General features: G+C 31.6%; 7 protein-coding genes, 1 long non-coding RNA gene, 1 other non-coding gene and 1 pseudogene across 13 annotated transcripts; 7 read left to right on the forward strand and 3 right to left on the reverse strand.

Annotated features, from left to right (window-relative positions):
* Window positions 1–944: 944 nt before the first annotated feature.
* Window positions 945–3,988, forward strand: PME1 (pectin methylesterase 1). Its single transcript, XM_047324323.2, has 2 exons — window positions 945–2,123; window positions 2,919–3,988. The coding sequence occupies exons 1-2, from the start codon at window positions 1,052–1,054 to the stop codon at window positions 3,599–3,601; spliced, it is 1,755 nt and encodes a 584-aa protein (XP_047180279.1). The 5' UTR covers window positions 945–1,051; the 3' UTR covers window positions 3,602–3,988.
* A 6,771-nt stretch (window positions 3,989–10,759) lies between these two features.
* On the forward strand, window positions 10,760–16,794 carry LOC124846948 (alanine aminotransferase 2-like). The gene is made up of 15 exons (XM_047324320.2): window positions 10,760–11,118; window positions 11,788–11,838; window positions 12,095–12,145; window positions 12,867–12,932; window positions 13,016–13,077; window positions 13,432–13,510; window positions 13,592–13,696; window positions 13,809–13,919; window positions 14,161–14,298; window positions 14,570–14,644; window positions 14,859–14,979; window positions 15,077–15,231; window positions 15,727–15,801; window positions 16,095–16,298; window positions 16,477–16,794. The coding sequence occupies exons 1-15, from the start codon at window positions 10,900–10,902 to the stop codon at window positions 16,591–16,593; spliced, it is 1,629 nt and encodes a 542-aa protein (XP_047180276.1). The 5' UTR covers window positions 10,760–10,899; the 3' UTR covers window positions 16,594–16,794.
* Window positions 16,795–18,134: 1,340 nt separating this feature from the next.
* On the reverse strand, window positions 18,135–24,301 carry LOC124846952 (uncharacterized). Of its 3 annotated transcripts, XM_088101588.1 has the most exons (6): window positions 24,189–24,301; window positions 21,862–22,268; window positions 21,234–21,792; window positions 20,268–20,748; window positions 20,010–20,091; window positions 18,135–18,451 (listed from the first exon to the last, which is right to left on the reverse strand). In XM_088101588.1, exons 2-6 carry the CDS (start codon window positions 21,928–21,930, stop codon window positions 18,227–18,229), a joined length of 1,416 nt encoding a protein of 471 aa, XP_087957714.1. In that variant the 5' UTR covers window positions 21,931–22,268; window positions 24,189–24,301; the 3' UTR covers window positions 18,135–18,226. The 3 variants fall into 3 exon arrangements, with proteins under 3 accessions (XP_087957714.1, XP_047180281.1, XP_087957715.1); XM_047324325.2 differs by lacking the exon at window positions 24,189–24,301 and having other exon boundaries at window positions 21,862–22,428; XM_088101589.1 differs by lacking the exons at window positions 18,135–18,451; window positions 24,189–24,301 and adding an exon at window positions 18,468–19,486 and having other exon boundaries at window positions 21,862–22,445.
* Window positions 24,302–28,417: 4,116 nt separating this feature from the next.
* Window positions 28,418–29,742, forward strand: LOC124846945 (uncharacterized). The gene is made up of 3 exons (XM_047324318.2): window positions 28,418–28,816; window positions 28,983–29,104; window positions 29,412–29,742. The coding sequence occupies exons 1-3, from the start codon at window positions 28,652–28,654 to the stop codon at window positions 29,539–29,541; spliced, it is 417 nt and encodes a 138-aa protein (XP_047180274.1). The 5' UTR covers window positions 28,418–28,651; the 3' UTR covers window positions 29,542–29,742.
* Window positions 29,743–30,459: 717 nt separating this feature from the next.
* TRNAA-AGC (transfer RNA alanine (anticodon AGC)) lies at window positions 30,460–30,532 on the forward strand. The gene has a single exon. It is a non-coding gene; the product is annotated as a tRNA-Ala (tRNA).
* Window positions 30,533–31,643: 1,111 nt separating this feature from the next.
* FAB1B (phosphatidylinositol-4-phosphate 5-kinase family protein) lies at window positions 31,644–41,408 on the reverse strand. Its single transcript, XM_047324324.2, has 11 exons — window positions 39,589–41,408; window positions 38,417–39,157; window positions 37,492–37,645; window positions 37,040–37,384; window positions 35,869–36,765; window positions 35,451–35,782; window positions 34,987–35,110; window positions 34,735–34,905; window positions 32,987–34,456; window positions 32,383–32,649; window positions 31,644–32,267 (listed from the first exon to the last, which is right to left on the reverse strand). Exons 1-11 carry the CDS (start codon window positions 40,245–40,247, stop codon window positions 31,941–31,943), a joined length of 5,487 nt encoding a protein of 1,828 aa, XP_047180280.1. The 5' UTR covers window positions 40,248–41,408; the 3' UTR covers window positions 31,644–31,940.
* Window positions 41,409–53,889: 12,481 nt separating this feature from the next.
* On the forward strand, window positions 53,890–56,955 carry LOC148191450 (farnesyl pyrophosphate synthase 1-like; annotated as a pseudogene).
* A 1,612-nt stretch (window positions 56,956–58,567) lies between these two features.
* Window positions 58,568–60,758, forward strand: LOC124822971 (protein LURP-one-related 11-like). Its single transcript, XM_047295082.2, has 3 exons — window positions 58,568–58,961; window positions 59,038–59,268; window positions 60,443–60,758. Exons 1-3 carry the CDS (start codon window positions 58,707–58,709, stop codon window positions 60,575–60,577), a joined length of 621 nt encoding a protein of 206 aa, XP_047151038.2. The 5' UTR covers window positions 58,568–58,706; the 3' UTR covers window positions 60,578–60,758.
* A 1,702-nt stretch (window positions 60,759–62,460) lies between these two features.
* Window positions 62,461–67,261, forward strand: LOC124822969 (uncharacterized). 3 transcript variants are annotated; one of them, XM_088102341.1, is made up of 6 exons: window positions 62,461–62,846; window positions 64,909–65,258; window positions 65,350–65,502; window positions 65,591–65,732; window positions 65,975–66,216; window positions 66,709–67,261. In XM_088102341.1, the coding sequence occupies exons 2-6, from the start codon at window positions 64,932–64,934 to the stop codon at window positions 66,883–66,885; spliced, it is 1,041 nt and encodes a 346-aa protein (XP_087958467.1). In that variant the 5' UTR covers window positions 62,461–62,846; window positions 64,909–64,931; the 3' UTR covers window positions 66,886–67,261. The 3 variants fall into 3 exon arrangements, with proteins under 3 accessions (XP_087958467.1, XP_087958468.1, XP_047151034.1); XM_088102342.1 differs by having other exon boundaries at window positions 62,463–62,846; window positions 66,107–66,216; window positions 66,679–67,261; XM_047295078.2 differs by having other exon boundaries at window positions 62,468–62,846; window positions 66,679–67,261.
* Window positions 67,262–69,882: 2,621 nt separating this feature from the next.
* On the reverse strand, window positions 69,883–70,506 carry LOC148191451 (uncharacterized). The gene is made up of 2 exons (XR_015782841.1): window positions 70,416–70,506; window positions 69,883–70,189 (listed from the first exon to the last, which is right to left on the reverse strand). It is a non-coding gene; the product is annotated as an uncharacterized LOC148191451 (long non-coding RNA).
* Window positions 70,507–70,938: the final 432 nt, after the last annotated feature.

Consider the following 70,938-nt stretch of genomic DNA (forward strand, 5'->3'; position numbering starts at 1 on the left):
TATTTTAATTTGATGGTTTAGAAGTTAATAGTATCGTAATAAATAAAAATTACTTATCTTCTTATTTTAAATTTGTATTATAAATTTGGAAATAAGATTTTGATTAACACTAACTTAATCATGATTGTGAATAATTATACTTTATTTTTAAATTTCACTGATAACTAGTTCAATTATTCGAATAAAGATTGATTTGACAATATGTAAAGTAAATAAGTAAAATTATTTTTTAAAAATGAGTTTATATATATGATTGTTTGATGGTTTGATAAAACAGGCTGCGTTTTTTTTAATAAATAAAAGGTCTCTGTCTTCTGAGTGTATACAGTTGTGGAATGAATGAATCATAAAGCACAGCTGAGATTGAGTGTGAAAACTGAATTAAGGAAAGCGTGTGGCTTTATTCTGTTAGTTTCCAACAATTCCAAACCGTGTATTCGATTTAAGAATCCAACAAGAACCTCACTACATAATGTTGTAATGTTCTAAATAGTTTAATTTTATAAATCAGAACCATGGATTGTTAGAAAAATGTTTGGGTTTTGTTGGTTGAAACTTAAGACGATAAAACACTTTTAAGTAAAAGTTTTTAGTGGGAATGCAATGAACACACGAAACACCATGATGGTGAATGCTAACCTTTCCGATGTTTATTCTTCATAAAAAAAATGAATTTGTTCTTAGATGCTGATTGCATTGAATCTTAGCAAAGAAGCATTATGGAAAAGCCACTCTTCACATTCTTATCCCAAAGCATAAAAATAAATTAACATTAAATTAAAATAAAAATCTCCCACAGTAAAGTAAAGAAAAATAAAATAAAATCTTATCATGTGTTACTAATTTATTAAAGTGAAAAAAGTAACGTTTCACGTAAATCTAAAATGTCACACGTTGAATCGTAGGACTTGGTAACGTGTCTTTTATTTGTTTATTTTTTCTTTTATGAAATGCCACCAAAGTTCCATATAAAAGGGAAAGTATAGAAGCTAGAAAGAGCCATTTTTTAGTACAGAGTAGATAGTGTGAGCAAACCAAACAGATCCTAAGAATGGATACAATTAAGTCATTCAAGGGCTACGGCAAAGTTGACGAGCTGGAACAGCAAGCCTATCAGAAGAAGACACGTAAGCGCATCATAATCATCACAGTGTCTTCCATCGTTCTGATTGCGGTCATCATCGCTGCGGTTGCAGGGGTCGTCATACACAACCGCAACAACAAATCGTCGCCCTCATCTGACTCGGCCCAGCAAACTCAGTTGTCTCCGGCCGCGTCACTCAAAGCGGTGTGCAAGGCTACTCGCTACCCTGACTCCTGCTTCTCCTCCATATCCTCGTTGCCGGAATCCAACACAACCGACCCGGAGCTCCTCTTCAAGCTCTCGCTACGCGTCGCCATTGACGAGCTCTACAAGCTCTCCAGCTTCCCTTCCAAGCTCCGTGCCAATGCGGAGCACGACGCGCGTCTGCAGAAGGCGATCGACGTCTGCAGTTCCGTCATCGGTGACGCGTTGGACCGCCTCAAAGACTCGATCTCCGCGCTCGGAACCGTCACCGGAAGGATTGTTTCTTCGGCGAGCGTCAACGACGTGGAGACGTGGCTCAGCGCGACGCTCACGGACCAGGACACGTGCCTCGACGCGCTTGGCGAGCTGAACTCCACCGCCGCTCGCGGCTCTCTCCAGGAGATCGAGACCGCCATGAGGAACTCCACGGAGTTCGCGAGCAACAGCTTGGCTATCGTGACGAAGATCCTTCGGTTGCTGTCGCAGTTCGAGAAACCGGATCACCACCGGCGGCTGCTAGAGTTTCCGCAGTGGCTGGGTGCGGCGGAGCGAAGGCTGCTGGAGGAGAAGAACAACGAATCGACGCCGGATGCTGTGGTGGCGAAGGACGGTAGTGAACAGTTCAAGACGATCGGCGAGGCGCTGAAGTTGGTGACGAAGAAGAGCGAGAAGAGATTCTCGGTGTACGTGAAGGAAGGGAGCTACGTGGAGAACATCGATTTGGATAAGAACACGTGGAATGTGATGATCTACGGTGATGGGAAGGACAAAACCGTCATCGTCGGTAACCGGAACTTCATAGACGGAACGCCGACTTTCGAAACTGCAACTTTCGGTAAATATAATTTATTTATTTATTTATTTTCTGCATTTTTTTTATCACCAGTTACTGTGCTTTTAATTCTATGTTAGAAAATTGGTGCATTATTTAAGAAGGTCTAGAATGATTATATTTTCTGTTGGGAGTTTGGTTTGATTATTTCCCTTTCATACTTCGGCATGAATTTTGTTCTGTGTGCATAATCAGATTTATGGAAAATGAAAACAAATTGATTGTATAGCTGCAATTAATTTGAGTGATTTATTGATAAAATATACCCGATGATTTCATAGTTGTATAAAAAAATATTCTTAACTTTTTATGTTCATATTAAAACATATGAAGGAAAGTATACTGAATATAACAAGTGCCGAATTTGTGAGGATTCATCATTGTTATGGAAAAAAAACAAGTTTGATGGAGAAGCATGTGGCAAGTGCGTTAGTGCTTCTGGCGAGCCACATGCTATCAAGTGTGATCATGTGTCCCCTCTCGCACAATTGGCTGTTTGTCAGCTCTTTCTGTAACACGACACATCAATCATTATGCTGTTTTCTGCATCATTCATGACCTCCCATGTGATGTCTGCTTTACCTTCTCATACCTAACATCCACCTATATCCAACATCCATAAATGCTGTCCTCAGACAATAGATATGGATTTAGGTGTTGACCTGTTTTTATGCTTGAAACTATGATGTTGGTACAAAATTTAACAAATTAACTTTTGCATTAAACACACGAATACGATAGTGTAAGATAGGATACCATCACTGCCTATTACTAACAGGAATTTCTTACTTTTTGCAGCTGTTAAAGGCAAGGGATTCATAGCCAAAGACATAGGGTTTGTGAACAATGCAGGTGCTTCAAAGCACCAGGCTGTGGCATTGAGATCTGGGTCAGATCGCTCTGTGTTCTTCAGATGCTCATTTGATGGCTTCCAAGATACCCTCTATGCTCATTCCAACCGCCAATTCTACCGTGACTGTGACATTACAGGCACCATAGACTTCATATTTGGCAATGCAGCAGTTGTGTTCCAAAATTGCAAAATAATGCCTAGACAGCCTTTACCAAACCAGTTCAACACCATCACAGCTCAGGGAAAGAAAGATCCTAACCAGAACACTGGAATTATAGTTCAGAAATCAACGATCACTCCTCTGGGTAACAATCTCACTGCTCCCACATACCTTGGCAGGCCATGGAAAGATTTCTCCACCACTGTCATCATGCAATCTGATATTGGGTCATTCTTGAATCCGGTGGGGTGGATGAGTTGGGTCCCTAATGTGGAACCTGTAAGTACCATCTTCTACGCAGAATATCAGAATAATGGGCCAGGAGCTGACGTGTCCAAGAGGGTCAAATGGGCCGGTTATAAGCCCACTCTCACGGACACCGATGCAGATAGGTTCACTGTGGAGTCCTTTATCCAAGGCCCTGATTGGTTGCCAAATGCAGCTGTGCAGTTTGATTCCACCTTGTGATGCAAGAGTGATTCTCCCTGTACCTCACGTTATCCTTCCTGCACCTCCAAAATATATTTTAATTCCAATAATACCCTTCACAGAGAAACCGCATTTCGAACTACGGCAACTTCCTCCTGCACCTCCAAAGAGAAACCGCAGTTCGATCTGCGAAAAGCAAAAACCCACCACCGCATTTCGATCTGCGGCAGGCTGAGACAAACCGCACTTCGAAGTGCGTTAGATTTTTAGGATTTAGTTTTTTAATTTTTTTATTAGGTTAGTATATATTTATTTTATTAGGTTTTATTTTTATTAGGTTAGTATAATAAATTTAATTTTTTATGTTAGTTGTTAAATAAAATGTTTTGTTTTAATATATTTTGAATAATTTATTTGTTTGTTAAATTTTGTTGAATTTGTTATTTTTCAACATATTATTATTTTCTTAATATATTATTTATTATGTATTTAATTTTATTTAAGTTTTTTAATTTTTTATAAAATTGAAATAATTATTAAATTGTTTATTGAATTAAATAATAATTATTATATGTAATGTTAAATATTATTTTGGATTTAAATTAATTAAAACGCACTTCGAAGTGCGGTTAAGAAACAATTAATTAAAATAGGAAACGTACTTCGAAGTGTGGTTAGGAAACAATTAAATAGACAGGAAACGCACTTCGAAGTGCGGTTAAGAAAGAAACAATTAATTAAAATAGGAAACGCACTTCGAAGTGCAGTTAGAAAAAAATTAATTAAAATAGAAACGCACTTCGAAGTGCGGTTAGGAAAAAATTAATTAAAACGCACTTCGAAGTGCGGTATTAATGAAGGGTAAAAAAGTAAAATTGGGGGTGCAGGATGAAGGCAGTGAGGTGTAGGAAGAATCACTCGTGATGCAAACTTACAGAAAGAATCTGTGGGTTATTTAACTTATCTTTTTAATCACGCTCTTCTAACATGTATTACTACACTACACGCATTTTTTTGACCTACTTTTTATTGGTTTATAAAATTCTTCTGTTTGGAAAATATGTCAAATTTCAGATGAAAAAAAAAAAGAGAAAAGAAATGAATATGTTAATTCCAAGGGGAAACTACTGTTTGAATGTTCTGCGAGTTTGGTAAACAATTGCGTGTCATTTAAAGCATTTATACTGAAAGGAAAAACTGTAAGGTTATTAAAAATGCCATTGATTGTTTATGAAAAATATTTTATGTTAGAAAAACATTAACTCATCAGAATGTATGATGTAAAATTGTCTATTGCTTTCGTGAATTGTTTAGAATTTTCATGTTATAAAGTTGAGACATTAATAAATAAAATGTTTTACGTATTAATATGCAAGTTAGGGGTAAGGCTTGTAAAATTAAATTAAAGAAGGATAACCTTATTCTTGGAGTGATCTTTTATGTAGAATGTTTATGCCACCTTATAAAGCTTATAAAAATAACATAAAATTTATTTAAATAATTCTACGCTTAATTAGTATAAATGAATCCATTAGACCAAATATCTTTAAAGAAACAAAAGGTATTTCAAATATCAGTTTTTTTTCCTAACGAGCATATATGTCAATAAAAATTATCGGAAGAACACACTTTTATCTTTATTTACACACTGGAACGAATTACTGTGTAATAGTCAAACAAATTTGATTATTGGAAATTTTAATTTATTTTTCTTACAAAATATATCTCAAAATGAGGTCAAAATTTATTTTTTAAATAACCAAAATTTGAACTTTACACAATATAAATTCGTTATTCTTATTAAAAAATAGGTGTCTTGAGAAAATTTTATTGATATATGTCCTGGTCAGGGAAAAAATCTCAAAGTTCATTTCAGAGAGAGATACCATAAATTTACATTACCAAGTGATACCATTTTTGCTCAGTTTTACAATGGCTTGGCTTCAACACAAGTTCTCAGATTCAATATTTCACTGTATCTCATGCATATATGCGATAAGTTACTCTGTCTTTGCATGTATGCATGTTTATTATTATTATTAATATTATTTCTCTCTTTCTTTTTACTTATTTATAGGTTTTGATCTCTTTCACGAATATCAATAAAATTAAAAATTACTCAAAACATCGTGTTAATACATTTATATTTGTAATTTTATATTTACAATTTATTTAAAAATGAGATGATTTTATTTCAATAAGTATTTTTTAATACTTCTTAACTATTTGTTTTTTTTATCGATAAATATATATTTATAAAGATATGTGATCTTATAGGTGAATTTGTAGATAAATAAATAAATTTTACTTGAAAAGAGAAAATTCACTTGTAAAATACTATTTAATGCTCAAATCAATATAAAATTTAATATCTTTTTAAACATAGTGAATATAAACTATTATTAAGTAAATATTTTTAACAAATATTAGTTATATTTATAAAATCAACATAAATATATATTTTCATTAAAATAATATTTAACTCAAGATATAATAATAATACAGTTAATAATAACATAATTATACTATATCATAAATAATAATTATAATATTAAATTAGCAAGATTAATTATAATATATGAATATTATTTTCAATAAATATAGATTTAGATTCCATAATAAAAAAACTTAATAAATTTTGTTAAATAATATTTTTTAATATATTTAATGAGACGGTAAAAACAATATTTTTGTTACATAATAAATAAAAATAAAATAAAGTTGAGAAATCATAGAAGTAGCCACATATTTATACAAAAGAACAGTTGACATTTGAAACAAAAGTAAGATGGCGTCAACAAATCCCTTAATTGAGGGAAATCAGATGGCAATTCATTTGCCAACAATATCCATTTTATGATCTGTGGAACCAAATGCAACAAAAGCACCAATTCTGATAAACAAAACAGTCAGCCATGACGTCATTAAGAAAATGATAGAAAACAGAAAGAGAAAAAAAGTGTAACATTTTATTCCCCCACAGTACAAACCACCATGGATGTAATTTGGACCACAGATTACAAATCCAACTATTCAATTCAACGTTTCAACTATCACTGCCCTCGAAAGCATCAAAATAATGATTATTAAATATCAATGACACTTTCTAGAATAATTATAATTTTGATAACATTGTTTTAAGAGTATTTTAATATTATTTATACTATTTTAATAATAATTTTGGACGAATTAAATAATAATAATAATATATAAATTATGTTAAAATGTTGTCAAGAAAAATTAAAAAATTATTATTATCCCACTTTATAATAGATTAGCTTATCAAAGATAAGAAGATTATGATTCAACCCTATTCAACAAATTTTATACATTTTAAAACTATTAAAGTTTGACTTTTTTTTTCTTTTAAATAATTTCGTGTTTCAACTGTGTGAAAAAAAAAAGGGTTGCTAAGAGGGGGTTACTTTATTAAAATAGTCAATTATATTTTTAAATATAGATTATTCATCAACGAATTTAGTGATACTCTACATGATAAGAAAAAAGTACTTATATCCAAACCACAATTTTATATAAATATTCTAAAGGTAGTAATGTCGTACATTCTTTACATGGATGAAAGCCCCTTCATATTTTTTCCAAAGCCGTCATGTGAGGGAATATGATTGTAATACATAAAGTTAATTTTATTCGTTAAGCAGAAAATAAAATCCATTTAAAGGAGAAAAAGAAAGGCTTGTGGTGAAATAATTGGTAAATGTAAATGATATTATATAAAGTATAGACATTTTGAAATATCCATCATTGAGTGCACTGAAAAGGTACTAGCTAATTCTGTGGGAAAAAACAAAAGTAGCCACTGCACCATAAAGATAAAATATCCAAAATTTGGAAAATTTGACCCCACTAGTATAGTCTCTCTCTTTCTTTATATCCTTCAATACCATATTGTAGGTAGTATTTAGTTTCCAAAGAGCCCAATTTTGACATGTAGTTGGACAAATTGTAGTTGAAAATTAATTGGAATTCGATTCTCAAGAAACTAATTCCGAATTTGGTTTTATATATTTATTTTTTATTTAAAAAAATATGGAGGAAGGAAAAGTAGAGGAAAGATAAATAAGAACTTAAATAAATTGAGAACACAAATTTGAATGAAAAAAAATATGGTGGTTATTTGGAAAATAAAATTGAAAAAAAGTAATTATATTTAGTAATAATAATATGGGAAGAAAGAAGTAGGTAGAAATTCAAAAGAATGAAATTTTGGGAAAGTAATTAATTTAAGAAGTTAATTTTTTAAAGAATAAAAAGTTTTGTATTTTAAAAAGTCTATATATTTTGAAGTAATTATATGTAAAATTATAATAGGAGAAGTTGTTAAAAGGATTAAGTATGTTTTTAGTACGTAAATAAAATTTCTATTTAGAAAATGATAACAATTATTAAAAGGTTAATTATGTTTTAGTATTTAAATTTTAATATGAAATTATAATTCTTCTTTATTTAAAATTTTGATCCATTTTGATATTCAAACTTTAAAAGTGAATGAAATCTTTTTTAATTAAATTTTATTAAATTTTTAAATTCTTTTACATGTCAGACATGTTTTTTCAACTACTATTAAAGCAAAAATATATTAAATGACATAAACAAATCAATTAGTATGAAACATTTTTGATACATAAAAAAGATTAAAAATTTAATGTAATTAAATTAAAAGAAATATATTTATTTTTTTATAAAGTTTAGATAACAATGTTTCATTATTTCATAGACAAATTCCAATTTCGTATTAAAATTGAAAGACTAAAACTATATTTTTAAGTTATTATTAAAAATGTAGACTTGATAAATAAATGAATTCATTTTAATTAAATTAATTAAATAGATATTGTATGCATTGTGTATTTTTTTTAGATGTAAAATTTGTGTTATATTAAAAATTATATTATTTAATGTTTTTCAAAATTGTAGTTGTAAAATATTGATGAACGAAGTTACTATGATTTTTAATTTAATTAAAAATAATAATACTGTTATTAATGATTTATTAGGACACGTGACACAAATTTATCCTTAATGCTCAAAATTTAATTGAAGGTACTTGTTTAAGAAAATACTTGATTGAGTTAGTGATAATAATGCTATGTTACAAAAATACAATAAATTTAATTATGTCAAGTTGAGCTGCAAGGTAGAGTTCTTGAGATAATAGTTTATTATATATATGGCCTGGTTTATGACCATAAAAGTACGGTTTGGACAACTTTGTTCTTGAGTATCTATTTCAGTCATAATTATGGATTATTTGGGTTCTCTAAGTTTTTATTAACTTCATCTAACATGTTAATATTAATATTAATGTATGACTTGTGTTAATAATATCATAAATGATGGTTTGGATGTACATTGAAGAGTAAAGGGTTAATAATATCATAGCACGTTTATTTGGTGAAATAATTAAATGCTTTAATTTTACTTGATGATGCAAAATAAATACATTTAAAATATATACGAAAATTTTTTAATTTTTTTATTAATATTTTGAAGGGATGTTATATCCCATCGAGTCGGCCGATGTCAAAGATTGACCGATTCAATCTAGGTCCAAGATTGACTCGAGTTCGTTATGACATAAAGTTAGTTTGAGTTAGTTCTGATGAAGGTCGATCCGCATCCGTCACAATCAAAGGTTGGCCCGAATCAGCCCCACCAAATCGATCTGAGGGAGGATTTTTGAGTTGATCCTGACCAAAGGTAGGCTTGTGTTGGCCTTAGTCAAAGGTCGGTCCAAGTTGGTTAAGTTAACCTCGACCAAAGATCTGTTCGAGTCGTGCATGGTCAAAGGTTGATCCGAGCCACCTCTAATCAAATGTCAGTTTGAGTCATCCCCAATTGAGGGTTAATTCAAGTTGTTTTTGGCTGATGGTCAATTTGAGTCGTCTTCAACTGAAGGCCAGTCTCGAGTTGTCCTAGTCGAAGGTCATCTCGAGTCGTGCCCGACGTAGGTCGATTGAGTTGTTTCCAACAAAGGTCGATCAAGTCGCCCCTCACTGAAGGTTGGTTTTGTTGGCGCCAATCGAAGATTGACTAAGTCACATTGGACCAAAGGCACTCTAGTCGATCTCAGACGAAAGTCAATCAAATTTCAATCAAGTTGGCTCCTCAATTGTTGGTCGAGTCAATTTCGGTCAAAGGTCGACTGAGGTTCTCGATCGAATATCAACTAAAATCTATCTCGGTCTATTATAATAGAAGGTCGAACTGAATCAATCAAGACAAAAGGTTAAATTGAATCAACCTAAGCTAAAGGGTCAAATCTAATCAACTAAACTCGTATACAATTCACCCAATAATTAAAGATATTAAATGGATCTATTGGATTTAATCTCATTGATAATATAGAATTAATCTACTTCCATTAAATTAGATGAAAAAGAATTCCAATATAGTAAATTAGTTAAAATGGACTTGAAAATTATAGATCCAATTTGTTTTTATTATTAAATCTATAATAAATAATATTAAAAAAATTCAAAATCTATAATAAATCTAAACTGAATATTGAAAAATTCAATCCATATACACTCTTGTCCCGTTCAATAATTCCCTTAGTATTTTGTGAAATCACTCATAAATCCAAGATCCATTCAAATTAGAAGCACAGACGTTAACTCCTTCCAAGCATCACATAATATAACGCAAGTAATACAATACACAAATAAAAAGAAGTCATTAAAATCCACTATTTTCATTCGCTTAGAGTAATTAATCAATGTGCATGATTCAATAGAAATCAAATAGACACCAATATCGCACAAATGATCAATTGTAAGAAAAATACTATACTTTATATTGAAACGTCAATACAAACACTCATGAAACAACATTACATTCATCTGAATTTATATATTTATATTTATACATTACATACAATTACTTTTTTATTTAATTGGAATGGTGTACTATTGGGAATAAAAAAAAGTCACACGTGGTGTTTTGATGAAACATTCTTACTTTATTCCATTATAATAGATAAATGAAATAAATACTCGTTATTCTTAACAAATAAATAACTGATATGAATGCATTAGTAAAAATTGATATAAAAGAATTTATAAAATGAAAGAACGTAGTAACAAAGAAAAGAAAGGTATAAGTACAAATTCTATTTATAGTGCATGGATGGCTGAGATCTTGACACACTGTGGGCGGCGTGGAAGTTTGAGGTGGAAAGTTCACCAAAAGGAACAAACAAGTCTTACATTGTTTCTTTCTAGATACACTCACGCGCCTTCTGTCTCTTCTCAACATTGTAAGCACATCCAGACCCTCAAATCTCCATCCTCCCCTTTTTATATATAACCCTCACAATGCGGAGAATCGTTGCAGACAGATTCAGGCGCCTTTTCAACCGTTCATTCCTTCTTCATCGTCATCATCACAATCACAATCACCCTCCCTTTCCTGCTTCTTCCTCTCTCACTTCTCACTATCCGTTTTCCCCCTATCGCTTCTTCTTTTCTACTCCTTTTTCTTCCATGGCTTCTGATTCACCTTTCCCTGTCACTGCTCAAAACATCAACCCAAAGGTCTGTGTTGCCTTCATTTCTCTTTTCACTGCCATCACGCTTGATGTTTTTCGCTTTGTCACTTCTGGGTGTGCTAAAGTTGCAAGCTTTGAGCTGTGTGATCGTGTTTTTTTATCTGGGCAAAAGCGTGGTGTGGATTTGATGTTTTTGGGGTTCTCTTTCTTGGTTTTTGCACGCTTTGTATAACGTCTTTCTTTGTCGAAGGATCGACCTTTGATTTAATTATAGCTGTTTTTACTTTTTAAAGGCATGCGAATTATTATTGTTGTTGATCCGTGAGTCAGGTTTGGTACTGATCTTTTTTCTCCTTTGTTTTCTGTCTAGTGGTGTGACTGATGACCTAGTTATAGGTCATTCATTTTTCTATTATTATATGCCCAATTGAGTGTTGAATTACTTTCTAATTGTGTTCAACCCTGGAATTGGTGAAAAGAGTAGTAGCAAAAAGAGATTCTTTTTTATTTTCACCGTACTTCCAATTGAGGATATATCTTTGTTCTATGGTGTAGGCCGTTTTAATGGATTTTGAAATGTTTTATTTATTTACAAAGTGCGATCGTGTTGTAGAATATTTCCCCACTTGTTTCTTGTTCTTTCAGATAAGTTGGTTATGTCACCAATTTTCATATTTTATTTGGTAATTTGAAACTATGCATTTTTGTTGTCTAGGTTCTGAAATGTGAGTACGCCGTTAGAGGAGAGGTTGTCACACTTGCTCAGGTACTGTGATTTGACTGTACATATTCAAATTAGGTCATTAATGGAAAAAGTATTTTTGCCTTCGTTTATTCCAAGATGGATACATTTTATACCTTAGCTTTGACAAAATAAATTGATAACTGATAAACTAAGTTCTCCTCTGACATGAAATTATTAGCATGGCTTTTCCTGGAATATAGCTTGAAATTGGTCACTTCAGAATTTTCTATGGACAATTGTTGCAATACTTTCTGCTTACAACGCCTTAATATTGCAGAATTTGCAAAAGGATTTACTGGCCAATCCCGGTTCTCATCCATTTGACGAGGTACTTGTATTTTTCAACTATATGACTTGAAATAGAACTGTGTTTTTCTTAACTCTCAGGAAGGTATGTAAGGGGTTCTATAAAGCTTCTTATGTGCATGGTGTTCTTGCAAGGGGTGAACCCACTGTGTAGCGGACAGTCTTATCTTGTATTAGTAAAGTTGTAGTAGATTAATTCCAAAACTAGAACATCTGAATTTCCCATAATAGGGTGAAAACTCCAATTATTGTCCCAAGGCTGTCCTTCTATGATTACCTATTTCTTTATATTCTTAATTCTTTGGATCAAATGTATTAATTATGATGCAACAATATAAATGGATAAATTAGTTGAATGAGTTGGTGGTTATAGTATCAACATTTAAACTGTTCTTGAAGATGATTATATTCTACATCTCTGCAATAGTAAGACAATTAGTAATTGCAATGGGGAATTTTCCTTGGTCATTTGTTTTGAAAAAAAAATTGATTGATGAAATGAACCAATTTTGCAGGATAAATTTTAGTCATTCTGCATGAGATGCCTTTTTTTTTTTTAAGATGAAATAAATATAAAATGAACTTTTATTTTTATTTTAAAATATTCCCACCTCCATCCCCTCCAAGAAAAAAAGGTTGAGGGGGATGAGACTATCTGTAATTTCACTGCGCTTCTACTTCGTGACCTGTTAATCTACTCTTGTTTTGTCTATTCCTCTCACATTTCTTTTATCTGAATATAGATACTTTACTGCAACATTGGAAATCCTCAGTCTCTTGGCCAGTCTCCAATAACCTTTTTCCGAGAGGTTTGCTGTTTATAATTTTGTGCAGTGAATGTAGCTAAATACAAATTAAGCAATGCTTATTATGACAATCTCATCTCTGTCAGGTTCTTGCTTTAACTGATCATCCAGCTATATTGGACAAAAGTGAAACACAGGGTTTGTTCAGGTACCTGATAAAAATAAATAGAATAACTGCCAGCATCTAGATAACTAGTCACTGTGAAGCAGCAATCTGTCTAAGATTTTTTTTGATGTAACAAATGTATAATCATATGACTGCAGTAGCATATGTAACTAGCAATGGTCTAGTCAGTGGTATTTTCAATTTGATTATAATGTATAACAAACTTCTGTCAAAAAACCTACGAGTACAGAATTAAGAATGCAAATTGAATTTGAATAAGTCAACGGCATTTTTAGTTCAGTTTTGTAATGTTGTAGTTTACTATCACATGGAACAGAATAAAGGTTCCTTTCGTTACTGGCGATTTGGTCTAACTTGACCTTTGGCATATTGCAGCGCTGATGCAATAGAACGAGCTTGGCAGATTGTGGAACAGATTCCCGGTAGAGCAACTGGTGCCTATAGCCACAGTCAGGTACCTATTGGGTTATCAAATATGGTTTATTTCTATGGTATAAGAGGCAGGGCCATGAAATTGTTCATATTTCCATGTCAGGGTGTCAAGGGTTTGCGTGATACAATAGCTGCTGGAATTGAAGAGCGTGATGGTTTTCCTGCTAATCCTGATGACATTTTCATGACAGATGGTGCAAGCCCTGCAGTATGTCTCTACTTTGCCTTTGATATTTACTATATGGTTTTAGATGATGATAAGAGTTTGTTTCATTTATATTCTGAATAAGTTTTAAAAACTAACACTTCTATGTTTTCAGGTCCATAACATGATGCAATTACTTATTAGGTCGGAAAATGATGGTATTTTGTGTCCCATTCCACAGTATCCTCTATACTCAGCTTCAATTGCCCTCCATGGTGGCTTCTTGGTAATGTTTGCTCCATGCAATTGCATAATGCAAAATTTAATTTGGTCAATGTTTATATTCATTTTCTTTTTTATGATGTTATTGGTTCTGCGCCATCTTTGAAAGGACAAATAAGAAAAATGGTATATGTAAGAGTTTACATAATTTATTCACTTGAAACTTTGAATGTGAACTATTTTGTTATAATACTTTGGTTGGAGTATTAGCTTAACTTTGGTATATATATATATTTTTTTAAAAGGTACCTTATTATCTAGATGAAGCAAGCGGTTGGGGATTGGAAATACCTGAACTCAAGAAGCAATTGGACGTTGCCAAGTCTAAGGGCATCAATGTTAGGGCTTTAGTTGTTATAAATCCTGGCAATCCAACGGGGCAGGTGAGCCACTAATAATTATGCAGTATTGGGGGATGTTTTGAAGACCTTGTGTGGAACCTATTTGGGTTAATGAAAATTACTTACGACTTCTACAAGCTATTTTTAGTTTATTTCAATTTTTATGGTGAAATTGATGTGTGATGAAAGCTTATTTAAGTTTATAATTAGCTGTCTGATATAATCAAGTCTTGATATTGAAGGATGTTTAATGCTCAGAAAGCGAAGGTCTTTTGTTAAATTTGGTAACATGGATTTTCTGTCATGCCTCCAGGTTCTTTCTGAGGAAAACCAGCGCCATATAGTAGATTTTTGCAAGCAAGAAGGTTTGGTTCTTTTAGCTGATGAGGTAAATTGACCTCTCTTGAAAATCTTAGATACACAATTAAATTTAGTTAAAACATGGTTGCATTTCATGAATCTTGGGAATGAAGGTTACCATATCCTAGGCAAACTCTTTTTCTGTCACAATATATATTGGGAAGTACTTTGTTGCTGAAGCTTGTATGACATATACCATTACAAGCATAATACTACTCTGATGCATGAAATTCATTTTGAAGGTATATCAAGAAAATGTTTATGTCCCTGAGAAGAAATTTCACTCATTCAAGAAGGTATCTCGGTCCATGGGATATGGTGAGAATGACGTCACTTTAGTATCCTTTCAATCAGTCTCCAAAGGTAAGTTGGTATAAAATTGATAATAACAATACAGAATAGAAGTTTATGTTAATAAGGGATCAATATTGATGGAAGATGCCTTTTTCTTTGTCCTTAGGCTACCATGGGGAGTGTGGGAAACGAGGAGGTTATATGGAGGTGACTGGCTTTTCTGCAGAAGTGAGGGAGCAAATATATAAAATGGCATCTGTCAACCTTTGCTCTAATATCTCTGGTCAAATTCTTGCAAGCTTGGTCATGAGTCCACCTAAGGTTAACTCCTTGCATCTTCTAAGTCGAATTTCTTTTGGGGGGAATATTTATTTAGTTTGAATAATTAAAAGAACATTGAACTTAATTCTGATCATGATAAGATTGGTAAGAGTTCCATCGTAGAATTAACATATCTTGAGTACCCTTATGCTAAAGAGTTACATGGTGAGTTGGAAGGAATTATACATGATTAGGATATTGCCTTTCAAGAATAGTGACTCTTTATTCATCAATGATATTGGTGCTTTTACTGTAGAATGCTCTGTGCCACTTCTGTTGGAGTATTGATATTCCATGTCTTTGCCACTGTAAATCCAGAATGCCCCTCTTTAACTTTAATGAGGTCGCATGTGAAATAACAGTGTCATAAAGTTATTGTAAACCGTGTATATTTAGCACATGGATTTTCTATAAAAATTTGCCATTTTTGTCATTCCATTGCTAGATTGATATTAATGTTGTCTTTCACACTCAATATTCAATGATCCTCTGCAGGTTGGAGACGAGTCCTATGAATCATTCATGGCTGAGAAGGGAAATATTTTGGCATCGCTTGCTAGGCGTGCAAAGGTTAGTTACCTAGGAAATAATTTGAAATAGTAAAATCAACCAACAACATTTTAATTCTCTTTCAAGATTAATATTTTAGAACATCTCTAAGGAACCCTTCCTCCCAGTGCATGCAAGGATTTGATTAACATAGTTTTATACCACCGAAGTTCATTTTGAAGGGCTCTCACTCACACTATAGAAATGACAACCATTTTCACTAGAATATTTGCAAATTTACAATCCCATTATCACTTTCATCAAGAACCTTAACTGATTAATCTTTGCTTTCTGTTGCCATTTATTATTGACAGACACTAGAAGATGCATTCAACAAACTAGAGGGTGTAACATGCAACAAAGCAGAAGGGGCAATGTATCTGTTTCCCCAAATTCGTCTGTCCCAAAAGGCTATCAAAGCTGCAGAGGAGGCAAAAACTGCACCTGATAACTTCTATTGCAAGCGGTTGCTTAATGCCACAGGAGTAGTAGTTGTTCCTGGTTCTGGTTTTGGACAGGTTAGTCTATGTATTATCTTTTGTGAAAATGCCTTATCTCTTCAATTAACGTTGGTAATGGCATATTTATTTACTGATTAACCAACAAAATTGATTGTTGGTTCCAAATAAGTAGCATTTTCCATCTTTTTGGTAATTGTAAACTGATTGTATTGGTAAATTGTTGTTTTCTCGCAAGGTTCCTGGCACATGGCATTTCAGATGCACCATTTTGCCCCAAGAAGAAAAGATTCCAGCCATTGTCTCCCGTTTGACAGAGTTCCATGAAAAATTCATGGATGAGTTCCGTGACTAAGTCCTGCTTCTATTTCATCCCTAAACACAAAGGGTACCCAATTGACATTTGATGAGAATGAATTTTGCAGAAATAGGACCATTTGTTTTCTGGAATAAATTTGTTGTTAGCTCCACTTATACATGCATATTGAATGTGCAAGACGTCGAAGCTTATTCCTATATTACCTCTTTTTAATTGAAGAAACTTTTTTCGAACCAACCTTCTTTGTTATACTCCAATGCAAGGATTAAAGCCTCAAGAACCAGTTGAAGAGGCTGTTAGGCAATGGTGGGATAGAAACAAGTCATAATATTTTGAAACATAAACCTTAAAGAAATGAATAAAAGAAATTGCAAAATGAAATAATCAACTGGAATTCTTTGAAGAAAACAGTGACTCAATCCTTAATTTAATCAAGTTTTTAGTCGAACTTATTTATAATAATCTGTTGCATTTTTGCATACATTGAATGTTTTTCAACTTAATTTGTAGTCATTGTCCTAACTGATGAAAAGGGTATTTGGAAAGTTGGAAACTTTCTCTCTCTGTTTACCATAGGCTTCTCTGGTTGGCTGTGATTGTCTCTGTTCACGTAACCTTATGACGGAAGAAATCTGAAAAGCAGGGACAGCTTTTATTGTTTGCATGTCAACTTTGGATTTTTTCCATCTCAACTTTTGGATTTTTTCCATCTCAAATCCAAATACAAAACGACACAACCATCAGAACAAAACAACTGAAAAAACAACAAATCCACATCGTTTCGGATCCATTGTGTTGTCCATGAGTTTGACATAAACTATTGCATGGACTCTCTCATTATGCAAATTTTGTCTTTTTGGGTTTATATCACTCCTTTCGTCCTAAAATTAATTTAGTATTTTGAATAGAAAATTAAAGCATATCTAATTTAAATTTTTTACTGATGTTTAAATTTTCAATTTTTATTTTTATTTGTTCTTTAATAAACCTACTTCATGTTTGTATTTACAGTAGGTAGTGTATTTATCGAGTTAAGTTATTTTAGTAAAAATAAATGATAAATTTACGGTTAATGTTGCGGCAAAAAGAGTAAAAATGAAAAAAAAGAAGTGATTCTAGGATTTTATTTGGTGTTTGTACAGGCAAATGTTAAATGATCCATTTTGCATTATTATATTTTAAAAAAAATGAATGAAAACTTTTTTGGGATAAAAATACTTTTGTTAGTATATATACGAAATAAATATTAATTTTGAAGAATAATAAAAATAATGACATCAGTCATTTTGATTAAATAACGTCATAATTTAACTACGAAATGTTTTTAATTAACTAGTTTAAAGTAGTGATCATATAATTTAAGGAATTATAATTTTTATGGCTATGATTTAAATTTTCGATAGATCAATAAACACATCCATTTATATAGATAATAAAAAAAAAGTATCATTAGTAGTAATTTTCAAATTAAATTAAAGATACTAAAAGAAAACAGAAATACATTTATAATCAGTATAAAAAACCTGAATGCCTTGTTCTTTTTATGAAGTAAATATAATATTAAATAAAAAAAAGAATTTTAAAATTTCAAATAATGAAATTTGCTTTTATTAAATATTTTCATCCTTAACAAGTCTCTTTAGACAGCCTAATAACAAGACTATGTTGTTCAATGATGGTTGTTATTGCAAGGGAAGCAACCACATGAACTTGGCTTTGAAAAATGTGAGTTATGTTTATGAATTATCTTCTGAGCTTGCTCTGTGGCTTTCTGTATTTGCTCCAAGTGTTGCTGTCTGGCTTCTGCTCTCCACTCCTCAGCTTTCCTGTGAACCACTGACATCCTCTTCATCAACTTCTCTTCAAGGTTTGATCTCATCTTCTGTATTTTCACCTAACCAACATTTTCAATAATGAAAAAGAAAAAACATGCTTAGTTTCAATGACATGATTCTGAAGCTCAAAACTAGCTTGGTAATCTGTAACAGTGCTACATTTAACCATGTTCATGTTTTCAATGCGTGTGAACTTAGAATCAATTACTATAATAATAGAAGCTGAAAAGGACAACATGCCTAGAACTTTTCAACTTTGGAATTTGGTTTTATTATTATGGTCTACACAACATAGAACAGTAGATTGATTCCCTCCCTACCCACTACAATCCATTGTCCAGCTGTCCAAGTTCTTAACCAAAGACTGCTTTTTTAAACAAAAAAATAGATTAAAATATTATAGATAAACAAAACTCTGAAAGATTAATATATATTTTGTACCAAAATCACTAAAAAAGTAAATCTTCTCAACATTGCTACTTCAAGGTTTCATTTTTTGGTTTTCATTTAAGATGAAAATGTGTTTGAGGAAAGAGTGAGAATTGCAGAGTGGACTGGTCAAGAAAGCATTAATATAATGATGGTATCCCATGAGTTGGGGGTGGCTCGAGGAATAGATCACCAACATGCCCACCAAAGGCAAAACATTGAATTGTGGTCAAAAGTTTGAAACAGGTAATGTATGATAAAACTTTAAAGTTTATTCATAGTTGGTTGTGTGTGTTTTGAGGACAACATAGACTACTACACCATGTGAGTTTTCACAGGAATCTGCTCTTGCAAAAAGGTTCAAACTGCTTCCAAAAGTGAAAAGTTTCAGTAATGGATTCTCTTGTACTTTCAAATTCCTATCATTTTTCAAATTTCAATGCTAAAAGTACCAGGACAGGGTAACCAGCTAGGAAACTGCATGTTATAGCATTACAAAATTAGATGGAAATTTGAGTGTATTTTTCATTGTTATCCCTCCAAGAAATGAAATGATGTTTAATCTCTAACATTCCATTTAGGACAAATAAATAACATCTATTTTTAATTAAAAAATTGAGAGTCTCACATGACATGATGCCAGACAGCAGGTGCCACATAATAACCTTTAAACACAAACAATTAACAAATATCATATAAAAACACAGAACTAAATGCTTTGGTTTAAAAGTTTGAAAAACTAAATACTGAAAATACCTTTATAAAGCTAAAATCAGATTTTGTTCAGTTTATATGCAGACAAAATATGATTAAGATCAACCCTAAAAAGTTTAATTGGACTTTATCTCGAGATTGGAGTTTAACTTGTACTACTAATAATTAATTTAGGAGGAGTTGAACTAAACTCATTTGTTTTAGCATTCAACAATTACGGCTATTACACCTATGACTTAAGATAGCTTTTTCATACTAGTTATATTATGATCGTACATCTATGGCTTAGAATAGCATTTTGATACTAGTTATTCATTGATTAAGCACTTTTTATAGTATTTTTTTCTATTCATCCTCTTTTATTATACCTCCAATTTTATATCACATTCCTCTTTTCTGTCTATTTCTTTTCTTGTGCAAGAAATTGTACAAATTTGTTACACAAAATATAGTCTATGAATGACAATGAAATACCTCAAGCTTTCTTGACCTGGCCTCTGCTTTAGCACTTTGGAGGTTTACCCAAGCTTGGATTTTTGCTTCTTCTCTCTGATACCTACACACACATATTATCAGATGTAAACAGCATAAAGAAAATATTAACAAATTTATTAGAAATCACAAAATTTACTTATTCACTTCAATATTCAATTAACTTGTTCATAATTTTTGGGAAATGGTTTAGAAAGAATGTGTTAGAGATACAATATGCTGAAAGGTTGTGTGTGTTACCTTAAACAGCACTTGGTCTTCTCCTCTTCTTCCCATGAAGCAGCTATGCAGTCGGAATCAGCTTTGTGGCTCCCATTGTGCCTCAAACTTTTTGATATTTCCTTTTCTTCCTCTTCACTTGAGCTCCAATTTGAAGTGACTATGTCATACTGTGATCCTAGTTGCAGTTTAGAAAAATGGCACTCCTCCAGCTGAATGACATCAAGAGTGCAGGCAGTGCTAGCCAAGGCCAATGGTCCTGATCTACTTGCAGGAGTGTTGTGACGAGGAGGCGATGAAATCTTAACTGGGGTGTGGCATCTTGAAGTTGTGGAACTTCCCAGAGGAGTCATCTCAGTGCCAATGTCTCTATGTTGAACCACTTCTGTGCAAGCATCTTGCATTGCCCCACCAACTTGGTTCCTAAACAAGAACCCTTCCTTTGCTGGCTCTAAATATCTCAAATTTGGCAAAATAGGCTCTATGCTGTCTGTGAACTTATCTGCATTGCAATTCATTGCATGTCAGCAACTTGTCATGCTAGTAAATTCGTACAGTGTATTATTCATATTATGGTCCATTCAATTACAAATACATTTAACACACTCTCCTGAATTCCAACAATTGGAAAAATATATTGAAGAGCACAATTTTGTTAGTTTCACTCATGATTTTTAGTACTCATCTTTTAATTCAATAGACGAGACATATGAGTTTAGGCTATGTTAGAAGTTGCAACAGTGTCAACACAGGCTACCATCGTGCTCAAAACAACAGTTTCAGACTAAAAGGAAATCTGAACCTGAAATTTTTTTTATTCAACCTACCCACAGTTTAAAGTCTATGGAAATAAAGAATATAATAAAGACAAAAGGGAAAACAAAGAGGATGATAACGATGGTTAAAAGGGTAGATAGGAAAAGAAATAAAGGAAGGAAAAAAGGAGGGATAAAGTCAAATTTTGAAGTTAAGACTGTGATATCCCACCTTTGAGTACAATGTCTTTAACACCATGGAAAGCACTGAGGGTGTTATGCTGGTGGTCCAACGAAGGAGACCAGTGGAAGTTGGGGACAGCTTTGGACACCCTTTCTTCGGTGACCCTTGATTTCTCCGAGAAATTTTCCGTTTGCTGCTTAAAGCCAACATCTTCACATTGTTGTCTGGTTGCAACCTTTGAGGAGTCCGAGACTGAAACCTTGAGAGTGTTGTTGTTAGTGTTGTTGTGAGCAGGTGAGTCATGGCAAGAAGTGCTCATAAGCCATTTCTCTGCATCATCCCACTTGGAAGGGAAGCTCTTTCTTGGAAGGCCAGAGCTGAAGGTGAAAACTGGTCTCCCAGGAGTGGAGGGAGCCTCTAACAGTCTCCTCTGTTGTGAAACAGAGTGGCCTCTGCTTTCGGCTCTGCCGTTCGGCACAGGCAAAGACTTGACAAACTCAGAGGTTTCCTTCAGGTTGAGCTTGCAAAGTGGATCAGGGAAGTCATCCGCAAAAGGGTTATCATTGTTTTTCCCATACATGTTCACGTTGCTCTCAGTGAGTGCTTCCTGCATCACAAAAACGAGTGAGAAAAGCCTTCAAAGAAAGAACATTAGTAAGCGTAGCAGTATATTTACCCCATGTGGTGCCACTGTCACTGCCAATGCAGATGGAGATTGGAAGAATTTATGGTTGGGGAGGTCCATGGCATGGCACAGTGAAATTGAACCTGCTGGGGTCGGTGATGTGAGAGAAATGGGAATGCAGTGTCTCTAGTGTGGTTCCGTTACTTGCAAATTTTGCATTAGTTTCATGTGATGCGTGTTGAACAGTGTGTGGGTCAGGGGAAAGTGACCGCGGAGGCAGTGGAACAGAACAGCATACTGAAGAAGGAAAAAGTATGTATGACTTGGTTGGAACCGGGGTCTATGGTAAGTACACTAATGACTTGACTCACATGCAAGGAGCCAAAAACACAGACCTGTTTCCTTGCCACTGTGTGTGTGAGTGTCTCACCTCACGGACCCTCCTTAGTCTTTTCTATCTGCAGGAGATGGAAGGGATGAACACGAGAGAAAGAGAGTACACCATCAACCAAAGATGGATCTTTCGTTAGGTTTGCAAAAGAAATCATTTAAGAAAGGGCATCAAGTGAAAAAACCCAACAAAAATGCAAACAAAATAGCATGTTATAAATAATTATATTATGTTTTCCTCCATATGTCACATCAATCACCCTACCACAGATTTTTCCACGGTAAACTACATTCAAACTAGATTTCATGAGATTTTACAAACTCTTCCTTCCATGTTTTTTCTAATATAATTTCCTCAAACACAGTTCAAATAAACAGAGGGGTATATATATATATATATGTATGACAAAACCTCAATGTGTTTGCTCTTTTTCTGTTTGTTGTCCAGAGTATTTATGTACATTCTGTAATGGTAATTTCTTCACAAGTTGCGTCTCAAATTCTTAAAAAGGCTTTAGATTTACATTTTGTGTTGAAAAACACTGCTACTAAAAAGAGTTAATTTTCTTAACAGGATGCGTGGTAAAAAACAAAATTCTCCCAGGTAAAGAAAGAACTTAATGTATATTTTTATGCTTACAATGGTATATTTAAAAACACTATTCATTTAATGTTTTTTATGGAGTATTACGAGAATAGTTGGAAATTTTTCTTCAACATTTTACTTTATGAAGGCAGGAATCTTTGGACTTTACTGGTGTTGGTTCTTGTTTGTGAATTTTGATCCTATTTTTTACCTTCCCACTAGGATACTGTGTACAAGGCTTCTCTGTTTTTCCCACTCAGAATCATTTATTCTTGTTATATTCTAGGGCAAAATCAGAGAGTAAGAATTTTCATATACAAAAAGAACTGAAGGCTTACCTTTTCTGAATGACCAATACCTAACTTTACCACCATCTAATATATTAATTACACTAACTGCACTCATTTTTTTACTAGACTAAATCTAAGTGTTGTCTAGTTCCTACTTCTTGGGTTAACCAAGCTTTATTAGTCTCTCTCACAGGCATAGTTTGCATGCCAAATTAATATATTATTTCACTTCTAGTGTTCTACCATCTTCTCTAGGGTATACAATAATAAAACAGACGCCTTTGTTTAATATCAAGGTAAAGTTGCATTTAAATATCAACTAACATAGACTTTCAATGATACTTTTCCATTCTGGCTGTTAAAAAAGAGATTGAGTGAAGAGTGAGAGTGAGGTAAGAATATTCAAACACTTTCATGAAAAATATGAGACTTCTTTCGTAACCTCAACCACTTCTTGTTAACGAGAATTCAAGTTCGAGTATAAGTTTATGTTAAATAGAAATAAGAGAGTAGAGCATTATATAAAAAAAATTTATTAACTCATTGTCTTAAGGTTTTGAATAGAGAATGATATCAATATTTTATATAGTTGAATTTAGATCTCAGTGGTATTGTATCTTCCCAATAACCCTCCTCCTCCTCGATAAGTCCACCCGTTTTAACCTATATTTACACTTTTATGAGTCGTTAAATATGTATTGTTTCAATTTTAAATGAGCCTATTTTGTTATCTGGTAGTAACTCTGAGATAACTTATAACAAGACAAACATGAAATATGAAAGTACATATGGAATTTGTACTAATTTAATTTCCTTAACAGTGCTCTTAGAACATTAGTTAGCATTGTCCATAAAGTTAAAATAGTTAAAAAGAGACTTCAGCATCTAATCAGATTAACAATAGAAATTTTTTATGATTTCTTTCAAGTATTTGATCTAAGATACTTACAAAATAATCAATGCATCGTTCGACTATAAAGGATCTTATAAAAAGGAATAATTTTTTTCTAAAAAATCCTAGAAATAACGACTGGTGGTGTAAAAGAAGATTCAAGAAAGTGAAAATAAGCAGGGAAAATCCGTTGCAAATTAAGTACAGTAATAGCAGAAACCTTTTCAGCCATTCTCTTGTTCAGTGTCAGCATTTGCGTCCCCTCTTTTCCAAATTCAACGGCTTTCTATCTCTCATTCATCCTTCCCTGTAACCAAGGTTTCTGCTTTCTTTCCCTTGCTTTGCTGTCTCACCAGCTTTTGTCCATTTTATTACTTCTTTCTCTGTTGGAAACAAGGAATTATCCAACTTTCTATTTCTTTTTACTGTTTATGCTGTCACCAATTTATATTTCTCATTTTTCTTTCGTTCTATATCATGCAATCTGTGTGCTGTACAAGGAGAGAGTGCCACCTTGCCACAGTAATGTAATTTAACTCTTCACTTTTCTTTCTCACATTTAATTTTGTAAAAACAAAATTCTATTTGAGACACATTTGTACTTTACATATGGACACTTTGTTTTATTAGAAAAATTCAAACCTTGGTTTTTCACATTCTAGGTAATATAATTTACTAACTTTGCTCTGCACTTTGGAATAAGTACTTTCATTTTAACTTGTCTTCATAGCTTTTCAAGATAGAGACATTGTATTCGTAAGTGAAGTTGTCTTCGATGAATGACTTCTTGGTTCTATCAAGGAGTAGATTCACCGGGAAGACAGAAACATCAATGACACCTGAACCGGTCACCAAGACGAACCATCGGCTCTGATACTAATGTTGGGTCTATCGAGAAGGAAGTTCACTGAAAAGACACAAACACCAATGATATCTGAGTCTAACCACATAAGTGATTAACATCACTCTCTACCAAAAACCTTAAAACAATGAGTTAATGGGTCTTTCACACTTTTATTCAATGTGAGACATGGACTCGATTCCCAACATTGCTCTTTTCGAAATTTCATATAAGGAAAATCCCATATTCAACCATTTTATGAGGTTACTGTTTCTCCCCCCAAGACCAAACTTGGTATCTTCTGAAGTATATTTTTTTTGCTGCTAATTCATGATATGATTTTGTTTAAGATTAGTCATCATTGTTTTTACCCTTGATTCTTTGGATTAGATACAGTAATTGTTGACACAAACTAAATGGTGTATTTGCACTTGCATGACTTGGTTGCTAGTATTAGCATTTTCAACTTATTTTTACTTTGTGAATAATTTCATTTCCATTAGGAACTGTTTCCTATTCTTTTGGTTAAGGAAGTTACTTTATCAGATGATGCCAGAAGTATGAGATGTACTGTTTCTTTTTTCTGCAAATCTTTTTTCCCCAAAGGTTGAGATGGGATAAAGTCCATCTTTAGTTAATCTCTAACCTTTAAGTTTGCATAAGAACCTACTTATGTTATGTGACATACTGCACTTTTGTTTCTCTTTCATTTTCACTTCTCTTTTATATGAAAATAGATACTTCACTGCAACTCTGCAACCCTGAAAATCCACAATCTCTTGGCCAGCAGCTGGTAACTTTTATCTTAGAGATTTCTTTATAGTGTACTGCTTATTATAACTAGCTCCTCTCTTTTAGGTTCCTGCATAATGTGATCATTCAGCTACTTTAGACAGACATCTAGATGTGGATATTTATAGTGGATCTGCAAACTGTCTTTGTTTCAATTTCTGTGATTCATTTCACTTATTTTGTACAATTTCTCCATTTCACTTTCACCCATCTAGATCTAGTCTATATACTGCTCTGAAACTCTTGTCCACATGAAACAAATGAAGTATATAAAGTTGAATAATTTAGTAACTGGCAAAAGCATTATGAGCATTATTTTTGAAATCTGATTAAGATGTATCCTATGGACACAGATTAATAAGAAAATATTTAAATGAAGGGATGCAAAATTGAATTTATATAATGAAGATGAGTGTTTTGAGAAGGTCCTTTTAGTGCTGTAGTCTATCCTGTGAAACAAAAATAGTAAGAGTTGTTTTCATTGCAGATGATGATGATATGTTCTTAAGTGTCTCTATGTTCTGTATTTTAATATTCGTCATCTCATCTTTGTAATTTCCCTTTTCCCTCTATGGTTGTCCTTTTCACATCTTGCTACGCTGACACCATAGAGAGATCTAGGAGAGCAACTATTTTGGTGTTTTCAGTATCATACATGCAATGGCCATGATACTGTTCTTATATGTGTATCAGGATATCATGCATCTGATAAAATATTCCCTAGAGTTGAAACCATGATAGTTTTACCCTTATGATCACAGTGACATTTTTTGATAAATGGTGCAAGATCAGAGTACCCTTTAGCTTAATTTTGTTTTATTCCACATCAAAAAATGATTTTTCATATTAAAAGTTTGGTTACTGTCACAAAGTATGCTCACACATTTATATTTTGTTTGAAACTAAGTTTGCATAAAAATGAATGGATTTCTTTTGCAAACTGACTTTACAAAATGAAAACTGCTCTAAAATTAAATTTCTCAGTGTTAACTCATACAACAGAAAACACACTTTCAGTAACTGATTTTGAATAGGTTGAAGTTCCATGAAAATTGGATTTGACACCATTAATAAGAAAACATCCAAAGTCCAAACACATGTACAGTGACAGAATTTATGTCTGCCTTTGCATGTGCTGATTTGTAAACGTTTACAAAGCATAATACTAATACCATCAAATTTCGCAAGCTGAAAAACTTTTTAAGAAGATATTTTATTATGCAGATTCTGATTAAGTAGTTATATATAATTGGATAAAACAGTTTAAGTTAATACTCTAACAAGTTATTTACATCCTTTTGATAATATTGGGAATACTTTTTGTACTCTTCATTGAAAAACATATTAATATCACCATTGAAAATGAAGTTTATCTACCAATCACATAAAGGAAATATTCTATTCATAAAAACATATTCAATACCAAGAGTCTTACTAAAAAACTTACGAAGATTCTTTTTCTTCGTTAAATGAGTCACATCACTTTTAAGCATATATAAGTACATTTTTATTAGTTTTGTTTCAATAGAACCCTCATATTCATAATTTTATATTTACACTTCAATTTTTTTATAGCTTAAAAGAATATATAGTTATTGAAATGTTTTCTTTTTATTCTTGAAACTTAGGACTTTATACAATAACTCATTTTTAAAATGTCCACTATGTCATATGTGCATGTTCAGATGAGATGTTTTTTTATAAACGGTAGGTCTTAAATTTAAGACATTTCATGTTCTACAATGAAAGAAACAGTTATAAATATAGCTAACTTTTTTGTGAAAGATCCTTGTTACTAAGACATCCGCATAAAAAATGGTATCTGTGATTTTTGTCAGCGTAATATCTTTTAAAGATAAAGTCGTTATGAATTCTATGATTGCCCCTATGAATTTTATTATTGACTTAATTATATATAATAATTGACCATAACGATATTACTCGATGAACTTGAGATCGAAAAATTCAACAAAAAGTTAAGGTGATTTGAAGGCTTTGAAAGGGTTCATGGTTTATGATTTATCCTTGTTAAGGGAAACCAATTTTTTGTGACTGGTGGGAAGCAATAACATGGTTCAGTGTTTCACAAATACAAAAGAGATTGAAAAAGGAGAAATGCACACTCAACCTATGGAAGGAATCTTTTGTTTTCTGCTACTACTTTTCTAGTGATAGACAATTGAATCTCACAAAACTTGATTCCTTATTTCTTGCACGTAAGCTATACAATCACTATCTCACACGTCAGAATTAGTATTTAATGTAAAGTGGAATGCAATATGCATTAACCATTGCGTATGGTCTGCAAATTCCCTTCCAAACTTCACATGCCATGTGGATAACTCAAATATTTAAGTCTCTTCTTTTCTTCCATTCTTCCAACCACTTCAGACTTTAGTGCACAATACTGCATTTTCCCTCATTACCAAAATATAATGCCACATTAGTTTAAGTATAAACTAAGCTATGAATAAACTATTATGTGGTTGCTATCTATTACTTTCTTATCAGTCTTAGACTCCCATCTTTGCAGCTAAATGATCCTTACCAGAAAAACACTGTAGTTTCTAAACATTATATGAAACATTATATAAAAATAACTTTGTAACTCACTTAAATGTTATAATATTAATTAATGTAAGACACAGACTGAATAAACACTGCATGTACTCACAATATATGCATATATAATACCAACAAATAATTTTGTTGACATTACAAAATTTATTTATATGAAATAAATGTGTGTGTAAAGTGACTTTATTGAATGAAGACTTTGAGGAAGAAACTTTTATCTAGTAATGTATTATATATTACTGCATCGTGATAAGACATGGTCCATCAATAATTGAAATTATTATATGAGCAAAGCCCACCAAACCAATGCTCACTATTAATAACTAAATGATTTTGTGACGTTATCATTGTACTATTACTATATATCAATAAGCCATCCATCAATACTTTTATTCCTTTTCTTCTTCTTCTTCTTCTTCTTCTTCATCTTATCTTCTCCTTTTCTTCATGTTCTTCTTGAAGAATTAGAATTGATGGCAGTTAACAGCTATTCTTCAGCTCAAATCTCACTTCAGAAACATGGTTCATTTCTGAAATATGCCAGCAAAGATTTGAAGTCCAAACACTGCTCTGTCCCACAGAAAAAAGCACCAGTTGGTCCAGTAGCATTTAGAATCACAGCATCCATCAAGAACAAGGTTAATTAATACCTTGTCATGTTTCTTTTATACATACTCTTATATCTACATGCTAGCCTTTTTGGTTTTTACTCTTATCCAAATTGAAGAATCACACACTTAACAGAAATTAGACCGAGTTTAAGGATGTTTTGTGTTAATTGATCTCTATTTTTCTCCTAAACAGATTTATGAGGACAAATCTCAGGGCATAATTTGCTATGAAGATGAGAGTGGAGAAATAATTTGTGAAGGATATGATGAAGGGCCTCGTTATCAACGAATTCCAAGGCCAACCCATCATCCAAGGTAGAGAATCTTATCCAACCTTGTACTAACTCCCTCTTGTAATTTAATCTCCAAATAAGATCATGTTAGACATCAAGATCAGTATCAGTATCGATTTTAACATCTCAGTTATGCTGACACCCGAATCATCAATTCAATGATATGAATCGATCTCTAAGAACATATAACTAAATTCAAATCATGAAATTAACAGCACTTGATTACATGAATCATCCCTCACCTTAAAGAATAGAGAAAAGGTGTTAACTCAATAGTAGTACTGTTGTATACTCATCTGACTGAAGGAAATTTGATTTGTTGGGTGCAGGGATGTTGAAATCATGAATCTTGTGCAACAACAAAGTTGGCTTCAGATAGTTAAAGGGGAAGAAATCAACCATTTAGCAAAAGGAGTTCTTCGTCAACAAGAGGATTTAAACTACAACAGATGGCTTTAACTTGTCCAAAACCAATCAGGCTTTTGTCACACTCAAAAGCCTTAACAGTTACATGCAGTGCTAATTTGTAGCAGAAAGGAATAATAGCACAAATATATGCTGTAATTGGTTAATCAAATAGGACAAGTTCTTTCCTCAGAACAAAGTTCATGAAAGTTGTAAAAATTGACAGTGGTGAATGGAGATGCTTTTCTTTTTCAATCTGTTCATACAGTTTCACATCAGAATTTTCTATTATCTGATAGATGAAAGGAAGTTAAGTAATTATGATTCACAGAGCAGCAAGCAAGGAATTTGGCTTTATAATAATACTTACATCCGATTTTTTTTTAATTTTTTTTTAATTAATCAACAATTTCAACCATTAAAAATATATAACTGGTGTGTGTTATATATGATTGCAAAAAGGATAAATTTGGAAGAAGAAGAAAACAAAATTAATGGACCAAAAAACAGTGGGTTGGAGCTACCTTTTGAGGTAGGTCAAGAATTTCAGAAAATATCTTCATCAGTTTAAATTGTCGTTTTATTCTGATTAGAATAATACAACTCTTCCTTCAGTCTATGGAATCTGTTATCTGTTTTGGTAGCATTCAAATAATCCATTGACGTAAACACAGTTTTAAGTAATTTTAAGATTGTTTTCAATATCAATAGCAATTACCATAATCATATTAGAAATAGATCACAAAATGTATTAAAGACATGTTCCTTTGATATGGAATAGTTTAACTCATGATTATGTTAATAAGGGATATTTTGGGAAGGAAGAATGAACTAAAAGTTATTTAGGTATGTACTTATTTTTTAAATGATACCGATATTGTTTTTTTTCCTTTTACTTTTCATATTAATTTTTTAGATTTCTTAATTAATGCTTCAAGGTATCTACTATTATTTGATAATGGTTCTTAAGTTGGGGATGTAGCTCAGATGGTAGAGCGCTCGCTTAGCATGCGAGAGGTACGGGGATCGATACCCCGCATCTCCATTTTTTTTCACATAATTGGAGTTTCACATCATTGATGGGGTGCGAGAAAACAATTAAGGGGCGCAGGATTTAATTACCCAAATTGAGTTTGGATTTATGTTACCCAGTATGCTATGGCAACTTGCATCAAGCCCAATATCCTAAATTGCCTTCTCTGCATAAAAAATATCACAGTGATGCTCCCTCCATCACCCCATCTTCTTTCTACACCTCTCCAATTTTTTTAAATTTCAAGTTTACCTTTTTTACTTTTTATTTTTACCAATTTTACTTTTTATTTTTTAAAACTTTAATTCCAATCTCCTCTCACTTTCACTTTTTCTTTCACTCTCGGCACCAAGCTCCCATCCCCTCTCCCCACTGTCACTTTCTCTCTTTATGTTAATTTTCACTTCCATTAACACAACATTTTTCATTTTCTTTCAAATTTCGTGAGACTCACCGAACACTCAATGATCATCGAAGAGAAGTTCAGCTCATGCAGCTTAAATGGTTTGGTGGTTTAGAGTTTCAAGTTTAAGCATAGATTTTCAAGTTTGGTTATTTAAAGACAAGGAAGTGGGAAAGAAATTTTTAGCAGATTATATTATGGAATCATTATATTTCAAAACTCATCAGAAATTATAAATATTTTAAATTTATACCATGTAAAATTTGTTTTTTCTGTCAAATTTTGTGTTAACGGAAGTGAAAATTAAGAGAAAGAGAGGAAGTGACAGTGGGGAAAGGGAAAGTGAAAATGAAATAGGATTGAGATTAAGGTTTTAAAAAATAAAAAGTAAAATTGGTAAAAGTAAAAAGTAAAAAAGATAAATTTAGAATTTAAAAAAAATTAGAAAGATGTGGGGAGAAGATAAGGTGGTGGAGAGAGCATCACTCAAAATATCAAATAAAAAAATCATCTAACAAGAGTTGCAAGTCTTCTACACCTAATAGAATGAGATATTAAAATCATGCATCAATGTATGGAAATTTATATATGAATGAGATATTAAAATATAAGTTAGGCTCCTTAAGCCGGCCCCAGATAACATAAACACAGCCTGATAAAATCTGAAGTAAAGCACAAGATAGGAATAGCAAGGAAAGTAGAGAAATTGAAGAGCAGGTCTGAGAAATATACATGTATAGAACGAGTTGCTAGAACGTTGCTATAGGTTTTTGTACAAAGATTTCATCCTGAGGTCATCAAATACTTTTACCCCAGACAAACATCCTTGGCTACTAACAGCCCCTCTGTAGGTATATCTTCTAACAAATAATTGACAATATCTAGTTGACAAAATTACAAATGAACAAAAAGAATTCCTATATGATATAAGAGGGGGAAACAAAAAATTTCATATAAAATTATGGGGGAGTTAATTCCCCAAATTGAAAGAAAAAATTTACCCACAAAACCAAAGAATCATTCAGCTGGGGTCCTAGATTGTGGGTTGTCTTCACCTAAATCAGACTGAGAATTACTAGCAACAATAGAAGGAGGAGACCATTGATCTGGAAGCATGAGAAAGTAAGTGGTCATTGCTTTCCTGAACCTTTTCTTGTATTGCTTGGGTGATATAACTGTTGGAGGTGTGTTCTTTGGTCCCCCAAGTATGCCTGAAGCTTTTACCCATGTTTCAAGATGCTTGTCCCAGGTATACTGCCTCATGTAATCAATGATCCCAATAACCAACTCATGCTTCTCTTCATCCACCCCAACCAGTAAAGAATAGTCCATTACATCAACAGACTGCACAATAGGAAAATAAATGCATGTGAGATGGACATAAGATGATGCCCATTTTGCAAGAAGCAAGAGAGAGTTAAGAGAAGGAAGAATGTTTCAAACAAAAGTTGAGACTTACAGCAAGAAAACCTGTGTCATTCCAGACAGCTCTCTCTAAAGATCGTTTGGCTTTGTTTCCCACGAATATAGGAGAAGTTGGCATTGCTTCAATTAAGTTCTGGTCCAGTAGAACTTTGTTTTTCCCGGTACTATCTGCATTATACCGAGACCTGGAAGATCCTTTAAGATCGTAAAGTCGTGTCACAGTCCTCCTATACAGAAGATTCTCCATAACCAAAACATCCATCCTTGACTCTTTCCCTCCTTTAATATGCTTCGATGTAACCTTTCCAATAAAATGGCATTCAAACATAAAGAGGTTAAGATTATATAGGTTGTAATCAAGTGAAGCAAAATACAGAATTATATACCATCTATCCAACAATTAATAATCTGAAAAGATGGTTGCTCCTTAGTCATCGTGTATTTACCACATTAAAAATTGTGTTTGTCAGATGCTTTAACAAAATATAAACAGTTATTTTGGTATTTGGTTTACTTACAATTATCACCGCTAATGAACGCTTTAACTTCTATAACAGCTTAGGCTTGATTTCTACTAAATTTTTTCAGTTTACAAATAAAGCTAAAGGAAACAAATGTTAGGCTCAAAAGATACGTACCTGGTATATGCCAAGAATTTTAGCCAGACATGTCGGACTTCCAGTGGCTATGGATTCAGAAAGATACTTGAAGTATTCAGGACCAAATTTAATGAATGATTCTAGCTCTGTTTTCGTAACTTGTTTAATGATAAATCGATCATCCAATGTTTTGGCAAAAAATACATTACTCTTCCCACCTTGAGCTCCCCATTTCTTACAGCGACTCAGAGACCTTATATAGTCAAGCTCAGAAGGACAAGACACCCTTCTTAAGGCTTCAAAACGCTTGGCATAGTAACAAGTCACAGAATATTTTACCTTGCCAAGGGGACCGTCTTCTCCAAAGGAAACTCTGGCATGCATAGCCTTGGTATATAACATTGGATCAAACATTGACGAACTACGAGACCCAGACATGGAAAGTATCATATCCTCTATCGACCCAAAACTTTTCTGAGAATCAAAGGCTGTTTCATCAACAAAAGAGAATGACTGGAAGGTGCCTGAGTCAGAAAAATATGATGAAGTGAACTCACTTCCTTCTCTTGGCCTTTCTCCTTCATCAGTCAGTTGGAGATGATATTCTGATGACATCAAGGCATAAGCTATAATACTTGAGGGTTCGTCATCATATACTGGTATTACAGTGTCATTGACACCAATTGGCAGAAGCAGCCTTGCCCCACCCTGGAGTTCCTGCTTTCGGAAAGATGACACGAAAACAGGATTGTAGTCAACTAGGGGATCAAACTTCTGCGTACTAGCAAAAAGGTTTTTGTTAAATTGGCGATAGAAGTTCAAGAAGGGCATTCCTAACCAGCTCGAAGAGTCTTCCATATTATCTTGACCTTTAAAAGAAGAATAAAAACTCTTGGAACCATTTTGATCTTCTAGATGATATGTTTCCTTTTGTACACCGATCATCAAAGTATCTGCCAAATCGGGATTCACAGAACTGTTATCCTTTGGAATGCCAAATCCAGAGTGATTTTCTCCAGTCCATTTTGCATCAAGTGTTTCAGACAAACTAGGTACGATGGGTGGCCCATCTGATAGAGTTCTGCGAACACCCAATTCAGGTTCTAAGAGATCAGATTGATCATTTATACTTTTTCTGATTGAAATAGATCTGTCATCTTTCTCATGATTTTCTTTTTCGGTCATCTCGCTTTCTAGATCTTGTGAAATTTTCCCATCAACTACTGCACTTCCTCCTCCAAGACAAGGGTTTTCGTTAAGGTTTGGACCACCATGAACAGAGTTGATGGTCATTTTATTTTCATCAACAGTTTTCTCCTTATCTTCGGAAGTTGGACTGCTTGAACCGGATCCATTATTGGAATTGACTGAGTTTGCTGCATAAATAAGGCGGTGATCCCACATATATGATTGAAAAAGCAACTGCCTCCACAATCGATTAATTTCCAGAATGTCAATCCCCGGTTGGCCATTTCTCTTTTCTTGATTCAAAATCTTTCGAAGAGATTCCTAAGTAATTAGAAGAGAGAAGGATTCAACTTCAAGCCTTTCAAACTTCTTATATGTTGTTTCAAATTTAAATTATAAAATTTTAGGAAATATCCAGTCCAGTAAAACTCTAACCAAAAAAATACTGCTAAAACATAAAGTTTAGAGTATTCTACTAACACATGGATGGTTTTATATCTAACAGTTACTAGTAACAAGATTAATCATTAAACCATGCCAATACTAGAGAAGGGAACTTAAATGAAGCTATTAATAAAGTATAATACCGAAGACCCCACCTCAAATTCTAGTTTCTCCTTTTGCAACATCCCCTCTAGCTCAGCTACTTGGCGTCTTACTTCAGGTGTTTTATGGCCATTACTGATTTGAACTGCATTAGATCTTTGCTCTCCAATTTGACTGAGACCATTGAGTACCTCAGAGAATAAAAGCTCTGCCCGGTTGACCACCTGTAACAACCAGAAATTAGGTGCACTATTATCATACAACCAAATTTTAATTTTAAGATCCAAAGACTGCAAGTATTGAACCTCATCTGATTCTCGCTGTATCCAATCCTGATTCCCATAATCAAATATAAGTGTGTGGGGGGGAAGGTAGACAGAGTGAACATCAATGGATGCATATCGAAAACAAGCAACCATTTTTCCGAATCTGCAAGTGAATCATGAGCTTCATTGATTAATGAAAGCCACAAAAAGGCTGCTAAAAGTACAGATGTTAGCCCAACAGAAAAAAAGAAGCTTGAATTGCACAATAAAAAAAATAGTTTTGTAAGGTTTTAACAGTCCTCCAAAAAATAGGTTATAAAAATCCTTCTCTTTTACATAATCAGGATGATGAAAAATAAAGAAATGCTTTATTTTTTTAACCCAACCTTTGTGTCTTAAATCAAGAAGATCGTTGTAAAAATGAGACCAAGATTTGTTCACTCATAAACCTTAGACCATTACTTGTTTAGCTAAAACCAAAAAATAGGGAAGACTATAATCACCCGTAAAAACGAAGACAATCTCTGTGTAATGAATGGCCACAGCTTGCCACCCTGCTGGCTGCAGCATGGTTTGAGAAACTGAGCTCCAAAAATTTCCCTAACGATAAACCCCAAGCAGCATCAGACATTACTATCCTCTGTGTAGCAGGAGGAAAGCCATTGATTCTTGGACACCGCAAGCACCTGTGCCACATCCAAATCTTTCCATCCCTTTCCCCGGGTAGGATAATTTCTGGTAGTTTCTTGACTGATATGGTAAGTGTTCCCTGACGATGAGTATAGCAGTGCACGTGTGCTTCTGATGGCATTTGACAAGAATGGCATCGATAACTCTGAAAAGTAGTGACAATAACAATAAAAACTACTGCGATAGTTCAACCAACAAAGACATTTATTCCTAGAACAGACAATTAATTACCTGATCAAATAAGTGGTCTCGCAGATACCGACCCAATGGTTTATCAAAATTGCCATAGTATCTAATTCGAAAGAGATGAGACCTCTCACACACAGTTCCCTTCCATACACACCGGGAGGACAAAGACACCAAAATGCTTTGATGGTCAGACGGGGATGGAGGAAACTCTTCTTTTTCAAGAATAAACTCTTCGTTTGGGATTTCAAGATTCTCCGGATGGTTTGGACCATCTTTTGGAGATAGAGATCCTGATCCACTTAACTGGTTTGTAGAAATTTTGCTATCATCATTTTGTGGAGTGTTAGTTGACAAGCCTTGATATAATTTCTTTGAAGTTCCAGGGTCGACTGCAGTAGGATCATCCAAAATAACCAGGGTGTCGTCCACCGTAGAAGTTTCTTCCACCACAGGTTGTTTGACGTTCATTTCATTTCTGTCTCTACTAGAGCATGGATGAAGCTTATCATAGTGTGATTCTGCAATTGAATTTCCTGAAGCAGCAATGGAGGAGAAAAAGGCAGTTGAATGGTCGAGACTTGATCCAAGTGGCATCAATTGAGAAGCACCATTAGAGACACATGGCCCTGCACTGCAGGTCGTAGATGCTAGTTCAGAAATTGGGACACTTTTGGTTCTCCGTGGTCCAGTGTCAGGTTCATGCCCTTGAGGTTTTTCATTGTCAGCAATACCGAAGCCCGGAACTGTTGAAATGGACCTCTGAATGGCTAATGCTTGATCTGGAAGGGCCAGACTGTTTAATGGAATTTCTGGCAGGGATGCTCCCTCATCTGCAAGAAAAGATGTCTCCATAGCCAAATGGTAAGCTGCAAAAACTCCATACTGAACCACATGCTTTACCTTTTTCAACTCATCCTTGTCAGCCCCTTTCAGTAAAATCTGTTCAAAATTAGAAACACAAGATAAATGAACTCCTTTGGGGGCTTGAAGCATGACCATAAATAGGCCAACTTTTTGTTGAAATAGTTAATTGGAGTGTAGGGGTGGCAAACTCTTAACCACTTGGTCAGACATGCTTCATCGCGTTTGCATAGTATATAAAGATCAGAGTATATAGAAATTAAAAGTCAACAATTGCCTGATGCCCTGAAGGCCTTTTTCTTATTACATTGAATAAAATAAAAATGATAAGAAAAAACAAATAAAGACTTACAGTGAAACCAAATGGTTTTGGGCAACCTTCAAAAAACATCAATGTTTTCAATGTTTTTTTCCCACACTGACCAACACAGTTTAGGTCTTCAAGAAACTTCTCAACATGAACTGATTCACAGTAACCCAACTTTTGCGATGAAAGATGGTCGATTGAAGGCACTATTTGAGTACCTGTGCAACGTGCTACGCGCTCCAAAAGTGGTCTCTTGACATTGAGAACCAGAGTTATGTCTTTTGCAAGAAGATATTCCTGTGCATATCGTGAGACTGATTTCTCCACTAACAACATGTTTGGCTGGTGTGAAGCTATCTTTGCCACAGCCATCTTCAGATGGTCCGTTTCCTAGATAAATGATATAAAATACAAGCATGAACCCATGATACCGGCATGTGTACCAACAACCAAGCAAGCACGAGACTAAAGATAAAAAAAATGGTAACATGTACAACCTGCTGCAATAGGGTATCTACACTAGAAAAGAGGTTGGTAACACGCTGATACTCCAGAGCCCCTCCAAGGATCAACAGGCGAGGTTTATCCACTTTTGATGACATTCGCCGGTGAGCCACATTTTTTTTACAAACAACTCCTTTAACCAGCACACTAATAAGAATACGAATCCAAGAAGTCAGGAAAAAGGAATGTCACATATAACAGGAGATAAGACCTAGTGATTAACATAAAATCAGGTGAATTAAATTATGTTCAATTTCGGCCAGTGAGAATAATGCGGATTTTTTAAAACTAATAAAATAATTACTAGTGTAGAAGCTCTTATCATTTGTATATTCCTAATCCTATGTCTTAGTATAAAACAAAGAGAGATACATGAGTTGTCGCAAAGAACGTTTAGTGCTACTATCTAGATTTCATGCGCCAGTTTCCGTTTGATCCATTATTCTCTACATAATTACCGGCCACATTCTCATCGCATTACATGCTATCTATCCCCAGACTAAACAAATAATGTAATTGCACGTATTTTGATTTGTTGTTTTTCTTTTAACACTCAAACAATTTTCCTGACTCTTTGGAAATGTTTTTTTTTCCAGTGATTTTCTTTAGTTTATTTTTATTATCAATTTTCTTTTTTTTTTCTCTGTTGGAAGTGGGAATCAGAAATATAATACTGAAAAACCACGGGACTAATTCTCTATAATAATTTTTTTGTTTATTATATTTGTGAGCCGGTATAATCTGTATGTGGAAACACACACATTGTGTGTATACATGCACGAAAAAGCGGGTATGAGCTCTAAAACCCCATTGCTAAATGCATTCCAAATTGACAAATTGGATATATCGACTGATCCAGAAGAACAAGAACAGTAGATAGAACATGTAATATGAAATATATTAAAGTATATCATTTACCTTTCATTGCGATTCCCACATGCTATGCATTTGACTTTCACATAACCAGCTGGGTCCATCACTCCACCTTTGCTCATATCTGGTTTCAATATTGTAGCCGCTTCCCATGACAGAGATGTGACAATCTCCAGCCAACTGTTCTCGTCATTATCTTCAACAGATAGGTTTTCAACCTGCAGCAGCTGAGCTACCAATGCCCTAAAGTGCCCGTCAACTACATTCTTCATTACCTTCTTCTGCTCCTCATTTGACCTATCTCTCTGTCTATAATCACCACTTCCAAAACTGCTAGAACTACGTATATACCCCCACTCTCCAATGACATTCCCATCATCATCATCATCATCATCAAACAAAATAGCTTCATGTTCATCTTCTTCGTCTTCTGGTTCAGGAGGGAGCCAGAGAAGTCCGTTATTTTCAAAATCAACAGGTTCAACATCAACGTCCTCTGAGACATATAATGAGGAAGGGGCTTCATTTTCATCACAGATATCAGGTTCATCCTCATTTTTTGCAATAATTGAGGCTCCTTCCAAACCCTGTATGTCAGTGTCAAAACTGTAGTTTGAAGGGAGTTTTGCATCAATGTTTTCAACATCATTATCCACTTTCCTTGAGCCATCAATGAGGCCTATCCTATCAAACTCAGCCTGTCCATAGTAATTATTCACTTGAGAATAATGTCTAGTGTCGGAATTTGACCGATACACACCATACTCATCCTCATCATCATCAGTCCTGAAACAAGAAAAAATCACATGATCCATGACAAAATATTAGAAAAAATAAGAGCACTGGTTAAATACAAAACTGCTGGTTGGTTGAGAATGCAGAGCCAATTAAATAAAGACCAGGTCAAATAGTAAATAACATTCACATATTTGGATTCAAGGATTCCTGATACCTATAGATGCCAGTTCGAACAAAATGTTAAAAGTCCTCACTTATAAGACTCCCCGGCATAATTCTGGTTATCATAAAAACTATAATGAAAGGTTATTACACACCCTTTGGATTCTCATGTTTAATAAGCACAATTAAGAATATATTGACAAAAGACAAATATAAATACAAAACTACATGACAAATGCCTAATTAAAGAAATATCAATGTGATCAATCAAGCATTAGTTCTCTCTATCAGTAAACTAAATCAAAACAGTACAATACCTATTAATTGCGAATCCACATTGCTTCGGGAATGAATCACCCAGATCTGCTACAAGATCACTCCTCCCTCCTAATGCCGATAAGCCTTCCCTATCAGTATCCGTGTCTTTTCCCTTCACAGGTGATTTATGTAGGTTCAGAACAGAACCCTGTTGCGTTTGTTGATAAGATCCAACTGAATAAGGCATGGAACAAAGAGTAATATTACTACTGTTTGCAGTGGCACTGGTTTTACTGCTATTCAAGCTTGAAGTTGATGCTGAAGCACTATTATCCAGATTGGAAACCGGAATACTGTTATCAAAAGCAACTACACCTTGCTCCCATTGCTTGTAACAATAATTACATACACGAATCTTTTCCAACTCAAGCTTGTTCGATGCACTCGTGTTTGTTGTACATGAATCTTTTCCAGCTATTATCCAAACTGGGGCAGGAACCGAGTTTGTTGTACACTTGTTACAGAAAATCCGTCCACATAAACGACAGTGGTGCTTACGGTTAAACAAGGTGAACTGTGAATCACACTCGTAGCATACTCTACAACTCTGATCGGGCATCCAAAAATCCCTAGACACATTTGCCGGTTCAGATCGCCAGGGAATCCACGTTTTGACGATGCTGACAAGCTCAGAAAAAGTCTTGTCCACTGCATCCATTGACAAACAATATTGTTTGCCGGTTCATTATGACTTGCCCATTTGCCACTCCTAACAGACCATGTTTAGAATAGGGAACTAATCCAACATAAAGAACTAGAACCCCAACAGATATAAAATCAATCCCATATATCCTAAGCAATTATACTTGTAAGCTACCACTCAGATGCAAACCCTCACAATCTGAATTTCCATGCTTCTATATTCACAAATAATCCCCAACCTTGTCGAGGCGGTTTGTGGTTCATCATTCAGCATAGGAAACAAATTCATCACCGAATCCACAATTTGGAAAAAAAATCAATCGCCACCTCTCTTGGCCATTGAATTCAAAATTCATACAAGGAAACCCACTTTCCCCACCTTTCAACCAATTCAACTCTCACAAATACTCCTCACTACTAAACAAGGACTGCAACATAACTTCACAGCATATTTCAAATAACCCAAGTCAAATTAAAAGAACCAGGAAGATAAAAGCCACCTAATGCAAAGGAGATAAAAAAAGCTCACACCTGGATGAAAACCTTTCTTCACAATCATACGCAATTGAAACATCACCCTTCATGTAAAAATTCCAACTCAAAAAGTCAAGCTACTCCACTTCTCCCCCATTGCAAAAGCAAACCCCGAAAAACCAAAATTCTTTAGCCAATCAAACAAAACAGCCCTGGTGATCAAACAGGATATTCAAGCAGACGGCCACATCAAATTCCGACCAAAATCACAATCAGATCCTCCTCGGGTAAATTTAATAAAAGGTTGCAAACCAGATTTGCCCCCACGTAGTTAACACACCCTGTTGTTACACCGAAACTTCAAATATACAAAGAGATATACAGAGAAATAAAGAAGGTAACGCAAAGACCAACCCAGAAACGATTCGCTGTAGAATGGAAATTCTAGGACTTCAAATTTGGATCCTGATCATCATCATCGTCATCCACAAAAATTAATCTATAATTATTTCATATGTAATTTGAGGGAAAGAAGAAAAAAAAGTATATACACACAAATATAATAATTGTTGTCACAACTGTCTGGAATTCTATCCGATTACACGAAATTGGGAAAGGAAGGATCGTTAGAAAATTCCGAATTGGATATGCAAATTGAGTGAAGACTTTTCCCTTTTTGTTCCATCTCTTTCTGTTAGAAACTAGTCGTCGTTTTGGCTACCCTTCTAATTTCTTTTCCTGTGACCCCAGAAGGAGACCCCCACTGCCTGACAAAATCAATTTAATTAATTAATAATAATAAACAAATCCATTTCTTAAGGAATATTAAGTACATTTTCTGCATTTTTTATGTCAATAACTCATTTTTATACTTGCATCAAAATTCATTGAGGTTTGCTTTTAGATAATAAACTATTGTGATTATATAATATATTTATATATATAAATATTTTTTATTGGTGTTTCACAAAAATCAAATATTTTCTTGCACCCGTTATCTTAATTTTATTTTGTCCGTTTTACCAAAGTCAAGATAATAAATAACATGTTAGCGTGACTGGTCAGAGTTCAGGAAACGCTTTGAAAGTCAAAAGCAATAGATTCAACAACACATAGACAATTCCTTAAATGTCCTTTTGTTTCACACATAATTCCAAAATTAAACAATTAAATTTTGTGTGTCAATCACAAGAAAGAAAATGTACAAGGGTTAAGAATGGAAATGTGTACTACATTGTTGTATACTATCATATTAAAAATAAATATTTAAATTAAAAAAGACATTAGTGGAGTTTAATTCTGACTTGTAATAATTTAGAAAAATGAAAAGTACATAATTAAGGTTTATTCGACAGGAAAGGAACGTGACATTCACTAACGTTATCCACAAACAAAACCGCGTATGATTCGTGGTTGAACCAAAAAACACGTTGGACACAAATCATTCAAAATCTAACATATGGTTTAAGCAACAAGCAACCTATTCTTTTATATATATTCCGTGAAAATCAAATTTTAATAATGATTTAATTTTTATTTTTAGGTTAAATGCAGTCCATCTGAAGATGATATTGACATCACCACTTTTAATTATATAAACATATAAAGTCTGAGTTTATATATAGAAAAATATATTATAATTAGCAAAGTGATTAACTTATTTAACTCATGGTTTTTTTATTCAATAAATTAATAAACAAGGAAAGAAATATACGTTATATCCCACTCTATTCCTACTGAATGTGAAATGCATGTGCATTTAATTACATTTTTTAATAAACTTTTAGATCTAAATTACATTAAATGAATATTTATTTAATCTATTTAATTTGGACTTATTTTTAAACGAAAAAATATATATGTATGATAAGTTTAAATTAATTTATGTTAAGATATTTTCAACATTAAATTGATAAGGTATAAGTGTCTATCATTTAATTGAAATTTGTCTTCTTTATGTATTTTTTTTCTCTCCTTATTTGATTAGTATTGTTTATAAAACCCTTTTTTTTATTTTTATATTATGAGAATATAAGCACTTATGTATACTCTGTGTATATATCAGTTTTAATGTAATATTTTTAATATATATATATATATATATATATATATATATATATATATATATATCTTATTCTCTTCCATATTAATTTTTAAAAGATGAATAATAGTTCAAATAATAAATAAGGCTCAGTGTTGATATAATTATGGGTATTGATTGAAGTGGATTTGACAATGTCTAAAGTGAAACTCAAATTAAGAAACTTTTTACAGATTGAGTAGAAAATATTGTATTGATTAAACAAGTTCTTGGAATATATTGATTTTGAATTTTTAAAATGAAAAATAATATAATTCATATTATCCAACTAATTATATTAAGTTTAAAATCTAAAAATATAAATTTGGATTTAAAACAAATTCATAAAAATAAATTTAAAAGCATTATGAATGTAATTATGAACTGAACTTGAATACTTAAATAAGTGTAATTATGGACTTGAATATTTCAATTTTTCACATTAATTAACTTGGTTGGTTTAAAACAGTAATTAATCATCCCAAGTTTCTACCATACCCATCCAAAACTAACTTTCTATGCTGTTGACGTGAGCCTAATGCATTTTACCAACCCCATAAACATTATTCTTAATTAACAAGCATAACCTTTACGATTTATATTTAGTGATTCTTTTAAATACTTAATAACCTTAATAAATTATAGTCAATATAACAATAATGAATGTAAAAGAAAAAATGTAGAAAAAACAATACACTCTAATAAAAAAATATTTGAGTATTACGGAAAAAATAAAAGTGATTGGAAAAATAATTGTAAAAAAATTATTAATGTATTTTTTGATAAGAAGTCATTATAATAAACAAATATAGTTGGCGCCACTAATATTATAAAAATTATTATAATATACTACCAGTAATTTAAACTAAAATTACAAAATAGTGGTTGAGAAACTCAAATTAATATATTTTTTATTCTGGTTTATTAATCACTTTCAAATTAATGTTAAGATATGTTTAGGCTTGTAAATGCCTTCCTCTAATGTTTACTTCTTCTGCTAATTTTGCAATAAAGGTAGTTTAAAGCATTGACTTAGGAAAAATGATATAAATTAATGTGTTAGAGATATTAGCATAAGTAATTAATGTGTTTAGCTTAGAATATGGAATTTTAAAACTACTTTTAAGATGTAAAAGCTAAATCTATTCAAATCAGCTTCAATGTTAATGTACATTATACATGGTAACATTACATGTTTAAATTAACACGACATCAAATTAAACATATTTATAATATCAAAGTGATACGCTCCAATTGTTTTTCTTTTATCTCATTATAGTTAGTTCCACGTAAACTTTTTCAAATATTTTTTTTAGTTTGGTGATGCATCTTATGCTTGTTTGACCAAAATATTAAATATTTTTTTATTTAAGTTTTAGTACATGTTTCAAGAGTTATTATGGATTTTAAAAGAAAATTATTAAATATTAAATATTTTAAGTTATATTTTTTATTTCATTTAGTATAATTGTATTTTATTGAATTCAATATTTATTAGTAGTCAAAACTTATACTTCTAATTCAACAATCCAGGCCATAAGTTTGGCTTTTGGTAAAATAATTATTATTTATTAAGAAGATTGATTTGAATTATTAAATATATTATCTATTTTAAGTATGAAGTATGTTTATTCTAGATTTGTTTTTAAAAAACGTTAAAAAAAATTAAACTGCTTTAAGTCTTAATTTCTACCCTTGAACATGAAATAATTATAATATTTTTTTTGACAAATATACGTTAACTAACTTGAAAACAATCATTAAAATAGAAATAGAGTAAGAAAAATATAGATAGTTACAATATGTTTTAAATTTCAAATGTGAGAAAACTAAAGAATAAATCACAATGGAAATGTGGATCTTGTTACTCTCTTAAAATTCTTCCATGACAATTAATTGTAAATTATAATTTTGTATGTGACGAATCCAACACTTTTCACTCGTTCACTTATACATAAGTTTATATATATGTGATAGAAACTATTAATACACACATAGGTTTTTACACTAGATATTGTCCGCTTTAGGTCAACCTCTCGCGGATTTGCTTATGGTACCACTTCAAAATGTCTCTTATCAATGGAGGTATCTTATGTGTATATAAACTCATGTTCATCTCTTCTTTTATCTAATGTGAGATTTTGTTTGTAGTTAACAAATGTATCAAAAGATGTTTGATTTGCATTTAATATAATTCAATGTACTAAAGATATATCCAGATATATAGTTATGAAAAGAGTATAATTTTTTGGTTAAACTTACTCTAACACATTAGTATCACGGATGAATGCAGATTTATAATGAATGAAATGGTGATAATTATGTCAACGTTGATTTTTTATTTTTTTTATAAAGATGGTGTTATTTGTATCTTACAGGTTACATTTATTTTTGTGTGGGATACTGAAATTGTGACTACCAGTAAAACATACTTTATATACATATTTATAGTATTATTATATATCAATTATATTTTTATTTGTTTTATTTTTAGTTTTTAGTTCATTTTATCTCATTAATAATAATATTTTGTAATTTTAGCTTATTTGATATTTGTTTAATATTTCAGTCATATATCTATTTGTGGTATTGAATTATACACCTTCATCATTTTAATACGGATATATGGATTTCTTGATTTGAATTGTTTTGCTTTTTTTTTCTTCTATTTCATGATTTATTATACTAAATTTTGTCTCGTTTAGATAACCTATTATAGGTCTTTAATTGTGAGTGGTAGTGTTTCATGAGTCGAGGGAGTTTAGTTTCAAGAAAAAAATATTTTAAGATAAGGGAAGTTAGTGATATTTTTATATATGTTCATGCTTTGATTTGATAAAAGAATTTATAAAGTAGTGATACGTTAGTACGCATGGTTGACTATAAGCTTAATTGAAATAGCATGAAATTATGAGATGTGTGATAAATTGAACGTGATTGAAATGATAGTGTAATTGTATTTTGAGTCATATAATCTAGTATGTATAAGATTAGTGAAATTGTATGATGAATTGATTTGTGTTATGGAATGAAGTAGTGAAATCATGGGATGTGCCTATGGTTTATGATTGATGAATAGCCTAAGATCCATCACTTGGTCAATTTGACCCACATAATGTATTTTTAAACGCGCATATGTACGCTTTTTGGGAACTAAAACACTTGTAAAAGTGGTTAGATGGACCAAATGGATGATATAATACACCTATATAAATTGTGGTTTTATGTAGACTTATTAAGCGAGAGTGAGAAAGTGTAATTCTAAAGAGTTCTAAACGTTCCACTCACTGAGTGAGTTAGAGCTTATTGAGCGAGCTTGATAAAACAAGCTTATAAGGGCTTGCTTGTTGAGTAAGCAAAATGGTCACTGGACGAGTTTATTTTTAAGAAATCTAGAGAGCTCGTGATGGTTGGGCAAGGGTTGAGTTTGTTGGGCAAATATGCAGGATTTTAGCTCTAGTGTCGAAGTTGCTAGGCAAAACACTTTTTTAGTGGTCAAGTTTACATCCATGAGTATTTGACTAAGCGAGAAGGGAACTTGCTAAGCGAATATGTGATGATTGAAAATATGAGGTTTCAATGATGATTATTGTGTTGATTTAATATAATATGATTTTAAATTTTGGAATATAATGAACACTTGGAAGGATCATGGGTTCTAGTAAAGGTATATGTTAGGTTGCATAGAAATTGGGTATTGTGCTATGTAACAAATGAGTTAAGTGTACATTTTATGGATGAACATGTTGTATGAATGAGAAAGAAAAATTAAGTTTCAGTGATAATGATAAGTTATTGGTTATTGTTTAAGTTTGTGAATTTCATATATTGTTATTTGTGTGTATTGTATGACTCTGATTAATTATGAGGAGAATTGACACATTGTCTAGGATCATCCTAACTCTACTAAACTCATATAGATAATAGAGTTTAGGTGGCTAGAATTGAAGAATGTTCTTAAAGTGAAATTTGGTACAAGAACACATTTTTGGTTAAGTTATAGTGAACTAACTTTTTCACTAGAGATTTTCTTTAGCAAAATTGTTTATTATAGTGTTTTACAAGGTTACATGACATGTGCATGACTTCATGAACATTCAACTTAATATATGTCCTTCTGAAATTTTAGTGTTGAATGTATTTGTATTTATGAATTATTATTATATGATATGACCATTAATATTTTAAATTTTAATATTATTAAGTGTACGATGAATATATCTTACTAAAATTTCACTAAATAACCCTTATTTTCTATGTTTCAGTGGTTTTATTTTTTTTACGAAATTGTAAATTATATGTAGGTAAAAAATATATAGATGAGAGAGCGAGTGTGGTGATTATTAAGTGTTTAATAGTTAATAAGTATAACTTAAATATATAAATGTTTTATTATATTGATCTTTCTAATTTATAAAAATTTTAAATTATGAGTTTTCATTTTGTAAATACATATTATATATTTATAATTTTGATTATTCTTAATACTTTAACCAGTAAGATAATTTTACGTGTTACAATAATAATAATAATTATTATTGTTTCTGTATGGATGTGAAACCGAGATACGAACCTAACAAATCTCCACTGCTCCTTCCTGTGATGCGGTTACTGTGATATCTCTCTTCCTGCGTTATGCTCTCTGAGGGGAAAATGGGCTGGGTACCTGCAAAGGCACTCCGACGCTCAAGTCAGAAAAGGGATCTCCTGAATCTTTTCAGTACAAAGTGATCAAGAAGAAGAATAATTTATCTCTCTTAATTTCTCTAAGGGAAAAAACGTACCTTTTTGCTGGTGTGCTTTGCATATTTAAAACAGGATAATAAACCGTTTACCTGGAAATCCGGACAGTTATCTTTGCGTGATTGGTGGCGTTAGCTAATATTTGTAACTGCTTATTCTTAACTGCTGAACCGTTTACTATGATATCGCTCAGTATATGTCGACCACTGTTTGTGTCGACATAAACATATGAAATGTCGTGCAAGCGATATATGTCGCGACATCGTTGCTGGCTTGTCGACTACCAGTATGTCGACATCAACAAAATGAGTGCCGACATCAACAAACGATTGGCGTTAAGAAGTGTTCGCTACTCCTGCGATCGTGACATTCCGTGGTACTCGTCGACCGTTGGTGAATTTAGGTATCCTACGGTACAATTATTATTATTTATATTACGTTAGAATAAAAATTGATCTTTTTTATTTAGCTTCTATCAATTAATATATTATTTTAATCAATTTCTTATTGAAAAAATTAATAAAATAATCATACTTAAAGACTTTTCTTTACGAGGGAAAAGTTATGGGTGAAAAGTTTTCTTGTTTTTCGAAATTTCGCGCTTCTTTTTCTGGATTTAATTCTCTTTTATCCATTTGTACACTTTCCATCTACGAAACAAACAGAAGCTAAATTTGGTTTCTCTTATTTGACCTTATAAAAAGCAATACAACGGGAACGATTTTGAATTAGATTTAAGAAAAAAAATCTTCACGTGAGCTGAAAATTCAACTCTTTTAAATTATAAAAAAATTACTTATAAAACATCATTTTATTCTTTTTAAATATCTTATATAGTAATAAATTAAACATTTACAGTAAAAATATTTGGATTGATTTTTAGAATAATCTCTTCAAATAAAATTTGTTGGGAGAGGATTTTATTAAGTTTCCTAAAAATACAATTTGGAAAGTTGAAATCTAACTTTTCAAGCTAAAATAAATATTTTATTGGGAAATGTCATCATTATTGTTAGATTATTTTATATGATTATAAATGAAAAAGAGACACGTGCCTCTATATTTTAAAGAAAAATTAATATTAATAATAGTACTATATGTAAAAATAATAGGTGATTACATTATAGAAAGATAGGACGAGAAATAAGGCATTCCATATTCTTAATTTCAATAAATTTTATTTTATATATATATATACGTAACTTTGACAAAAAAAAATTTCATCCTCGTAATATATGGATTCTAAATTTTAAAATTGAATTTATTTGAATAATTTTTGATTTTTTATATTTTATTTTAAATTAAAAATAAAAATTATTAAAATACTCCTATGTTTAAGATATCTTTTGTATGAATAGAAATTTTTTTATAAACTAAAATTTGATATTTTTAAGAAAATAGAAATGCAAGATTAAGTCATTTTATTTATTTTTAAAATAAATGGACTTCTTCTCTCTATCTATTTATATATATATATTATATATATATATATATATATATATATATTATATATATATATATATATATATATAATATATATATATATATATATATATATATATATATATATATATATATAATATATATATATATATATATATATATATATATATATTATGTGATATGAGATCAAATCGTATCCCATTTATCATAAACACAGTGAATAATAGAAATAAAAGGCAACATGAAATTTACTTGAAACTTATCATGATTTTCATTGTGTTTTTTTTTTCTAAAACTCAAATGGTTTCAATCTTAGTAATATTTCTGAATCGTAATTAAATATAAATTTTCTGAATGTTTGAAAATTGAAATAATTTATCTATTAATCACATTTATATTAATTGTAAGTAATTAGAAATAATTAACTTTTGGTTTAGGGTTTTCTATAAGAAAAATTATTTTCCTTTTGAGCTCCAAAATTGAAAATTGTTACTTTTGTTAGTCTATACTAATTAATATTCGTTTGAAATAAAAAGTTAAATGACTATTCTAGAGTAAGATATACTGTATATTATTAGTATATTAAATTTGTAAAATATAACTCTTGAAACTTGTACAGTATATATTATTCATTTACAATTTTTTTTTTAAAATAACCGTGCATCTCACACGTTAACTTAACATATCAGTTTTTTTCTTTTAGACATAAAAGAAATAATTAATTAGTAAAATTAAAACGAAAGTTAATTATATCTTTCGTCCTTAAATTATTTTAAAATATCAAGAATATTATGTTACTTTATTTTAGGTTTAATAGCCAATTTAGTCCCCACTTTGGTTGAAAAATCTCAATTTAGTCCCTCGTTATAAAAGTGTTTTACATTAGTCCTAACTTTTAAAATAGTGGATCAGATTGGTCCCTTTCGTTAAATATAAGTTAACGAAATTAATGGATGATGATGTGACACAGCTTAAAGCTGATGTGTTAGATTGGTCCCTCGTTAGCTTTAAGTTGTGTCACATCATCATCCATTAATTTTGTTAACTTATATTTAACAGAAAGGACTAATCTGACCCACTATTTTAAAAGTTAGGACTAATTCAAAACACTTTTATAACGAGGGACTAAATTGAGATTTTTCAACCAAAGTGAGGACTAAATTGGCTATTAAACCATTTTATTGTTTTTTTATAAATATTTTGAAAGGTTATCATATCACCATATAATCTTATACTTATGAGAAAAACTTGTTTCACAATATTCTTATATATATATATATATATATATATATATATATATATATATATATATATATATATATATATATGAGAAAATTGGAGCCAAGATAGTTTTTTTCAAGTGATATTCATAAAGATGGAAAACTGCTATACAATTAGCCTTATTCCTGCCAAGACTAAGAATAGTAGGTGAGAAAAGAGAGGGAAAATGCATTTATAGGACTTTTATTCTTGCACTAATTTTCATGTTTTTGTATATACGAAAATTGCTATAAAAAGAATCAACTAAAATTATTGATTGTTTCACTATATAAAAATATATATTGAATTTCTTTTAATTAAATAATCATATTTTAAAATAAAATTAGTAATATTTATTGCGTACAAGTAAATTATAAAAATTATACATCCATAAAAATATTAAAATTAAAATATTATAAAAAAAATTAACTAAACTTTTTGGCATGTTTTAGTATAGATAAGATTTATTAACTAAATAATTTGAATAACTCTTTTGAGAAATTGAATTACATTAGTCTTAATATCAAAAGAATAATATTCAAGGATTTCAATTAAATACTATCCTTTGTTTTTTATTTAAAGTGATCACTGTTACATAAATTTTAATAATAGGACAGTTATATTACAATCATTAAAAACATATTAAATAATTCATTAAAATATCATATAGATGCAAATTATATATATATATATATATATATATATATATATATATATATATATATATTCAATAAAAAATAATTATGCAGCATTATATTTAAACATACTCATATTTAAATACTAATATGAGGTAATACAAAATTATATTAATCTAAACCTAGAGCATACAGTTTATAAGAATTTCTGTTATTACCAATTAAAATAAATATATCAGTAAATTCAAATTTATTGATGAATTTTATAATTTAAATTATTATGAATATTTTCACTAATAAGAAATCCATTCATATAATTCGTCAGTAATTATTTTAATGATTTAAAATTTATATTATCGATAAATTTTTATTATTATCAATAACTTGTATCATCAATAAAAAATATTTTCTTGTAATGAATAAATAAAAGTAACATATTATTATATATGCATTAATATTAAAAATGTTTTTAAAAACAGGAAAATCGGAGTTGAGAATATTGATGACATATTTGTAATTAAAATTAATTTTTAATTAATAATCATTTTAAAATATTTATTGAGTATCATATTTAATTAGACGGTTTTAAAATTATTGTTATATATATATATATATATATATATATATATATATATATATTTAATTCTCAAACTCCTTTTCAGCTAACTCCCGAATCTACAATTGCTTGAGCAATGGACAGACCAAGTTTGATCATGTCGCGGATCAACCAAACAATGACTAAAGGCACGCTTACTCGAAATCTTTAATTCAAACACAGATAAACAAGTAAATAAAAAGAAAGGAAGAGAATGCAAAACAGAGCAAATGAAATACAAACATGCTTGAATGTTAGTGAATATTGTTAAGCAATTCTTTCTCAAGACTTTCCTATTTTTTGTTGTGCAGTTTTCCTTAGGCAAAAAACTTCTAAATCAACAACTAATTTTCTTTAAGCATATAGGTTGAAAGTCCTACATCGACTAGAGATAAAACGTTATGAGTGGATGCAAACCTCACCTTACAAATCAATTTTGTGAGATTGAGTTAAATTTAAAATTTACTTATAACATGGTATCAGAACTATGATTAAAATTTATTCTAACAATATTTATTGTTTGTTGTACATATTATTCCACCTTAAATAAGCAAATAAGTTATAGCAAATGAGGTAAGTATGAATCTGTTGTATGAACGAAAACGCTAATTATTCATTGTGAACAAGAACCCTAAATAATCGGTCGAAGATAAAAAATATTTCAGAAAACAAAAACAGAGCTCATGCGAAAATTTGTGCGAACATAAATATTAAATGCAAAATAGCAGAATATCAATGTTGATCTCGAAGAAACAATTATAAGGGTACACAGTGTTCATGAAGAAGTAGAAGCAGTCACGTTCATGAAGAAATGGTGATGGAAGAGTTCAATTCTAGAACGAGTGGAGTAATTTAGAAAAAACAATTATATTAAATAAAATATTAACTAAGTTTAAAGTTATTCAAATAGTATTAGCAGTAAACAAGATTGTCACAATGGTAAACAATTTTTAGTGTTTATCATAATAGTTAAAATGGAACCTCTAATAATATATATATATATATATATATATATATATATATATATATATATATATATATATATATATATATATATATATATAATTTTTAAATCACTTGTTATTTATTTTGCGTGGAGTATAGGGTTGGGGTCTATTGTTTAAATTGCTATTGATAAAGATTTAGGCCTAATTGATCGTCTAAACTATTTAGAGAATACCTGCATAAAACATTCAGATGTTAAGTTGACAATTATGAATTAATGGTATAATAAATATAAATCTATTATTTTCTTATCTCAAAACTATATTTATAAATTTTAGAGTAAAATTTTAATTAATAATAATCTATGATCCAAATATAATTAATCATACTTTTTATTTTTATTTTCCGGTTGAATATTCTCATTAATAATTTATTGGATGATTTAAGTTAAGATTAACTATTTAGTCTTTTAATTTATTGGATAATTAAATTAAAACATGTAGTCATCAAATCTATTAGTTTTTTCTCATTTATTTTTATCCAAGCAAAATTTGCCAATTTGATTTATTGATAGAAATTAATATGTAGTAATGATAAGGAATTTACCATAACTGCTTAACGAATTCAGCTGTATATATAAGACAAACCAAGTTTGAAATCAAAAGATTTAAGAAGTGAATATCAGTCATATGACTGTTCTGGAACAATATTTGACCCAAGTGGCCGAATAAATTTGATGACTTTGACCAAATGCAAACATTCACATGGCAGAAGAAGTTAGTTTAGCCACTTAACCATGTTCTTGAATAAACTATAATTTTAATATCGAAAAAATAGTTAATTTACTTCATGCATAAAATATATACTAATAATTGAATATATATTTACCAATATACTAATAAAATAAATACTCTTCTTATCTATCTGTCTCACACTCATATATATACATATATATATATATATATATATATACATATATATATATATATATTAAAACTTTAATCCTTTAACAACGACAATAAATTATGTGTCATTATTTTATTGATCTATATATTTAAAATGGATCCATCAAGCACTACAAAAATTTTTAATTTTAGGAGAGGTTTTTTTCCGGCGGTTTTCAAAACCTCGGAAAATTTCCGACGGTTTAAAAGAAACCGCCCGTAACATTTATAATTTTTAATTTTTAAAATAATGTTTTTGCGCCTTCATTCTTTCTGCTTTTTTTTCCCAAACCACTATCTTCTTTTTCCTTATGCCTTCATTTTCTCCCAAATCACAATTTTCATTTCGCTGCACCTCTCCGCCACCGCTGCCTGAAGCTTAATTCCATTCTCCGCTGCTCCTCTTCCTTCTCCGAGAAGCACCACACAAACTCCCCCAACTCCGATGACGTCGTCGAGCTTCCTCTCTTCCCTCTCCCTCTGGTGCTCTTCCCCGGCGCCATCCCCCCTTGCAGATCTTCGAGTTCCCCTACTGCATCATGATGCACACACTCCTCCAAACAAACCTCCGCTTCGGCGTCATCTACACGGATGCCGTCTCCGGAACTACCGCCGTTGACTGTGTCGGCGAAGTCATAAAGCATGAGAGCCTCATGGATGACCGCTTTTTCCTCATCTGTAAGGGCCAGGAAAGGTTCTGAGTGAACAGTGTGGTGCGCACGAAACCTTACCTGGTCTCGCAGGTGACGTGGCTCGAGGACCGACCATCTCCCTCCATCGACCTCGATCTGGACAGGCTGGCAACCGATGTGGAGACCTACATGAAGGTATTTTACTTGATTTAAGATGATGATGTTTAATGCAAATCATTAAGAAATTATTTGTTAATGTTTCTCATTTTGTTTGTTGTAAATCATTTACGTTCATATGAATTTCCAACAGTTCATCGTGATGTGATCAAGCGCCTTGTGAAAGACAAGTCAGAGAAAGTAGTAGCTGGTGTTGATGATGATTTTATTTCAGAACTCAAGCCTCTATCAAAAGAAGCCTGTAATTTCCACTTTACAATATGACAGTTGAAAGCTTTTGCTTTTCTTGTTTAAATGATTAAACAACTTCTAATGGTTTCAGAGTTTACTGTGATGATGGCATCTTGTTTTGATTAGGTAATTATCACTGATAATTTATTAATCTCTAGTTATTGCATCGTGTAGATTGGGATAATTGCAGCAAATGATGGAGTTTTACTAAGAAACCATATTCCACGCATTCTTAAGAACCATTTCAGGGGAAAGCTATATTAAGTAGATCTTCTTGATTTGTTTAATGAGGTAGTACAAATGTCAAAGTTTAAGTTATATGGGACTATTCTAATCAATATACTAAAATGTTACCATCTTGCTTTTTTCCTTTAGGTTGAGTTCCAGACTGCTTCAGGACAGATGATAGATCTAATTACCACACTGCAAGGAAGAAAAGACCTGTCCAAATACACATTAACTCTGTGAGTACGGGAAAACAAGGAGAACAATTGGAGAGAAATTATCATTGCTTAACCACTTTTTTGACAAACATGAAATCATGTATCATATGTAAATGTGACTAAAACAACTATAAGAAAAAAAAGTATAAATTCTTCTGCTAGAGAGTAAATCACGTCCTTTCTATAGAGTGCAATCAAGTGTATTCCGTAAAACCTGACTGGAAGCTGACACTAGAAGAGAGATAACTGCTGCCTTTTCCTAGTTCCTTCTTACACAGGTTACATGTGCATTGCTCATGGCGGGTGAGAATCTGGAAAACCATGTTGATGTGAAGAACATTCTTGTTGAGATGGGAACCTACTTTCAAGTACCGGTAATACTTTGCTAGTATAGTTTTGATCGCTTCTCTTAAGACCATTTAGACTCTAGAATGATGTCTGTCTAGTGTATACTTTCACTATCAGCTTAAAATATTTCATAAAAAACCGTATTTTGACGTATCTTTTCCCTTCCCCTTCCCCCTCTAATTTTAGGATGATTATTTGGATTGCTTTGGGGATCCTGATACTATTGGAAAGGTGAGAATCCTGGATAATTAATGGGACCAGATAGGTACAGATAGGTACAGATATTAAAAATTTTAAATGCTCTTGGTTAGTTGCGAAAGCTTTGAAGCTTACCAATGAGCAACAAAAGAAAGTTCTATACGTAAGTGATCATCTTAATATATCCCGCATTTATCCTGTGATAACACTGCACTAAATCACTAATTTTTGCGGTTTGCAGGACAACTATGGGAGTGCAGATCCAGAAAATGTTGCTAAAGTAAAGGCCCTGTATAACGAGCTTAATCTTAAGGTTTGAACTTCATCTACATCTACCTCATTAATAATTTGAGGAGTATGAGAGAAAGAGCTATGAGAAACTTTTACTTCCTACTGTATTGTTTTACAAATGCTTTACTTATTAATTATATCACCCAGTCTCATAGTCTGCAAAATTATAATCTGTTTGATTTTGAAAATTCCTCATTCTTGGATAGTAAATAAAAACCTTGAATCTTCTTTACTATGGCAACCTGTTTTAATGTATGATAGAACAACAGAGAATGATAATCACTGTTTTGTTGTAATTAAGAACAATATGATAGCTACAATCTTTCTTTGATCTTCGGTTAGTTTTATGAGCCATAAACAAAATATTATTTCTCACAATTCTAAATCATCAAACTACAATATGCCATAACAGACTTCTTTTAGTTTTTGTTTGATTAAATTGTTCGTTCAGTCTTTAAAAGTGTGATTCACATTTAATTATGCACGTATTAAAATGTTAAGAAGTGACTGATATCATTACTTATGTGCAGTATTAAAATTTTAATTATGCACGTATTAGTTTAATACTAAAATTGAAATATGGATAAAATTATTCCAAGAATAGCTTCAAAAATTTATTTATTTTTATTAAATGTGAGTTAGTCTTTTGTTATTCTTTTCTCAATAAAGTCTTTTGTCAAGTCCTATTACCTTCTTTTACCACTAATATTGTTCTAATATTTCTGTCTCTCCATAATGCAGACTTGTTGTAAAAGCATATGTATTTATGATTTTCAATTTTGGCCTTAAATTAAGTGTATGATAATGTTTCTGTTACTGAAAATTTATGGCTATTTAACTTTGTTTCAAATATATTTTTTAATTTATCCAGGATTCAAAAACTCGGTTTTTACTCTTTTTTCATTTCACCTTGGAAAATGTTGACACTTCACTTCCTATTATTATTAATGAATGTATCTTAATTTGAATTAATATTGAAAGTGTTATGACATGTTTTCTAAGTTGGTTATGTAGTTTCTAATATATCATATTTTAATATTTTTCAATTATCAATAATTTAATAATTTTTTTAATATATTATCAATAATTATTGTTTTATATTATAGGTATTTGAAAAAGAAGTGTTTCAAATAAAGACGATAAAAAAGTATCAAATGATGAAGACGATGAAGAAGTATCAAATGATGAAGAAGTATCAAATAATGAAGATGATGAAGAAGTATCAGACGATGAAGACGATGAAGACGATGAAGACGATGAAGACGATGAAGAAGTACAAAACTGATGATTATTATTCATAACATGTTTATTTTAATTTTTAGGAAACATTAATTGTATTTCTAATATTTATAATTTATATAATAATATTTTGGTATATATTTAATGTTTACATTTTATTTTGGTTTCATATTATTTAATTTTAGTTTATTTATGATAATCAAATAATTTGAATAATAAAAAATATTATTTATATTTCTGGAGGTTTTGGAAACCCAACTATGTAAACTCAGTAATTACCGGCGGTTTTGGGAAACCCTCACAATTACCGGCGGTTTTCGGAAAACCCCCGCTAATACCGGCGGTTTTCGGAAAACCCCCGCTCATACCGGCGGTTTTCGAAAAACCCCCGCTAATACCGGCGGTTTTCGGAAAACCCCCGCTAATACCGGCGGTTTTCGAAAACCCCCGTTAATTCCGGCGGTTTTTCAAAAAACCGCCGGTAATTATTTAGCGACGCTGCTTTTCCCATGGGTTTTGCTAACCGCGGGTAACGTACTTTCCGGGGGTTAAAACCGCCGGAAACTAAAAAAATAACCCCCGGTAAAATTGTACATTTTTGTAGTGAAGAAAAACTATTGTTGTAAAAAAATTATTAAAAAGAACATTTTTCATAACTTTATATATATATATATATATATATATTTCAATTCTGCTTGTTTCTTGATTTTGGGGCCATATTATTTGACTCAAGTGGCCTAATAAATTTGAAGCCTTGGACCAAATGCCAACCTTCACATGGAAGAAGTCAGTTTTAACCACTTAACCATGTTGTTAAATAAACTATAATTTTAATATAGAAAAAAATAGTCCTGACCTAATAAATATAAAAAATATTCATGATCACAAGAGAGATAGTAATTATCTCACCTTTTGATACTCTAATATACTAATAGTATAACTATTTACCAGTGTACTAATGAAATAAATATTTTTGCTGTGATAATTTCATTCCAGTTCTATGCTACTTGATTATATTTCTTTATTTACAGACTTTCTGTATTCATTACCATTCAAATTTCCTTTGCAAAGTTTACTTTTTTGAGATTTTTTAATATGTCAAGGTCTCCATAATCACCATGTTAAAGACCATACAATATACTATCTTCTCTAATAAAACGATATAATTTACTTAATTTATATGGTGATACAATATTGCATACAAGTTTTAAAACTAAAAGTGTAAAAATGCAGACCAGTGCATTAAATTTGTTTCAAACAAGTATAATATAAAATACTATCATTTTGAAGTCTCCGTACATACTTTGGTTTATAATAATAACAACAAGATCATACAATGAAACCTTTGCATTGTGCAACTACTAATACTATAAAAAAACTATTGAATGGCATACATTCATCTGCTTTTCATCATCAAGCAACAAGTGGGGATTATATTATGTAACGTCTGATATGACCTGCAGCAAAAAGTCACTATTATATATTGATGATAAGGTTTAGGGCAATTAGTTGTAAACAAGCTTACGGCTGCAGTTGTGGAGTTTTGCTTTAATTTCAAAGAACACGCCAAGAAATCATATTAAACAAAAACATAATTAACAAATGAGACATGATATTGTATTTTATATCATGTGTGGTTTGTACTATTATTTTTGTGTTTTGCCTTCATCCTCAAACCACTCACTGAGAATCATTCTATGCTTTATTTTCTTTAACCGACTTTGATTAAAAATTTCATGTGGCCATAATAATATATGGTTATCCCATTAGTATATATAAAAACCTTTTATCAGTGACATGCTACACACAATTTCAACAATGGGAAAAGTTTGTCCCCAAGCACTAGAATCCTCTACTACCTGCAGTTTCACTTGCAAGCAAGAAACTTTTACCCTATGGATGAAATCTCTTGTACTGAATGGAAAAGGGTGCACTGTTTTTGATTCCAATGGCCAGATTGCATACAGAGTTGATAACTACAACTGCAAGCATAGAGCAGAAGTTCATCTCATGGACCAAAATGGTGATATTTTGTTCACTATGCTAAAAAAGGTAAGCAAATTTCATGCACAGTCTTTCACATAAAATAACTGATGTATAACATTATTTTAGTCTTTTGTGGTTTCAGCAATATAAGTTGTCCAGATTCTGGGAGGGTTATAGATTTCCAGCAACAAGAAATGACCACAAAGGACCATGCTTTCGAGTTTCAAAAACTTATAAGATCTCTAAAGGGGGTTCGATCTATGAAGTTGAACTTGGTTTGGACAAAAACCAACCCTATATTCATAAAATAGAAAGCAGCACCTGCAGTTCAGCTTGCAAAATATCTAATGAGGTTGGAGTGGTGGTTGCAGAGGTAAGGTTTCTTACATCTTGTTAATCAGCAAAGTTTAACACCATTAATTTCATAATTCCTCAAATATCTCATGAACTCGATTCATTCATCTTTAATATCTATCAGCAAAAGGGAGATATGCATAAAAACAAATGCATTAAATGAAGATTGTTTAGTTGGTTTTTCTTTTCTTTTTTTACACGTGTAAAAATTATGAGAATGGGTAAGTTTTAAATTTAAGTAATGGTTGGTTGACACACTTTTACATTTTGACACACACTATAAAGGTAAAATAATCATAAAGAAATGAACTTTTGTATTTTTTCGAAAAAGAATAAATTAAAAAGTAAGAAATGATAGTGTCAAATGAATGTAAAAAATTTATCTGTGTCAAAGTATCATTTTTTTTTAATTTAGGAATAATGGTATCTTGACACACTTTTACATTCATTGACAGACAATATAAGAGTAAAATGGTCATAAAAGTGTAATTTTTTGTATTTTTTTCAAGAAGAAAGAGAGTAAAAAGTAAAAAAAAGTAGTATCAAATCAATGTAAAAAAATTATGTGTCAAAGAATCATTTTTCTAAATTTTAGAGTAGAAAAATGATTATTTGACACATCTAAATTTTTACATTCATTTGAGACTACCCTTACTTATTTTTTCCTCTCTTCTTTCTTAAAAAAATACAAAATTTTACATTTTTATGACTATTTTACCCTTGTATCATGTATCAAATGAATGTAAAAGTATGTCATAATACCATTTCTCTTTAGAGTAATGATAAAGTGACATATCTTTACATTCATTTGACACACATTACAAAGATAACATAGTCATAAAAAAGTGAATTTTTGTACTTTAAAAGAAGAAATAAAGTAAAAAGTAAAGAAAAATAATGTCAAATGAATATAAAAAATTTGTATATCAATGTATCATGAACTAAGTCATTTGTCTTTTTTGGAATTAGTTTCTGAAAGGGTGAAAGCGTGTTTGGAGAGCACGACCTTAGTGATGTGCTGATCTCGTGATGGGTGTAATGACTTAAGATGTTTTAGTACCACAATAAATATATATATATATATATATATATATATATATATAGAGAGAGAGAGAGAGAAAGTAGAAGAACATAGTAGAAGGATTTTAGAATTGTTATTATTATTTTACTTATACCTGTTTTTGTGTTTGCAGCTAAGGAGGAAGAAGTCACATAGTGGAGTTGATTTAGGAGAAGATGTTTTCACAATGGTAGTGGAGCAAAATATAGATCTTTCTCTAGTTATGGGACTTGTTGTAGCATACAATCTTATAAACTCTAAAATGTAAGTATTTTGGAAGCAACAGTTTCCACAACAGTAGTGATTTACATATTGAGTGAGAATTATAGCACATCGATTGCTAAATACAATTTCTGTGTTGAGCTTTGCAGAAAAGTGTGCGTGTGTGATTAATCAATCACAAAATGATTGAAATCAAATTTAATTTTACTTTTGTTTTCTTTCGGAAATGCAGCCTTTGATTCTCTACATAGAAGTGTTAATGATATGTTCTTTAGCATAGTTTCTTTTACGATAACGATACTTTGACAACATTTCTTTTACAATATTTTAACATCATTTACGTATTATTCTGTGATTGGTTCAAAATTACTCTACAATCAATAATAATAATCATAAACACCAACATGAACCAATCACAAAATCACACGTAAATGATATTAAAATATTGTGAAAAAAATATTTTCAAATATCATTATCTTTCTTTTATATTATAGGGTTAAATATGTTTTTAGTCCCTAAACTATTGACCGTTTCTGGTTTTCGTCCCTCTTCCAAACTAAGGTACGATTTGGTCCTCAATCTTTAAAAAACGTTCGTTTTAGTCGAAAAAAACGAACGTTTTGAGGACTAAAACGAGGACTAAAAACAAAATTTTGAGGACTAAAACGAACGTTTTTCTAAAGAATGAGGACCAAATCGTACCTTAGTTTGGAAGAGGGACGAAAACCAGAAACGACCAATAGTTTAGGGACTAAAAACATATTTAACCCTATATTATATTTGAAATAACTTGTTCTATCTTATTCAATAATTTTATATATTTAAGAATTAAAGTTTAAATACTTTTTCTTTTTTCATTCTTTGGAATATTTTTTAAAAAACAAAATTTTAATGAACAAATTTTCTACATAAATAACACACCATCTTTCAAATTTTCCTAATATATATCAACCCTAAGTTTACATTTATATTTTTAAGTCTTAATCAACATTGGTTTATTTTTGAGTTAAATCCTTTAAATAGTTTTCTTGGAAAAAATCAACTTAAATTCCTAATTATTTCAGTAAAAGAGTCATTGGAGGATTTGATTATAAATATTTAAGAAAATTAGAAGTGTAAATTCAAACGGATGAATTAGAAGTGAAAAAAAGGATTAATTCATTCGATGTTTAAGATTTAAGAGGCTTTGGCTATCTATTTTATGTTGATCCTACAAGTATAAAGCTAATCCTCTACATTTTTAATTTGGAAGGAAAAATATTTTACTTCAATATTTTTTATTAAAAAAGGTATAGAAAAAATGTCTTCTTCAGCATAGAGCCTGTTTGGGTTTTTTTAAATGATAAGTCAAATTCTCACATATATATTTCATAATGTTCATTTACGTATTCGATTTAATACTGCTAAATATTGCTTAAAATGATTAATTGTTAACATTCACAATTAATAACTTCTATAAGCACTTCCTAAAATTTGTAAAAATGTTCTACAAAAATTAAATAAAAACTATTAAATTATTAAATTTAAATTTTATAAATTTAGTAATTGTATTCTAGTTGTATTTTTTTTGTGTGGAATAAATATAAATAATCGTGTATTAAGTTAAAAATACTTGTTTTAATGCTTACATAATTTTCCAAATTTCTTCAATTCTAAAGATTAACTTAAAACTTATGCAGAATTAGTTTAGATGAACATTGTTTTTACAAAATACTATTCATTAAATTATTTTTATATTAATACTTATAAAACAAATTAAGTTTATCAAATAATTGGATTTGTTTTCCAAAATATTTCAAAAATAATTAGGTTTCAGAATAAATTTGAATCTACCCCCAAAATAATTGGCCTTTTAAGTTCGCACAACTCCTAAAAAAATTCTTTACAAAATTCTAAGATAATATAAGATTAAAAATGATAAGTTCCACCTTCCCAACCCGATTCGAACCCAAAACCCGAACCCAATTTCAACTTCGTTGTCAACGTCATCGTCTTCAACCGCCTCGCCGCACTCTCCCGGTGCCTCCACTCCCTCGCCGCCTCCGAATAAGCTCCGAGAGGTGCCTCAGATCTTGGAGTTCGTGGACGCGATCGATGAAAAGGTTGTGCATTATAGGACGGGCAATGTGGCCTGCACGCCCTTTGGTTGAAAGCCTGGTGTGCTGCTTCCGATCACGTGTTCGCCTTCCTGGTGGAGGATGGCATAGATGTTTCCTCGCTTTACCATGAGTTCGTTAAGGCGCTGATTCCCAGTTTCTACTACGATGCCTCCAATTATAGCCTTCCATCTTTGGTGTTTGGTTGCAACGAGCAAGGTTTGTTCCAGCTATTGTTTTCTCTTGTTTGTTTATTCATCACTGCTTAATATTTGGCATTTGTTTGTTGGTAGTTGGTGAGGTTTAGTTTACATATGTTAGATATCAGGAACCACTGAATACAATTAAACCTTTCAAAATGTATTATAGGAAAATGGGGGAAAATAGGATTTAAACCTGATCTATCTTTTAGCTTGTTATTTAGGATTTCTCGTATGAGTTAGTTTCTGTTTCTGGGTTATTGGGTGGATGTTAGTTTTGAAGGTTCCCCAACCTTCTTTGAATATAAGTTCTTAACTGTGTGTTGCCATGTTTCAGTATTTGGTTCCTGTTCATTATATTTTTCTGTATAGTATATGATTGAAGAGGAGAAGAGCATGAAGCATGCGATTTGACATGTGATTTGAAAACGCAATTAAACTTATTGTCAAAATATATCTAAAGGAAGTGCACTATATTTCAAATGTTACCCATGTTAACTCAGAAAGGCTGCGTATAAAATAAAATGGTCATGCTTAGTAATATAGTAGATGATTTTTAGAACATGTAAAGTGTAACTGCCACTCATCAATGAACCTGAGCACAGGCATCAAAACTGAATGCTAAGCCTGAAGGCTTCAATGAAGCTAAGCCTGAAAAAGGTAACGGAGAAAAGAATCAGATAAGGGAATGCCTGAGCATGAATGACATACCAAAATGCAAAGACATGGAATTGGAAGCTCCGAACATGGCAATGAAAATTGAGCTTTTGGATAGAGAGGGGAGATGAATCAGTTGGGATGGGAGTATCCCTTGTGAGTTGTCAAACAGGAGAAAGTATATATCGTGCTATAAAAAGACCCGTGGGATGCATTTTTTTCTTCCACATGGCACAACCCAGCTGATAACCTTGCATATTTAGAACTTTGAGAAAGGTTGCCAGTTCCATGAGTTTACAAGTAATCCCGGAAATCCTATTCTGATCCCAGCAACTTGTGATACTAGGTTTGAAGGCATCAGAAATGGCAGGAAACTCTTTACGATTAAAATCATTATAAAATAATGGATACTAGCCTTTGTTAAGGAGCAATGGGAGTGCCACCAATCTGAACCTTATCCTGTGTGTTACTATGATTTTGAAAATGGAGATGATAAACTAAAGATCTGGACAAGTTCTTTGCTAATCCACTTTGTGTAACTTTTGAAATGTGATTGCAATATTAGTTATACTCTGCTTATTCAATACACCGGCACAGTTCATTGAATATAATTAGTTTCTGGCCTCAGGTAAACATGGAAACAAATTACAGATGAATGATAAGACACGGCTTTTCCTAAATCAGTTATTTGGCACATGGGATCAAATTCTCTTTCCAAAGCCACGGATAGAGTTCAGGCTGTGGTATGACGAGAACATGGCAAAAGGGCAATAGGCCATTTCTTGAGGGGATGGTAATAAAATGCTTTTCAAGAGAAAAACATATCTTGTTCTTTAGTCTCATCTAATTCTCAGTTCTGCTCTCTTATACATGTCAGCAGTTCCTTTCATTCCTAATTTCGGTTCTGAAAAATTTTCCAGGTGACTATACAATATGGTATAAGAAAAGGGTAGAGAGGAAAGAGTTTTAAGTGTTTCTCACAGAGCTGCTGGAGTAAACTTTAGGAGAACAGCTAATTTAGCTTGCATATTCTTTTGACCTATTTTGTGTGATCATTTGTAACAAAATTAAGTCAATGCGAGGCTTAAGATGGGACAGTAAACTGAGTCGAATTATGTTCTCACGATTGAATTATTTAAACATCTAAATCTCTTGATATTTTTATTTTCATCATAAATATAGATGCTTTTAAGGGAACGTATTAAATGATTTTTGTTACTTCCAAAAAAGGAGATATTGGTCTAAAAACTATCAATTCTCCAGGAGGATTATTCTCTTTTGAAGTGAATAATATATCAACATTCACCATATTTCTCAACAAAATATATAATTATTTCACCCTGGATTTTGTTTTTGATTTATTAATTAAAAATAATTTCTAAAGTGTAAAAGTAATATAAAATAACCGATTGGCTGATTTACAGGAAGTGAGACGAGGAGGAATTGAATGGAGAATCGGAAGACATCAGCGTACTACGAGAACAGAGCGGTGCAGTTCGGGGTAGTGAGCACCGATTGGCTTGCTCAGGCTCAGTCCGCCACTGTCCCTCGTACCCCTTCTCCTCCTCCTCCATCTCCTCCTCTTCCTCCTTCCCACAATGACGCCGACGAACCCTTCTCCGTCATCCAGGAGTTCGACACCTGGCGCAAGCACCCCGATTTGGCGGAGGCCGTCGCCGCCATTCGTGCCTTGGCCGCCGTTATCCGCTCCAGCAAGGCCACCACCATGATGCAGCTCGAAATCCAACTCAAAAGCGCCTCTGATTCCCTCAAAGTAACCACCCCCATCCCTTCTCTTCTCATTGAAATTGATTTTGTGATTATTATCATTAACCGATTCTGTTCCGGTGTTACGCTGCACACAGTGTTGGGATACAACCTCAATCTCCTTAACCGCCGCCTGCGATCTCTTCATGCGATACGTCACCAGGACTTCCGCTCTCGAGTACGAAGACTTCAATTCCGCCAAGTCTCGCTTGCTCGAACGCGCCGATAAGTTCGGCGAAATCTCCTTCAAGGTAACTCACTCACTCACTCACTCAATCACTCCCCCACCCCCCTTTCACTCACTCGCATCATCACTCTTTCAATCGGTTCCTTTTTCAGGCTCGCGAAATCATTGCAATGCTGAGCCAGGATTTTATATTCGACGGTTGCACAATTCTTGTTCACGGTTTCTCCAGAGTCGTGCTTCAGATTCTCAAACTCGCTGCACAGAATAACAAGCTCTTTAGAGTCTTGTGCACAGGTTCTGCTCTCTCTAAAGCAACGAGGTTTTTTAGTTTTGAAAATATATTTACCGCTTTAATCTCTTAATTATTGTATTCTGATTAAGTTCAAACAGTGATTTGAAGAATGTTTTGTATTTGAGCTTACTACTCAGCTTGATTTCTATTATTGCCTGAATTAGCTAAATAGTTTTTTAAGGAGTAACTAAGAAAGAGGGTAATATTTTAAGGATGGAATTGATGGATCACTCTTAATTTTTAGAGGGGAGACCAGATAGAACGGGTTTGCGGTTTTCCAATGAGCTGGCGAAGCTTGATGTGACTGTGAAACTTGTTATAGACTCTGCAGTGGCTTATACTATGGATGAGGTTGACATGGTGTTTGTTGGGGCAGATGGAGTTGTTGAAAGTGGTGGTATAATCAACATGATGGGAACTTACCAAATTGCAATGGTGGCTAAGAGTATGAACAAGCCAGTTTATGTGGCTGCTGAAAGTTACAAGGTATGCTTTGATTCCATTTTTCTGCGTAGTTGTTATATTGATCAATAGGAATTTGATTAGAATACACTACTGTTTAACACGGTAATTTTTATGACTTAATGACTTAGGCCATTGATTAATAGTGTCAGGAGTCTTGGCTTGTTTTATTAGTACAGTATGTTATAAGAAGTTATAAGAAAAGAGTCTTCACCAAAAAAATCAGTTGATTCCGTATGAGAACCTCTTAGACTTAATTCAACATTATGCTTCTTCTTCTGCTCAAAGTGGAATTTATAAGAGTCACCCAATAATGGTTCCCATGTATGAACAATGGTGAGATTATCATGTTTTGTAATAGACAGTTTCCTTAAAAGTTGGGTATAAAATTCTGTCTAATTGATTGTTAGAATAAGATAATTACCGTGTATCAAAATAAAACTCGATTAGTAATGGACCTGCTACATACCTGTATGTAATTGACAGTTTGCTCGATTTTACCCTCTGGATCAAAAGGATTTGGCCCCTGCCTTACGCCCTGTTGATTTTGGTGTGCCTGTTCCATCCAAGGTTGAGGTTGAATGTTCTGCGCGGGATTATACTCCTCCACAGTATCTCACTCTGCTTTTCACTGATTTAGGTGTTCTTACTCCATCAGTTGTTAGTGATGAACTCATCCAGCTATACTTGTAGTTATTCCTTTATAACTATCTTTCCATTCATTTAAATTGTTCGCCTCACTTCAAGATTGTGTTTTATGACATAACTTTGTAACAAGACATGCACTAGCATGTTCAGTGTAACCAAGGATCTCTGATTCACGTCAGACACCTAACGAATTAGTCTAAATTAGTTGACCTTCTTAGAGTAACCCGTTACCCGTTTTTAAAGATATAAGACTTCGTATCAACATTGAATCCCCACAATCCCCCTAATAGGTTTATGTGGTCCCTTTATTTACATACTAGTTATTTTACTGATTTTTAATTGATGTGGGACTTTAGACTCACATTTAAACATATCAATTTCTTCCTAAATTGGTCTATGGAGTTTTCATTTTTAGATATTAGTCATTTTCCACAAGTTTTTATCTCATGTGATGTTTGAGACTTGAATGAATCTTAACAATCTTTCCCTCATCCTTTTTACTTATTTACTAATATTGTTACTTGATTGAGTTCTAAAAATTTCCATTTATGAGATTTCGAGTCCAGACTCCTTCTACTTAGATGATCTTATTCACTTTTACCTTGATTTGATTGAAGATTCTCTTTTTCACCCTGCCACCTCTATTTGTTACATTTTGAAGGCATAAATTTTTTATCATACCGAATTTGACTAACAGGTTTTTATGAAGCCACAACCTTTAGTCCTTCCAAAGTTAATGCGTATTTTGAGGAGTACTTCAACTCCGTAAGCACATTTATGTTTTAAATGCATATTTCACTAGACAATAAATAAAAATGGATTAGGAAATTTTGTTTTTCTAAATGGCTCTTTTCCACATAAATTTATATCGGATAGAGATATACATGGTCTTAAAAGAGGAGTTTTTTTTATCACAAATTACTTTAAAATAAATATATATTTTAATTATAATCAAAACTTTAGCTTGTTTTTGTCAAAACTAATTTTAATAAACTAATATAATTCAGTTAATTTCATAAACCATCATTCACTCAATATACACATGGGTTTGCATAGTGATTAAACAAATTTTCTGTTTCAGAAGTAATTAATGTAACAGAGAATCTAATTCTGACTACATATAAAAACTTTTTGAAGTATTTATAATGTCATGTTACCGTAAGTAAGATTGTCTAAAAAATCCTTGTGATATGAGTGTAAAATATACTTAACTAAGGCCATAATGAGTAGCCACCTATGAAGCATAAAACCCAAACTCTGCAATCAATCATCCATTGAATAGACACAATAAAAGAAAAAGAATCGAGCAAGAAGAATTATTGAAGCCATTTTCACCCAATGAGTTTGCAAGAATCTATTCTCCAATGGGTATGGGAGGGACTAATCCTTTTAGCTGGAAGCACATTTGGAAAAAGAAATTTCATACTTTGTTTTTTAAGAGAAGGTGAAAACTGAATTGGGCTCTTCTTGGGGAGGGGTGAACAGGAGGGATGTCATTCTCATATTCTAATTCTCATTCTCAACAATTCCAATTTTTGAGGAAAAATGACAATCACGTTATTAGTTTCAATCATCAAGTTTACACTTTAAATCCTGTGTTCACTAATATATTTTTATAAAATGAAAAATATATTTTATTGTGACGGAGAGTTGGTATTCGTAAATATTTATTATAAATGGTAGTAAATAGTGAATATTTTAATATCTATTTATAAACGAGTTAGACGTGAATATTATATTATTAGTGTCCGTAGATATCTATTACTTGCAAAAAGTTTAAATAAAAATTTAATTTATATTTTAAGTTAAAATTAATTTATATTGTATTAGGTTAAATTTAATTAAAATCAAAATTTAATTTAATTTATATTATATCTTATTTATTTATTTTATAATTTTATTTAGATTTTATTTTAAAAATTTATAAAATATTTTTTTTTAGATATTCGTGGGTATCTATGAGTTTTATTATCCGTGTAAATACTTTTTAAACGAATATCCAATAAATAACAAGATGGATAATGGAAAGATTATTTTAGTATGGATGAGGTAGCAAGTAGACATTATCTATGCTCAACCCTCATTCCTATTCCTATAAATGGTAGGAGTGTGAGACAATTCTTCATAATTAACTATAATGTGTGATGCTTGCTACGGATAACAATGGATTAAATACGTATAGTCACTACCAAATTTACACTAAAATTCTATAATATACTTCAACAAATATTTTGGGATGGTTAAATTTTATTTTGTGAATACAAATTTGAAAGAGGAATACATCTAATTTAATAAAATAAAATAAAATCTTTTATTTATAATGTTTGTGTTTTCAGGTTCAAATTATAAATTAGTTAGAAATATAGTTAAAATTACATTTTGAACAATATTAAAAGTAAAATTTTAACATTACTATTTGCTAATTAAACTAAAAGTCACTTTTTATAATATAATTCAATATATACACACAAAAGAATCTCTCCTTGACACAAACTAATTAATGAAATGAATCTTTTAAAACAATGAAACTATATATAACTTTAATATTATCTAAATAAAGTAGTTATATATGCAAATAGTTTTATACTATTATCTTTAATAAATTACGATAATAATATTTAGTAATCCAATACAAAATTGATTAAGAATTCAAGTTGGAAGTTTCCACCCTAACTAAAAACAAATAAGTTGAATGATATACATAAATAAATGAATTCATAAATTAATTATTTTAAGATTTTGAGTTACGATATCTTAAGTTTTTATACATAAATTTATTTACTACTTATAGTTTGATTCATTTTGGTGAGGATTCAACCATGGTCCAAGTGTTCTCCTCAAGAAAACTCACATTGAAAATTCTTTTATTTTAGAAAAATATATTCTATCAAGATATTTTATAATTGAGTTATACATTATATATATTAAAGGTACTTTTTGTTTTAAAATTTGAAATTATATTAAGATTTTATTTTTAAAAAATGCAATGAAAAGTTAAGAGACCAAGTAAATATAAAATTATTGGATATAGAGAACAATGAATGATGATGAAATTGACTTATTATAGAGGTAAGCGAGACCATGAAGAACATATATTTATTACATATAAGTGGTTTTTGTTTGAATGAGATTCTAGTTAAGTTGATTGGTAGATTTAGTGTGTTGTTTGGGCAGAAACTTCTCCCTAAGCTCAGCAGCATCAACTTCACCAAAATGTTTCTCAGGAATCCAATTTCCAGTCTTTGGATCTCTCATCCAAAACTTATCTTCTTTATTTGCTTTTCCTTTCACTCTTTTGCCTTCCATTTGCATCCTCAAACTCTCTGTTACAACACTACACCATCGCTTCCTGCACCATTAATGCCTTCATATATTTAACATGTTGCATACCATAAAACAAAAACAGTACACAATAAACTATGGACAACTTCTTTCTCAGTAGTTAAAATCGTTAAAGAAATGTATATATATATATTATAACACCAAAAAATTTATGATATTGTCTTGAAGTTTTGTGAGAATGGATTATAGTGATGCAAAGCAGAAGAATAAGAGATGAGAGTGGTGGGGTTAACCTGAGAAGGAAAGAAGAAGGGTTGACAATAATGTTGGCCATGAAAAGCAGAAAGTGAAGGAGAAATTAGAGAAATGTGTTTTTTGAAGGATGAAGGGTTGGTTTGGAAGAATGAATCTTATATAAGAGAAATGAGTGAGTGTGTGGTGTTTTCAGAAAGGAACATTAACTCAAGCAGTTATTCCTTAGGAATATTTATGTTGAATCCACGCCATGATAGAATCTGATATAATCCTTTGATAACTTCTTTCTCCTTTCTTAACTACTTCTAATCAAATTCCTTCGTGAGAATGTTCTTTTCTTTCAAAAAACATTATAAATGCTACCGTGTAATTTTAGTATTTTGAGTTAGAATCTTCTATACTAACTTTCCCAAATTTTCAGAAAGGACCACGTTGATTGAGAATTTTAAAAATATTAGGGCGAGATTGATTATAACTTGTAACAAATTACTATATTAAACAAAAAAGACACTTAATATAAAATTGATTGGAGAGAAAAGTTTAAAAGAAACCTTTCATGGT

The sequence above is a fragment of the Vigna umbellata genome, chromosome 11, assembly GCF_029865625.1.
Source record: "Vigna umbellata cultivar VRB3 chromosome 11, Vumbellata_1.0, whole genome shotgun sequence".
Lineage (NCBI taxonomy): Eukaryota > Viridiplantae > Streptophyta > Magnoliopsida > Fabales > Fabaceae > Vigna > Vigna umbellata.

Excerpts from the sequence above, each read along its gene's own strand:
- PME1 (XM_047324323.2), top strand. The coding sequence starts at position 1,052 with ATGGATACAATTAAGTCATTCAAGGGCTACGGCAAAGTTGACGAGCTG. Across the intron at positions 2,124-2,918 it reads TTTCGAAACTGCAACTTTCG|CTGTTAAAGGCAAGGGATTC; the intron begins GTAAATATAATT and ends TACTTTTTGCAG.
- LOC124846948 (XM_047324320.2), top strand. The coding sequence starts at position 10,900 with ATGCGGAGAATCGTTGCAGACAGATTCAGGCGCCTTTTCAACCGTTCA. Across the intron at positions 11,119-11,787 it reads CTCAAAACATCAACCCAAAG|GTTCTGAAATGTGAGTACGC; the intron begins GTCTGTGTTGCC and ends TTTGTTGTCTAG. Across the intron at positions 11,839-12,094 it reads AGGTTGTCACACTTGCTCAG|AATTTGCAAAAGGATTTACT; the intron begins GTACTGTGATTT and ends TTAATATTGCAG.
- LOC124846952 (XM_088101588.1), bottom strand. The coding sequence starts at position 21,930 with ATGGACCTCCCCAACCATAAATTCTTCCAATCTCCATCTGCATTGGCA. Across the intron at positions 20,749-21,233 it reads TAAAGACATTGTACTCAAAG|ATAAGTTCACAGACAGCATA; the intron begins GTGGGATATCAC and ends ATTGCAATGCAG. Across the intron at positions 20,092-20,267 it reads AAGACCAAGTGCTGTTTAAG|GTATCAGAGAGAAGAAGCAA; the intron begins GTAACACACACA and ends ATGTGTGTGTAG.
- LOC124846945 (XM_047324318.2), top strand. The coding sequence starts at position 28,652 with ATGGCAGTTAACAGCTATTCTTCAGCTCAAATCTCACTTCAGAAACAT. Across the intron at positions 28,817-28,982 it reads CAGCATCCATCAAGAACAAG|ATTTATGAGGACAAATCTCA; the intron begins GTTAATTAATAC and ends TCTCCTAAACAG. Across the intron at positions 29,105-29,411 it reads AGGCCAACCCATCATCCAAG|GGATGTTGAAATCATGAATC; the intron begins GTAGAGAATCTT and ends TGTTGGGTGCAG.
- FAB1B (XM_047324324.2), bottom strand. The coding sequence starts at position 40,247 with ATGGATGCAGTGGACAAGACTTTTTCTGAGCTTGTCAGCATCGTCAAA. Across the intron at positions 39,158-39,588 it reads TGTGGATTCGCAATTAATAG|GACTGATGATGATGAGGATG; the intron begins GTATTGTACTGT and ends TTCTTGTTTCAG. Across the intron at positions 35,111-35,450 it reads GATTGTCTTCGTTTTTACGG|ATTCGGAAAAATGGTTGCTT; the intron begins GTGATTATAGTC and ends ATTCACTTGCAG.
- LOC124822971 (XM_047295082.2), top strand. The coding sequence starts at position 58,707 with ATGCTACACACAATTTCAACAATGGGAAAAGTTTGTCCCCAAGCACTA. Across the intron at positions 58,962-59,037 it reads TGTTCACTATGCTAAAAAAG|CAATATAAGTTGTCCAGATT; the intron begins GTAAGCAAATTT and ends TTGTGGTTTCAG. Across the intron at positions 59,269-60,442 it reads TTGGAGTGGTGGTTGCAGAG|CTAAGGAGGAAGAAGTCACA; the intron begins GTAAGGTTTCTT and ends TTGTGTTTGCAG.
- LOC124822969 (XM_047295078.2), top strand. The coding sequence starts at position 64,932 with ATGGAGAATCGGAAGACATCAGCGTACTACGAGAACAGAGCGGTGCAG. Across the intron at positions 65,733-65,974 it reads CTTTAGAGTCTTGTGCACAG|AGGGGAGACCAGATAGAACG; the intron begins GTTCTGCTCTCT and ends CTTAATTTTTAG. Across the intron at positions 66,217-66,678 it reads TGGCTGCTGAAAGTTACAAG|TTTGCTCGATTTTACCCTCT; the intron begins GTATGCTTTGAT and ends TGTAATTGACAG.